Genomic DNA, 72,089 nt, shown 5'->3' with positions numbered 1-72,089 from the left:
CCTATGCACACTTTATCACATTGCAGTAGTGTATCATTATGGTCCTGAAGAAAGCCACGGTCATCTCTTTGAGACGCTAGTTGGCTGAAACATGTAGACCTACACTTAGAGTACGTGTTCCTTATTGTTTGGTGTACACGATTTACTCTATTATTTCTGCGTCTTTTACTGTTGATATCACTGGATATTTAATAAAGTAGTTTTCCCGTGCTAATCAATTTTAATATCACGTTTTCACACACTGCACCTCATTTCACTACACTATAGGCAGCTTCCTTCCATTTTGGGAGTGATTCCCTCCTAGTTTATTAACTAAAACATCCTTGAGCTCCTCCTTTTTAAAGTAATTTAAGGAGTAGTAGCTCTTTAACCGCACCAGGTGGGGTTAATGGGAGGTCCCAGATGATGAAGCATGCCACTTCGGTGGGTGATGGGACTTGGTCCTTTTTGATAGGATCCCTGATTTAGGTTTGTAAACTGGCATCTTCTGCTCATTGTTAGGTAGACCTGTATAGACCCACGGGCTCTGTTGTTGTTCTAGTCTTGGCATTTGGGGATTTGCCCGTGCTGGTCTTTAAACTCCCTTAGACCCTCCACTCATTTTTCGTTTGTTGGTATCTTGTGCAGCCACGGCTGCGGGTCGTTTGTTATTTGCCACGCAGGAGTTCTGGCGTGTGTTTATTTGTGTACTTGAGTCTTTACTGAATTGTTCGGCTTTGGCACTTTCAGGGTGCCAACATGGATGAGCTTACAGGGTTAACTTTCGATGATGACATTGCCAGACTTATTCTGACTACCACTCCCAGCAGAATGTGGCGAACCCGGGAGGGGGATCAGGTGATGACTGGGCTCAACTTCTAATTCTGAAAAAATCACATACCCGGACGGGTATCCATGGTGCGATTATGACCGAATATCTACGTAGCAATTGTGCACCAACTGGCCTCATTGTTACAAATACCCCCCACCTCTTCCTACAAGACAAGATTTTCTTAAAAGACTGGTCGTTGATAGCCTGGCGGTGCACACGCGACTGGCTGATTTTAATCATCAGCACAGCGAAGCGCATCGCCGATGCTATCCTGATTGAGATCCAGGTACTGGAGGGTCAGATTAAAACCACACTGTCCAACTCACTCTATAAGAAAAATCTAGATGAGAGTAATAAATCCAATAAAGATTTTAGGGATGGCATCCTTTCCTCTAAAATTGATAAGTTCAAAAAAGACCTGGCTAAGTTCTCGATGGAGAAAGTGTACCCTTACACTCAAGAGAACTATGTACCACCAGCTTTCAACAAGAAAGGGAGACGCTATGGCTCCAATTACTCTTCCTCTGGTTCTGAGGATTGGTCTAGTGACTCTGATTCAAATACTCATGAACCATCCTATTCAAGAGGGAGAGGTAATAAATCCAGACGTAACTGGCGTGGTAGTCAACAACCCCAGTGGTGGCAACCTCCACCTTGGCAATATTCTAATCCCCCTTTCCTTCCTAATATGATGCCCTTCAATCCGCCACCACAGTTTTTCCCCAACCAGCCTTTTTTAGGGCAGGGTCGTGGCCGCTCGAGAGGGCGGAGAAGAGGTCAAAACAATCAATCTCAGAACCAGGCACGGGTCCATTGGAGCCCTCCAACATCGCCTCGCAGTCTCCGCAGTGCGACGAGAGCACAGACAGCGGCAGGACCAAGCAGCAGCTAGTGGTCAATTTGAGTTCATACACCTTGACGGCTATGGAAGATAAAGTTCTAAATAGAGGTTTAGGCTTTGTGCCGACCAGTTCAGGAGATCCTTTTACCTTACAATCCGAGTTGGCCAACTTTTTTCGAAAAATTAGGCTACATTTCTTTTTCGAAGAAAAAGTTGATGTCACCATAGATGCAGAACATGGTGAGAGTGACAGTGGTTTGAAGAAAAAATCTACCTTTAATCCACCGGCCCATCTGGTACCTGTGCATGTCTTGGCATTTGAGACAGCGGTGAATAAAGACACCACAGCTCTCTCGAGCGAACCCACTAGAAATTATGTCAACTTACCCAATCCTGAGAAACAGGCTCTCACTGCCCTTTCTACCAATCCTCATATCATCATTAAGCCCGCCGATAAGGGTGGAGCCACTGTGATCCTTAACATTCAGGATTACAGAACAGAATGCTTGAGACAACTCAGCAATGAGAGATTTTACGAGCGCCTGGAGACCGATCCAACACCACGCATCAAAAAAGAAATCTTTGAGCTAGTCACTGAGGCAAAATTGGAGGGTTGGATCTCAGTTCGTGAAGCAGAGTATTTGGTGACTGAACATCCAATCACCCCTTACTTTTACGTCCTTCCCAAGATTCATAAGGAACAGCGTCCCCCGCCGGGTCGACCTATTATCTCTGGTTTGGGCTCACTCCTTGAACCTTTGTCCACCTTTGTTGACATCTTTCTCAGGCCTTTGGTTAGAACCATGCCCACTTATTTGCAAGACACCAAAAGTGTATTGCAGCTACTTCCAGATTTGGATTTCAATACTGACACTGATTTTCTTGTTAGTTTTGACGTCGAATCATTGTATACCTGCATTCCCCAGATTGAGACCCTTGAAGCCATCAGAGGGCTCCTCGAAGCAAACACCACCGGGTTGAGCTCGCCAGTAGCCTTCATTATGAATTGTGCCAGGCTGGCTATGACTGAGAACTTCTTCAAGTTCGAGAATCACTTTTACCTCCAAACATCGGGTACTTCTATGGGCAGTGTTTTCACCCCAGCCTGGCCAATCTCTATGTCCATCTGTTCGAACAAGGTTCTGTCCTCAATGCCACCAATCCCTTTTGCGACAGAATAGTCGTATGGAAGCGCTACATTGATGACATTTTTGTCATTTGGCGAGGTGATTTAGCCACTTTGAATACCTTTCATTCCTGGCTTAGTGATCAAAACACTTTTCTTAACTTCACCATGGAAGCCAGCAAACTCAGCCTGCCTTTCCTAGACCTCCGGGTCTTTCCTTCGGATAATGGCCTGGCCAGTGAGTTGTACACCAAGCCGATGGCGAGGAATTCTCTTTTGTCCTTTGACAGCTTTCATCCCAAATCTCTTTGTGCAGGTCTACCCTTCGGGCAATTCCTGAGACTGAGGCGTAACTGTTCCACCATTGACAGTTACAAACAGCATGCCGCTGTCCTGTCTCGGAATTTGAAGGCCCGCCAGTATCCTCAGAGTCTGATCCGCCGTTCATCTAAACGGGCATTTAACAACAACCGAGAGGCCTTACTTGAACCATCCACACCAAAGCCCCCGATGGACAGACTCACATGTGTACAAACATTTAGTACCCGGTCGAACCAACTGCAGAAGATCATACGCAAACATTGGCGTATTCTGAATGCTGGGCAGTTACATTTAGCTCCCCCACTGTTTTCATTCAAGAGAAGCGCTAACTTGCGTGATACCTTGGTTCATACACGTCCAAGGGATATGCCGGTTGCCACAGCTAACACACTTTGGAATCTGCCACCAGTCCAGGGCCATTATGCGTGTGGTAACTGCGGTGTTTGTGCTCACACACAACATACCACTGAGATCGATATTGGCAGTAACAAACCCTGGAGACAACTGAAACATACTAATTGTAACAGCGAGAGAGTTATCTACATGATTACCTGTCCCTGTCACAAGAAGTATGTGGGTATGACCATCAGGAAGGTCAAAATACGGATTATGGAGCACAGAAGTACCATAAGATGCCATAGACAGGCGACACGTCTAACTAAACACTTTTTGGATCTGAAACATAGTCCTGATGACATAAGGTGGACGGTATTGGAACAACCTTTGATTCCCTCTCATGTCACAGATGTTTCCAAATTCTTGTTCAGAATTGAACAACGCTGGGTCTTCAAATTGAACAGTGACCAGTCAGGGCAAAACGAGGCAATCCCGTGGACCTCACTTTGATTGGGTTGAGCTTTTTGGCCATTTTGGTGTTTTTTGCCATTTTGACACACTGTGATGTCCTATTTCTGCGTGTATACCCTTGCGGGTCTTGTTGCCATGCTCGATGTATAACCACTGTTCATTGACATCATCATCAAAAAATGTTGGCTACGATAACCTACTTGCAGGACTAGAGCATAATGTCCTGTATGTTGTGTGGCTTGGTCTGACACTATATGGTTAGGTTTGTGTCCCCCCCTTGGCTGTTAGTTGGGCTCACTGGGGGCGCGGGATACTAATTGATACTATTTGGTTACTTGATCACTTCCATTTTCCCCTCCCTGTCTTTGTTTATGACTATTGCTTAGGTTACGATCGCATTGGTAGTATGACCGTAATTATATTGTGTGAGTTTGTGGCAGAAAAAACGATCTACTCCGATCGCATTGGTAGTATGACCGTAATTATATTGTTTGAGTTTGTGGCAGAAAAAACGATCTACTCCGAGCGGCTCCGGGCGTTTGTCAAACTACATTACCCGAAACGCTCCGCTTTCCGCTAACAAGTCCCTCCTAATGCTGCAACTCTCATGTCACGTGTTGGGGGCCGGATATGCGATTGGTTCGTGTGACTCTGTGAGGCTTCAAGGGTCGCGTTTACACGGTTCCGGCTATCACTCGGCACGTCCAGGAAGGAGGTCCGGGGTAGCGACGGACAGGTAGGCGAACCATTAAGCACCCTGCACTAGCGTAGCCCCGTAACTGCATTAGTTGTATGGGCATGTATACTGTCTGAGTTAGTGTAGAGAGCGCTCAGATTTTAATTGTAGACTCGCTGGTTATCTGTTTGGAGCATTCGGGGTAAACCGAGTGACCTATTGTTAAGCTATGTTGTTTATTCCACCTATCTGACAGCAGAAGAACATTAGGAGTATAGGTCACTGACTCAGGCTACACGTTGAATCGTGGCGCCGTTTTCAATACTCTAGCTTTAGTCTAGAGGTTCTGAGGTCCTGATCGGTAATCATTTCAGGGCTGGGTAGATAAACAGTTGGATCCGCAAAGATTCTGTATATGTACTGTTTTCTGTGGCGATTCAATACTAGCCAAAGTGTCCATTGCTGCTAGGCACTAATACCCGTGTTTATCTCATTGGCATCGTAAGGGAGGAACCGGGTATTCTACTTTTTATTCACAGTATGGCCCGAAAGTTAGATCTTTTGCTAGGGGCCTTGAGATGCTCTGATTCACAGTCACTTTACTAGTTGTTTCGCAATGTTTGAGTTCGTACAGCTAACCCTAGTTAACGCCGACATCAGTGAGCAGATTATATTTTGCCGTATCTGTTCCTTTTGTTTTTTAGAGCGCTGCCTCACGCCCTGAGTTGTGACCAGGAGTGTTGGACGTTCCCCGATCTCTTGACGGGTAAGGAGGCATTTTGATTCCCTTCTAGACAGACGTTCACTTTTGGAACGTGTGCTATAGATATACCTTCAATGTTATTTGATCCAGCTCTCAACATTTTGTATGTTTGCCCCAGGTCAATAATGACTTTATCCAAATAGAGATCATTTTGTCTTTCTTAACAGGTGACCTGAATACTCCCCGACGGTGCCGTATATCAATTGATAAGCAGGTACCACTGTTGGTTGTATCGTTCCTTTTATGTCCCTATGCACACTTTATCACATTGCAGTAGTGTATCATTATGGTCCTGAAGAAAGCCACGGTCATCTCTTTGAGACGCTAGTTGGCTGAAACATGTAGACCTACACTTAGAGTACGTGTTCCTTATTGTTTGGTGTACACGATTTACTCTATTATTTCTGCGTCTTTTACTGTTGATATCACTGGATATTTAATAAAGTAGTTTTCCCGTGCTAATCAATTTTAATATCACGTTTTCACACACTGCACCTCATTTCACTACACTATAGGCAGCTTCCTTCCATTTTGGGAGTGATTCCCTCCTAGTTTATTAACTAAAACATCCTTGAGCTCCTCCTTTTTAAAGTAATTTAAGGAGTAGTAGCTCTTTAACCGCACCAGGTGGGGTTAATGGGAGGTCCCAGATGATGAAGCATGCCACTTCGGTGGGTGATGGGACTTGGTCCTTTTTGATAGGATCCCTGATTTAGGTTTGTAAACTGGCATCTTCTGCTCATTGTTAGGTAGACCTGTATAGACCCACGGGCTCTGTTGTTGTTCTAGTCTTGGTATTTGGGGATTTGCCCATGCTGGTCTTTAAACTCCCTTAGACCCTCCACTCATTTTTCGTTTGTTGGTATCTTGTGCAGCCACGGCTGCGGGTCGTTTGTTATTTGCCACGCAGGAGTTCTGGCGTGTGTTTATTTGTGTAGTTGAGTCTTTACTGAATTGTTCGGCTTTGGCACTTTCAGGGTGCCAACATGGCTGAGCTTACAGGGTTAGCTTTCGATGATGACATTGCCAGACTTATTCTGACTACCACTCACAGCATTCTCGAGAATTTGGCGAACCCGGGAGGGGGATCAGGGGATGACTGGGCTCAACTTCTAATTCTGAAAAAATCACATACCCGGACGTGTATCCATGGTGCGATTATGACCGAATATCTACGTAGCAATTGTGCACCAACTGGCCTCATTGTTACAAATACCCCCCGCCTCTTCCTACAAGACAAGATTTTCTTAAAAGACTGGTCGTTGATAGCCTGGCGGTGCACACGCGACTGGCTGATTTTAATCATCAGCACAGCGAAGCGCATCGCCGATGCTATCCTGATTGAGATCCAGGTACTGGAGGGTCAGATTAAAACCAAACTGTCCAACTCACTCTATAAGAAAAATCTAGATGAGAGTAATACATCCAATAAAGATTTTAGGGATGGCATCCTTTCCTCTAAAATTGATAAGTTCAAAAAAGAGCTGGCTAAGTTCTCGATGGAGAAAGTGTACCCTTACACTCAAGAGAACTATGTACCACCAGCTTTCAACAAGAAAGGGAGACGCTATGGCTCCAATTACTCTTCCTCTGGTTCTGAGGATTGGTCTAGTGACTCTGATTCAAATACTCATGAACCATCCTATTCAAGAGGGAGAGGTAATAAATCCAGACGTAACTGGCGTGGTAGTCAACAACCCCAGTGGTGGCAACCTCCACCTTGGCAATATTCTAATCCCCCTTTCCTTCCTAATATGATGCCCTTCAATCCGCCACCACAGTTTTTCCACAACCAGCCTTTTTTAGGGCAGGGTCATGGCCGCTCGAGAGGGCGGAGAAGAGGTCAAAACAATCAATCTCAGAACCAGGCACGGGTCCATTGGAGCCCTCCAACATCGCCTCGCAGTCTCCGCAGTGCGACGAGAGCACAGACAGCGGCAGGACCAAGCAGCAGCTAGTGGTCAATTTGAGTTCATACACCTTGACTGCTATGGAAGATAAAGTTCTAAATAGAGGTTTAGGCTTTGTGCAGACCAGTTCAGGAGATCCTTTTACCTTACAATCCGAGTTGGCCAACTTTTTTCGAAAAATTAGGCTACATTTCTTTTTCAAAGAAAAAGTTGATATCACCATAGATGCAGAACATGGTGAGAGTGACAGTGGTTTGAAGAAAAAAATCTACCTTTAATCCACCGGCCCATCTGGTACCTGCGCATGTCTTGGCATTTGAGACAGCGGTGAATAAAGACACCACAGCTCTCTTGAGCGAACCCACTAGACATTATGTCAACTTACCCAATCCTGAGAAACAGGCTCTCACTGCCCTTTCTACCAATCCTCATATCATCATTAAGCCCGCCGATAAGGGCGGAGCCACTGTGATCCTTAACATTCAGGATTACAGAACAGAATGCTTGAGACAACTCAGCAATGAGAGATTTTACGAGCGCCTGGAGACCGATCCAACACCACGCATCAAAAAAGAAATCTTTGAGCTAGTCACTGAGGCAAAATTGGAGGGTTGGATCTCAGTTCGTGAAGCAGAGTATTTGGTGACTGAACATCCAATCACCCCTTACTTTTACGTCCTTCCCAAGATTCATAAGGAACAGCGTCCCCCGCCGGGTCGACCTATTATCTCTGGTTTGGGCTCACTCCTTGAACCTTTGTCCACCTTTGTTGACATCTTTCTCAGGCCTTTGGTTAGAACCATGCCCACTTATTTGCAAGACACCAAAAGTGTATTGCAGCTACTTCCAGATTTGGATTTCAATACTGACACTGATTTTCTTGTTAGTTTTGACGTCGAATCATTGTATACCTGCATTCCCCAGATTGAGACCCTTGAAGCCATCAGAGGGCTCCTCGAAGCAAACACCACCGGGTTGAGCTCGCCAGTAGCCTTCATTATGAATTGTGCCAGGCTGGCTATGACTGAGAACTTCTTCAAGTTCGAGAATCAGTTTTACCTCCAAACATCGGGTACTTCTATGGGCAGTGTTTTTGCCCCCAGCCTGGCCAATCTCTATGTCCATCTGTTCGAACAAGGTTCTGTCCTCAATGCCACCAATCCCTTTTGCGACAGAATAGTCGCATGGAAGCGCTACATTGACGACATTTTTGTCATTTGGCGAGGTGATTTAGCCACTTTGAATACCTTTCATTCCTGGCTTAATGATCAAAACACTTTTCTTAACTTCACCATGGAAGCCAGCAAACTCAGCCTGCCTTTCCTAGACCTCCGGGTCTTTCCTTCGGATAATGGCCTGGCCAGTGAGTTGTACACCAAGCCGATGGCGAGGAATTCTCTTTTGTCCTTTGACAGCTTTCATCCCAAATCTCTTCGTGCAGGTCTACCCTTTGGGCAATTCCTGAGACTGAGGCGTAACTGTTCCACCATTGACAGTTACAAACAGCATGCCGCTGTCCTGTCTCGGAATTTGAAGGCCCGTCAGTATCCTCAGAGTCTGATCCGCCGTTCATCTAAACGGGCATTTAATAACAACCGAGAGGCCTTACTTGAACCATCCACACCAAAGCCCCCGATGGACAGACTCACATGTGTACAAACATTCAGTACCCGGTCGAACCAACTGCAGAAGATCATACGCAAACATTGGCGTATTCTGAATGCTGGGCAGTTACATTTAGCTCCCCCACTGTTTTCATTCAAGAGAAGCGCTAACTTGCGTGATACCTTGGTTCATACACGTCCAAGGGATATGCCGGTTGCCACAGCTAACACACTTTGGAATCTGCCACCAGTCCAGGGCCATTATGCGTGTGGTAACTGCGGTGTTTGTGCTCACACACAACATACCACTGAGATCGATATTGGCAGTAACAAACCCTGGAGACAACTGAAACATACTAATTGTAACAGCGAGAGAGTTATCTACATGATTACCTGTCCCTGTCACAAGAAGTATGTGGGTATGACCATCAGGAAGGTCAAAATACGGATTATGGAGCACAGAAGTACCATAAGATGCCATAGACAGGCGACACGTCTAACTAAACACTTTTTGGATCTGAAACATAATCCTGATGACATAAGGTGGACGGTATTGGAACAACCTTTGATTCCCTCTCATGTCACAGATGTTTCCAAATTCTTGTTCAGAATTGAACAACGCTGGGTCTTCAAATTGAACAGTGACCAGTCAGGGCTCAACGAGGCAATCCCGTGGACCTCACTGTGATTGGGTTGAGTTTTTTGGCCATTTTGGAGTTTTTTGCCATTTTGACACACTGTGATGTCCTATTTCTGCGTGTATACCCTTGCGGGTCTTGTTGCCATGCTCGATGTATAACCACTGTTCATTGACATCATCATCAAAACAAAATACCTGTCCGTCGCTACCCCGGACCTCCTTCCTGGATGTGCCGAGTGGTAGCCGGAACCGTGTAAATGCGACCCTTGAAGCCTCACAGAGTCACACAAACCAATCGCGTATCCGCCCCCCAACACATGACATGAGAGTTGCAGCATTAGGAGGGACTTGTTAGCGGAAAGCGGAGCGTGTCAGGTAATGTAGTTTGACAAACGCCCGGAGCCGCTCGGAGTAGATCGTTTTTTCTGCCACAAACTCACACAATATAATTACGGTCATACTACCAATGCGATCGGGGTAGATCGTTTTTTCTGCCACAAACTCACACAATATAATTACGGTCATACTACCAATGCGATCGTCACCTAAGCAATAGTCATGAACAAGACAGGGAGGGGAAAATGGAAGTGATCAAGTAACCAAATAGTATCAATTAGTATCCCGCGCCCCCAGTGAGCCCAACTAACAGCCAAGGGGGGGACACAAACCTAACCATATAGTGTCAGACCAAGCCACACAACATACAGGACATTATGCTCTAGTCCTGCAAGTAGGTTATCGTACCCTCCTCTCATTTTTCGTTTGTTGGTATCTTGTGCAGCCACGGCTGCGGGTCGTTTGTTATTTGCCACGCAGGAGTTCTGGCGTGTGTTTATTTGTGTACTTGAGTCTTTACTGAATTGTTCGGCTTTGGCACTTTCAGGGTGCCAACATGGCTGAGCTTACAGGGTTAGCTTTCGATGATGACATTGCCAGACTTATTCTGACTACCACTCACAGCATTCTCGAGAATTTGGCGAACCCGGGAGGGGGATCAGGGGATGACTGGGCTCAACTTCTAATTCTGAAAAAATCACATACCCGGACGTGTATCCATGGTGCGATTATGACCGAATATCTACGTAGCAATTGTGCACCAACTGGCCTCATTGTTACAAATACCCCCCGCCTCTTCCTACAAGACAAGATTTTCTTAAAAGACTGGTCGTTGATAGCCTGGCGGTGCACACGCGACTGGCTGATTTTAATCATCAGCACAGCGAAGCGCATCGCCGATGCTATCCTGATTGAGATCCAGGTACTGGAGGGTCAGATTAAAACCAAACTGTCCAACTCACTCTATAAGAAAAATCTAGATGAGAGTAATACATCCAATAAAGATTTTAGGGATGGCATCCTTTCCTCTAAAATTGATAAGTTCAAAAAAGAGCTGGCTAAGTTCTCGATGGAGAAAGTGTACCCTTACACTCAAGAGAACTATGTACCACCAGCTTTCAACAGGAAAGGGAGACGCTATGGCTCCAATTACTCTTCCTCTGGTTCTGAGGATTGGTCTAGTGATTCTGATTCAAATACTCATGAACCATCCTATTCAAGAGGGACAGGTTATAAATCCAGACGTAACTGGCGTGGTAGTCAACAACCCCAGTGGTGGCAACCTCCACCTTGGCAATATTCTAATCCCCCTTTCCTTCCTAATATGATGCCCTTCAATCCGCCACCACAGTTTTTCCCCAACCAGCCTTTTTTAGGGCAGGGTCGTGGCCGCTCGAGAGGGCGGAGAAGAGGTCAAAACAATCAATCTCAGAACCAGGCATGGGTCCATTGGAGCCCTCCAACATCGCCTCGCAGTCTCCGAAGTGCGACGAGAGCACAGACAGCGGCAGGACCAAGCAGCAGCTAGTGGTCAATTTGAATTCATACACCTTGAAGGCTATGGAAGATAAAGTTCTAAATAGAGGTTTAGGCTTTGTGCCGACCAGTTCAGGAGATCCTTTCAGGGCTCAACGAGGCAATCCCGTGGACCTCACTGTGATTGGGTTGAGTTTTTTGGCCATTTTGGAGTTTTTTGCCATTTTGACACACTGTGATGTCCTATTTCTGCGTGTATACCCTTGCGGGTCTTGTTGCCATGCTCGATGTATAACCACTGTTCATTGACATCATCATCAAAAAATTTTGGCTACGATAACCTACTTGCAGGACTAGAGCATAATGTCCTGTATGTTGTGTGGCTTGGTCTGACACTATATGGTTAGGTTTGTGTCCCCCCCTTGGCTGTTAGTTGGGCTCACTGGGGGCGCGGGATACTAATTGATACTATTTGGTTACTTGATCACTTCCATTTTCCCCTCCCTGTCTTGTTTATGACTATTGCTTAGGTTACGATCGCATTGGTAGTATGACCGTAATTATATTGTGTGAGTTTGTGGCAGAAAAAACGATCTACTCCGATGGCATTGGTAGTATGACCGTAATTATATTGTGTGAGTTTGTGGCAGAAAAAACGATCTACTCCGAGTGGCTCCGGGCGTTTGTCAAACTACATTACCCGACACGCTCCGCTTTCCGCTAACAAGTCCCTCCTAATGCTGCAACTCTCATGTCATGTGTTGGGGGCCGGATACGCGATTGGTTTGTGTGACTCTGTGAGGCTTCAAGGGTCGCATTTACACGGTTCCGGCTACCACTCGGCACATCCAGGAAGGAGGTCCGGGGTAGCGACGGACAGGTAGGCGAACCATTAAGCACCCTGCACTAGCGTAGCCCCGTAACTGCATTAGTTGTATGGGCATGTATACTGTCTGAGTTAGTGTGGAGAGCGCTCAGATTTTAATTGTAGACTCGCTGGTTATCTGTTTGGAGCATTTGGGGTAAACCGAGTGACCTATTGTTAAGCTATGTTGTTTATTCCACCTGTCTGACAGCAGAAGAACATTAGGAGTATAGGTCACTGACTCAGGCTACACGTTGAATCGTGGCGCCGTTTTCAATACTCTAGCTTTAGTCTAGAGGTTCTGAGGTCCTGATCGGTAATCATTTCAGGGCTGGGTAGATAAACAGTTGGATCCGCAAAGATTCTGTATATGTACTGTTTTCTGTGGCAATTCAATACTAGCCAAAGTGTCCATTGCTGCTAGGCACTAATACCCGTGTTTATCTCATTGGCATCGTAAGGGAGGAACCGGGTATTCTACTTTTTATTCACAGTATGGCCCGAAAGTTAGATCTTTTGCTAGGGGCCTTGAGATGCTCTGATTCACAGTCACTTTACTAGTAGTTTCGCAATGTTTGAGTTCGTACAGCTAACCCTAGTTAACGCCGACATCAGTGAGCAGATTATATTTTGCCGTATCTGTTCCTTTTGTTTTTTAGAGCGCTGCCTCACGCCCTGAGTTGGGACCAGGAGTGTGGGACGTTCCCCGATCTCTTGACGGGTAAGGAGGCATTTTGATTCCCTTCTAGACAGACGTTCACTTTTGGAACGTGTGCTATAGATCTACCTTCAATGTTATTTGATCCAGCTCTCAACATTTTGTATGTTTGCCCCAGGTCAATAATGACTTTATCCAAATAGAGATCATTTTGTCTTTCTTAACAGGTGACCTGAATACTCCCCGACGGTGCCGTATATCAATTGATAAGCAGGTACCACTGTTGGTTGTATCGTTCCTTTTATGTCCCTATGCACACTTTATCACATTGCAGTAGTGTATCATTATGGTTCTGAAGAAAGCCACGGTCATCTCTTTGAGACGCTAGTTGGCTGAAACATGTAGACCTACACTTAGAGTACGTGTTCCTTATTGTTTGGTGTACACGATTTACTCTATTATTTCTGCGTCTTTTACTGTTGATATCACTGGATATTTAATAAAGTAGTTTTCCCGTGCTAATCAATTTTAATATCACGTTTTCACACACTGCACCTCATTTCACTACACTATAGGCAGCTTCCTTCCATTGTGGGAGTGATTCCCTCCTAGTTTATTAACTAAAACATCCTTGAGCTCCTCCTTTTTAAAGTAATTTAAGGAGTAGTAGCTCTTTAACCGCACCATTTGGGGTTAATGGGAGGTCCCAGATGATGAAGCATGCCACTTCGGTGGGTGATGGGACTTGGTCCTTTTTGATAGGATCCCTGATTTAGGTTTGTAAACTGGCATCTTCTGCTCATTGTTAGGTAGACCTGTATAGACCCACGGGCTCTGTTGTTGTTCTAGTCTTGGTATTTGGGGATTTGCCCGTGCTGGTCTTTCAACTCCCTTAGACCCTCCACTCATTTTTCGTTTGTTGGTCTTCTAAATATTCTACAGATCAACAAAAACAACTGTCACTTCTTCCCTTTGAGAGTTAGTCCACTCACCCTCAACACCTCACACACCCTCTTAATATGTTCACCATGCTCCCTCTCATTTTTTAGAAAATAAATATCAATATATAATCCTGGAAACATCGGACATATTTTTTCATGTCCTTAAACAAATGAAACATGGCCCTTTGAACCACTGATGCTGCAGAGGCTAAACCGAAAGGCATTATTTTCAATTGGAATAGCCCATGAATGCTGTAAAATGGCGAGAATCCTCTGTCCGCTCAATCTGATGATACGCTGACCTATCTAACGTTAAGAACACTCTCGTCCCCTCCAATATGCAAATCACTTCATGTATATTTGGCAGCTGGTGGCAATTGACCACACAAAGCCTCAAATAATTGTCTGTCATATTGGCCAAAACTATGGGAGACACCCACTCCGAAGACTCTATCACTCTCCAGTCCACCATTTCTATCAGCATGCACTTCATCTCTTCTCTGAGACTGATGGGTATATGCTTAAGTTTTTGTACCACTGGCTTGGCACCTATCTATAGCTTGATTTCATGAGAATAGCCTTCCAGTTTCCTAAGCTTTTCCTTAAAAAGGTTTGGGAATCTAGACACAATCCCTTCTCCATCCTCACAGTTCCCCACTACCAAAACTGGTTCATGGCTTCTAGGATTTAGTATTATTCCTATATTTCACTGCTTCTTCCAGCCTAAACATTCACTCCTTTAGGTGCCACGTACAGCTTTATAGATGCCTTCCTTCCCTCAAACTGTATTTCAGTCTCCACATAACCTACAATGTCAATAACAGTGCCATCAAAACTTTCCGCTATGATGTCTGATGGTTTTATCTCATCCACACCCCATAATTTCGTCAAAGTTCTGTATAAACATTCTTTTATAACAATCATCCATGGAGATCCAGGATTAGCCATTAATATTTCTGTCACTGACTACCCCAGAATTCTTAACTTCTCCTTCTCTGCTTCCATAACACCATCAGTAACAGACAAAACCACCCCTCTCTCATCTTCACTTGCCCCATCAAAATCCCTCTCACTTTCATATCTTCCTCCATCAACCAACCACCCACTACCCAGGTAAGACACTTTATTTATGTTGCCAACATTCAAATCCTTGAACACCCAGGCAAAATGTCCAATCCTGCCACACTTCACAAACGTTTTACAAATTGCGGGGCACAGAGGTGACAATACAATTTGACCAGTGCTTCCTCAATGATAGCACTTGAACTTATCACTTTTTACATATCTATCACTGTCAGACTTGTTATAACTGTCTGTAGGAAAGTGGGTTTCTGTTGCAGTAACCCCCCACCTTTTGCCAAATTTCTGATAGCCTTTGACTGAGTATGCACCGGGTCCCTGCCAATCAGGTTCCCAGTGCATGTTTTCTTTTCCTAAACTGTACCATTGTTTCCACCATTGGCACACCTACGGCCCACATGTAATTCCCTTGTAAAAGGTGCCACTGGTACCAAAGGCCTTGTGACCAGAGAGGGTCTCTAAGGGCTGCAGCATGTATTGTCCCCCATCAGAGACCCCTCACCAAATACATGCACACTGCGATTGCAGTCTGTGCGTTTTGGTGCTGACAAAACTTAAGAGTCGTCATGACACACATCCGTGTGTGCCATGCCTACCAACCACTGCCTATGCATAGGTAAGTCACCCCTCTAGCAGGCCTCATAGCCCTAAGGCAGGGTGCACTATACCACAGGTGAGGGCACAGCTCCATGAGCAATGTGCCCCTACAGTGTCTGTGCCATTCACAGACATTGTAAGTGCAGTGTAGCCATATTGAGTAAATGGGCTGGGAGTTTGTCATTACAAACTCCACAGCTCCATGATGGCTTTACTGAATGCTAAGGAGTTTGGTATCAAATTCCTCAGCATAATAAACCCAGACTGATGTCAATGTAAGTTTTATCATAAAATGCACTCAGAGGGCATCTTAGAGATGCCCCCTGAAAAACGACCAGCTTCTAGTGTATGTTTAAATTTTTTTTTTTATTGTTTTATACAACGCAAATTAGACCAGAGACATTAGGTATCAGAGCTCTTTACATGAGCACCAGTTTCGATACAGATGGACACATTCATTTCTTTTTTGCTAGGCACAAGGAGATTAAGTGATTTGTCCAGAATCACAGGATGTTGAGCGTCGGTGCCGAGACTCGAACCTCGTTCCCCAGCTTTGAGGTCGACCACTCTAGCCGTAAGGATACATCCTCTCGTATTGACTGACTGGTTTCTTCCAGCCAGCATCAGACAGGTTTCTGACCTCATGAGGTGAGAGCATTTTTGCTCTCTGAGGTCAGAAAAAAAGCCTGCTCAGGGTGGAGGTGCTTCACACCTCCCCCTTGCAGGAACAGCAGTACTTGGCGGTGAGCTTTTAAGGTTCCCACCTTGTATTATGCTAATTTGGCAGCTCCAACTCGTGGAGATGCCCACCACCCTGTCCTAGCCCCACCTTTTGGCAGGAGGAAAGGCAGGAACATTAGTAAGTAGAGTAGGGTGTGAGATCTCAATTGCCGGGCGCCCACCGCCCCTCCCACTCAAGAAGACACAAAAAGGTTAACGGGTATGGGAGAGGGTTTTTTCTTTATTGTTAGACCTCAATTGTTGGTATTCCCAATACTTCCGGGGTATATCCTTTCTTTTCAGGTTGGGAGGGCAGGGTCTTTTATGGAACGAGAAAGGCAATAAAGGGGTAAAGAAAGAAAAATAACAAGGCTTCGGTAAGTAAGGCAGTCAGCATCCTAGGGTTGTCCTTGCTTGGCGTATACCAGGTCTGGGTCGGCTTGCAGCAGGGCTTTGTCCATCTCCGCAGAATGGGAACCGGAAAGAAGAAAAAAAAAAAGGAGAAAACACAAAAAATACAAGTCAGGCTGCCGTCCTGGCATTATATGTAAGGGAATAGTGCTCCCATCGCCTGTTCTCTACTCCTGTGAGGTGCCTAAGTTGTGAGGTTTTGGTCCACGTTGCGCCTACATGAACTACAAATCCCAGGAATCCACAGGAGAGAAGGTGGAGCCAAAGCCATATCAGGAAGCGACGCGCACAGGAAGACGTGGGTAATTCTGGATTCGGACCTGTGGAGTCGGATTCATGGCGTTTCCAGTCGGATTTGCTCTTGAACGCGCCAAGTTCCTGGGATAAGTGGAATCATTTCGAGGATTCCCTTGTAGAGACTCCTTGACGGAGAGGCTGGTCCCGCCTAACGCCGCAAGAACAGAGGCGGTAAGCGTGACGACCGGCCCTTCTTAGCCGTGGACGGATCCTCAGAACGGGCGCTCCCCGCGGCATATCCCTGTCCGCGAGTGTGGGGAGGATACCATGTTCTCTTCTTCAATAGCTCCAAGGTAGGGGCAGTACTTAGTTTATTTGCAGCTGTTCCGAGGTAGGAGCAGTACTTCATTTGTTGGCAGCCACTCCGAGGTAGGAGCAGTACTCTGTTTGTTGGCAACCGCTCCGCGGCAGGAGCTGTAATTTGTTTTGACTGATCTTATCCAGTTCCACGTTCATGATTAGTGAGACAACAGTTCCCCCATTCCTTAACGTGACATTAACGCCAGCAGGATGAGAGGGACAGGGTAGAGGAATTCGTTTCGACTGGTTGCCTTGCTTAGGTTCATCACACGGAGTCGGATTACTTTAAGGCTCAACTGATCGTTTATCTTTAGTTACTTTCCGGAACAGCAGTGCTACTTACTTTCATTTTACTAAACCTTTGGGAATCTTCTTCAGCGGACCTTTGCTTTTCTGCACATAAGTATATAGGCTGCTGACAGATGTGTAGGGACATTAGGGTCTAGGGTCAGCCTTAGTCTTAGGTGCACTACTCCGCTTAATGTTGATACATTTGTTTTATCTTCCTTGGTATCAGGTATGATGCAATACAGTGTGGTCAGAAGGAATACAGAGTCTGCATGTGTAGCATAGCCGCCCAGGTAATTGTAATCCTTAGTGAGAATTACATGACAGTAGTGTTGCATGTTTTTGTATTTAATGGTGTGTATTTGTGTTTCAGGTTCTAATCCCTGCTGTTCCCTTCCTACTCTTCCCTCACTTGATCGTTCCAATACTCCGTGCATTTATTGTAGGAGTTGGGGAGATCAAGGGGTGGACCCCTTATTGCATCGCTCGAACCCTGAGGAGCACTCGTCTTTGGACAGGAACGTCACATAAGTGTGGGAAGGGTTGAGGTGCTTTAAAGTGTGGTGCACCGTAATCCCAACCACCAGCCCCGAAATGAAAATAAACCAGGCACTTGCCTGAACTCACGGCCCTCCTGGACCGCAGGGAGGGGAGTCACAGCCTCCGCTTCCCTTGCTGGAGTACCGGACTTGGGGGTACTGCTCCAAGAGCGGACAACGTTGCTGTCTTCCTTCTCGCTTCGAGACGGGTTCCTGGTCTGCGGTGTCTCCGGGGCTCTTCTCTACTGGATGCAGGGCTCGTTCTCGTCTTCGTCTGGATCCGCGTTCTGGGGTCTCCCTTGCTCTGTGCCGCCGGTGATAGCAGTCCCCAGTTTTAAACAGGTCGTTACAGCCCCACCTCCGTGGCTTGCTTCTACCGGCATGTGGATTCCGGTGTTGCGGTGTAGACTGCCGAGTCTGCTTCCGGTCTGGACCACTTCGTCCGCCATGTTGAAGAGGTCGGGCTAGCCGGTGCGGAAGGGAAACCACCACATTGCCTTCCATCCATGAATGGACGAGTGGGCCATTTGGACACTGGATACCGGAAGAGGAAGTCTACGTAGGCCTGCTGTTTCCCCGGAACATGTAAAGTACGAAAGGAAAAAGGCTGTAAGGCAAGGAACCAACGGAGCCCTTTTGGGTTTGAGTCTTTGTGAAGGGAAAGCCAGTGTAAGATCCTAGAAGCAGCTGAAAGGATCACGCAAAGGCAGGTTGTAGAGGAGAACTTCAGGTTTATTTCTCAGTAAGAAGAAACCCATCCAGGTCCCAGCCAGTCAATGCCAACAGTTCCTCTTGACATTTGAACAACACATTCTATAACCTAGGATACCAACACCCAGTGTAGATTGTTGGGTTACCATGACATCATAACATCAGGAACAAGGTAAGCTTCAGATGCCACACACCTTCCCCCGGAACAGAGTGAAAGAAGAAAGGGTATGAAAACGAGGGGAAAGTGAGAGGGAGCTGGAGATGGGAAAGCAGGCACAAAAGAAAAACATTGACCTTCACAAGCAAATTTTATGGCCTATAGTCCTTTAAATAGTTTGGCGTCTTGACAACCCTAGAGGACGAGCGTGAAGAAACAATTGGGAGTAGAATTAGCGTTTTCTTTAATAGAGGAACCATCAAGGCACACAGGCCCCTTGTTCAGTGCAACCCTGCCCAAATTCCAAATTCGGTGATCTTGGCTTCTAACAGCGTTCTTGAACACCTTGATAACACAAATAGGTTTAGAAACTTAACCTTGGAACCAAGTTGCCTGATGACAACCATGTCTCCTACCATCACTACAGTATCCTTGGTTGATTTCTTTGAGTCGAAGTAGAACTTCTTATCTAAGCTTTTAGCCTCTTCCTTGCTGCACCAGTCAGCAGGGACTCCTCTAAATTTCTCACCCAAGAGGGTTCAACCAAAGTACAAGGGGATCTACCGCTGAAAAGAACAAAAGGTGACTTCCCCGTTGTACTATGTGGGGTCACCCTGTAGGTCTCTACTTTCTTCAGGATCTCCTTCTTCCAATTGAGACCAGAACTTTTGGCCAAAGAGCTGGTTTCCTTCAACACCCTATTGAACCTCTCTACCATCCCATTGGTTTCTGGGTGATAAAGGGAGCGTCTCTTGTGCCTGATTCCATGATCTTTCAAGAAGGTATCCATTTCATGTGAGACTAATTGGACCCCGTTATCCGTGAGAATGGTGTCAGAGTAGCCCTCCTTAGCCATGAGATCCTCCAAAAACCTTATTACATTTACAGTCTCTATCCCAGTCATAAAATGGATTTCAGCCCACCTAGAAAACACATCTATGAGCACTAAGACGAACACCTGTTGACTATAGGAGTGGATAGGCCCAAGTATATCCAAGGCCACTTCATTCCATGGTCCAGGGGGCAGTTCTCTGACTACCATGGGCTGCACTCTCACCAGTTTAGACTTCTCACACGCCACACACACCAGGCAGTCTCTCACGACTCTCTCAACATGTAAATCCATGCCTGGCCACCAATAGGAGGAGCAAAGTCTCTCTGTGGTTTTCGACATCCCAGAATGGGAGTTGTGAGCCAGATCAATCAAGAGTTTGCGAGGTTTGAGCGGGGGAACCAACCTTGTTCCCCAAAGTAAGAAGTCCTCACAAACAGCCAACTCATACTTGGAAGCCTCCTCAGATGCCTGTTTTTTCATGTGCCACCCTTTGTGAATGAGATAGAACTTCATTAAGTACAGGATCAGAGGACAATTCAAGTTGCCACTGATCTTCAGCAATGATTTCCTCTCCAACTATACAAACATGAACATTACTTTCCTCGTAATCTTCATCGGAGACACTCTCTTCCGCCTTCCCAACTAGCCTTGACAGGGTGTCTGTTATACCGTTTTCAACGTCAGGAATGTACCTAATGTCAAAATCATACTCCTATAGAGCGATGACCGATTTTGTTATCCTGCATGAGACCAGGTCTATGCCGTTCTTGGTAAAGATTTCACAGAGAGGCTCATGGTCGGTCTTTACTAAGAACGTGTTACCCCAAAGCAACTTTTTAAGCTTCTTGATAGCCCAAAACACTGCCAAGGCCTTCCGATCAATAACAGAGTAACATGACTCGGCGTCCTTGAGCCCACGAGAGACAAACATGATTGTTTTCATTCCTTCTTCCCCTTCTTGTTGGAGGACAGCGCCTAGACCTTTGACACTTGCATCAGTCGTAGTGATCGAAGTCTTGGAGGGGTCAAAGCTTTTAAGCCTGGGTGCACCACTAAGTTTCTGCTTGAGAGCAACAAACTCTTGATCACACTCCTCATTCCATTTAAACTCAACACCTTTCCTTAAGAGTGACCTCATGTTGGCACTGAGTTCAGCAAAATTTTCAACAAACTTATTGTAATATTCCACCATCCCAAAGAATTTAATGAGTTCCTCTCTACAAGTGCGGGCACACATGCGGGAAATTGTATCTACGAAATTGGACTTGGGTGTGATTCCCTCACCAGAGACAGTGTTGCCTAAGTAGTCAATGGTGGTTGTACCAAACCGACATTTTTCAGACTTAATAGTGAGGTTCGCCTCATCAAGTCTACCTAGGACAACATTAAGACACTTTTCGTGCTCCCTATCATTTCTCCCAAACACAAGGATGTCGTTCTGGTAGACACAGACCCCTTCACAGCCCTTGAGTGTCCTTTCCATGGCACGCTGTAAGACGGACGCTGCAGACACAAGGCCAAACGGCATCCTTACAAACCTAAATGTGCCAAACGGAGTGATGAAGGCCGTGTAGTCTCTTGATGCTTCAGCTAGTTCAATCTGATGATACGCTTAGGCTAAGTCAATAGTGTTGAAAACCTTCACTCCCCCAAGCAAGACCAACAATTCAGAAATGTTAGGGAGTGGATATCGATCAACTGTGACACACTTGTTTAATTGTCTTAAGTCCACATATAGACAAAGGGACCCCTTTGGCCTTGCGAGCTGCAACCACTGGGGCCAACCATTCAGTCCCTTCGACTTCTTCAATTATCCCGCATTTGAGCTTCTTCAACTCTCTTTTCATCTTATCCCTAACGGCCAAGGGTACATTCCTGACCTTGCAACTCGAGGGTCGAGAATCAGGACGTAGACGTATCTCGAGTTTGCACCTTTTAAGACAACCAAGTTCATCCCTGAGTACGTTTGGGAATTTCTGCTTGATCCGGGTTCCAATGGCACCATCAAGATTTCCCTGAACAACATTGACTTCCCCTTTTAATTTGATAGATAGGAGAAGTGCTACCCGGGTCAAGCATAACAACCAAATCCCCTTGGTGGAACCAGCTGATAATATTGTCCCCATTCTCTGACACATAGACCTTGCCAGAGGTATAATTTTCTTTATATTCGATGAGGCCTGTGAAATAGTCACGTAGGGGTATGAGTTCTCCACCATAGGCTAAGGGATGTATGTCCGGTTTAAGTACGGAGATCTTGTGAGCCAGTTTGTTTTGGAAGAACACTTTAGAGATGATAGTAATCTTGGCACCCGTGTCAAAATGAACTTTTGTAGGTTCACCTTCCGCATAAATGGTATCAATGGGGTATGATTTATTTTGGACACCAGTATCTACTTGAACTACTATCTGGCCACAGACAAAATCTTCCTCGGATATTTCTGTTTCTATACATTTGACATTAGTGGTGATCGCCTTTGTCTTGCAAACAATGGCAAGATGACCTTTCTTTTTGCATTTTTGACAAATCATTTTCAAGGCAAGGCATCTCTTATCATTCGCCATGTGGCCAGGTTTGCCACACATGTAACACTTTCGAATGAAGGATTTAGTTTTACTCGTACTCACACTTTCAGGTTTAGACACAGTTTTTGAATCTTCTCTCACAACTTGGACAGCTGCTTGCTTGTCCCTTTTAATGGTGTCAACACACTTTAACAAGTGTTCTACTCTCTTTGCTACTTGAATTACTTCATCTAAGGAGGGTTCATCCCTCAACCAAAGCTGCTCACGCATTCTTTCTATGTTGCATCCCAACATGAACTGGTCTCTGATCCTTTCATCCAACAAATCAGCAAACTTACAGGATGAAGCGAGCTTCCTTAGTTGAGTTATGTATCCCTCAACAGTTTCACCTTTATTTTGCAATCTTTTAGCAAATTGGTATCTCTCTAAAATAGTGCTAACCTTGGGTAGGTAATGCTTGTCGAGCTTCTTCATGCAAATTTCTAATTCATTTAGATCTCTAGCTTCTGCATCACTGAGTTCGGGAAGGTGATCAAAAACATCTTCCCCCTCCGAACCTAAACAGTAAAACAAGAGCGAAGACCTACGCGCCACACTCAAACTCACTTCACAAACTCTGGCATAGCGCTCAAAAACTTTTATCCATTTTTGCCATTTGATGGAAGGTTGCCCGGGTGACATCAGGAACAAGCATTGGCATAGCCAATAGGTCTCACCCTTGGGACCTTATAACTGCTTAGCCATGCAAGGGTTGATGTTGCACCAAGGATATTGTGCTGCATAACTAAATACTTATAAGGTCCCAAAAGCGAGAACTATTGCCTATTCCAATGCGTGTTGATGGTTTTCTGCCGAGTTCTTAACAATCTGTAAACTGAATTGTTAATTACTTTATTCATCTGATACAACGAGTTTGTGAAGAGAAATGACGTGGCAAACTGGAGAGAGCGAAGTGAGAGACGATGAGGTAGCGCAGAAGTATTTATTAACTAGAAAGTGGAAACGTCGCGAGAGCCTGCTGAGGAGAGCAATTGCCTTAACCGTCACAGACCGAAGTGTTATATATCAGATGTCCGCGCGCAGTGCCAACATTCGACCCGCGCGCGCACAATGTCAACATTCCTTCCGCGCGCACAGCCTCAACATTCGTTCTGTGCGCGAGCGCCAGCTGACATTGCAGCAGAAAGGCAATGAAAGAGGTAAATCTGGAGAGTGTACATGCCCTCGGCTCATGGAGACCTGTTGGGGTGCCTGGGTAATGAGATTCATTATCAAACGTCAGACTCTCTCATCAGTCATCAACATCTGCCAATCAGCAGTAAGAGGTGCTCTGCCTCCGGTGCAGGGAATGCGATCTACCCCAGCTTTAAGGGCTGACAAATATAGATTCAATTATAATACAAAGTCTAAAAAAACACACACAGTGAAAGCAGCTGGAGGGCCGCGCTCGCTCCGCCTCGTACACAACCTGCGTGTCTAGACAGAGGTACAGTAAGGATGACTTGGAGAGCTGTGCACAGAGCCGTCTCTGTGCCAGCAGAAGGATGGGGCACACAGACAACCCAGCATAAACAACACACACTCTTCTCAGACAGCCATAGCAAAGCCCCAGGCTTAGAACACGGCAGATGGTGCCTCCATGCATTGCAAAGGGAGGAGGCCAACACACAACTGCAGGTGAGACCCGAGCTTTGTGGCCACACATGCCAGAGGCCTGAACCCCCATACAATGGCCGTGGTGATATTAAGCGAGGGGAGCACCCCACGCCACAGCGCCAGCCAGAGGAGAACAAAAGCTGCAATTGCTGCCAACATAAGTGAAGATGTAGACAAAGGCAACGAGATGTGGGACCGATCCACACTGTCAGCTAAAATATGAGGGTTATAGACACTTGAGAGGAATTTTGAGGCTTAGATGCACTGTTAGAAGCGAACAGAAGCAAACAGGCAAATCTGCACTACCATATATGTAAATATGTAATGTAAATACGGTGCTCATGTACATGTACAGCGCTCCAATACCTTCGGGTCGAGTTCCCGCTATATAAAAGATGCAAAAAAAAAAAAAAAACCAAAAAAAAACAAGTCACGAAAGCGAGCGCACACGAACCATGTTCCGAAAAGGGGGGAGGGCGATGCGAGCAGAGCATATGGTGAGCACTTTCGCGAGGGAGGAGGGAGATGCGAGCAGAGCATTTGGTGATCACTTTCGCGGGCCCTTTGATGTTCTCAGTGGCCGGGTGGCTCACTGAGAACATCAAAGCGTCCGCGAAAGTGATCACGCAGGCGGACAAATGGTGCGCGCGCCCGGCGGCGCACATGCACTGTAGCTAGAGGCCTGCAAAAGCCACTAGTTTGCACTTCCAAATCCTGCTTACTAAAACTCTCGCCAGAGCAGCGTTAAAGCGCTAGCTCAGGCGAGACCTAAAAAGAGGGGAGCAGTTACATTCTGCATACTTAATTACAAAGCAAGATAAACTATCAATAGAAAGTTTTTCCAGTGTGGATGGTGTTCAAAGTTGAGAGATATAAATTCTGGATTCTGCACGTAATGTTCAAAATTGTGTATGTCAAGACACACTGGTATCAACCAATATTCACTCAGAGAATGACAAACTGTGTGCGTGCCACAGAAGCTGTACAGAAAGCACACACAAGACAAGGAATGTGAGCGCACACAGACGTAGCTTGTAAAGTTTTGAAAAGGAGTTGAACGGTGTGTGTGCGTCTCACAGATGCGGCACGCTGAGCTGAAGCACAATGTGATAAACCAGCTGAAGCACAAATGTGTGCATGTCACAGATGCGGCACGCTGAGCTGAAGCACAATGAGATAAATCAGCTGAAGCACAAGTGAAGAAGAGATTTCCTTCCTTTCGCTTTTTTTTTAAAAAAATTTGTGCGTGTCACAGATGTGGCATGCTGAACTGAAGCACAAATGCGGTAAACACAAGATGGCAGCTATGTCGGGTCACGCACGTAAAAGAAACATGACACCGCAGGTCGTAAGAAATGGACGAGGTGCTCGAACAGTGATGAGGGTGTTCGAAGCAGCGCCAAGAGCTAGAGGCAGCTTTTGTAGGTTCGAGAGCTAAGGATTTTTTTTTTTTTTTAAAGTAAGAAGTAACGAAGAAGTGCAGAGCTCAGACACGCCAATGTAAATTAATGAAAGAAGTGCAAGGCTCACACACCAATAAGTAAAGTGCCCGCACACCAAACTGTAGGCTTGAAGAGTCAATAGTGATAAGGGGATCACTTTACCAACGGCAAAAGTACCCACAAAAGACGAGCCCTCGCCAAAGTCTACAAACCCAAAGACCAGTCGAAAGGTAGATGATGGAAAGGGGCGAGTTGCGCGGCGAAAGCTCCCAGTCTCAGGGTCACAAAAACGGTGTCCGTCAGTTAAGCGGAGCTTAAGATAAAGTACCTGAGGGACTTGCATTGGGCAGAACGCAAAACGATCCCAAATGAGGTTAATTAAATTTGAAAAGCACAGTACCTTTAGGAAGGAGTGGTCAAGTTGTAGTTGAGGCTTGTTGGGTTCTTCTTGTCTGTCTTCTTCCCTTGCAGCTGCCGACCACGCCAGTGTAAGATCCTAGAAGCAGCTGAAAGGATCACGCAAAGGCAGTTTGTAGAGGAGAACTTCAGGTTTATTTCTCAGTAAGAAGAAACCCATCCAGTTCCCAGCCAGTCAATGCCAACAGTTCCTCTTAACATTTGAACAACACATTCTATAACCCGGGATACCAACACCCAGTGTAGATTCTTGGGTTACCATGACATCATAACATCAGAAGCAAGGTAAGCTTCAGATGCCACAGCCAGGTTAAGGGGGCATGGTCTGTCAAAGAAGGAACTGCCATCCCAGGAGGTAGTATTGCAGAGCCTCTACTGCCTACTTGATGGCCAAACATTCTTTTTCTACTGTGGTATACTTTGTCTCCCTGGGGAACAGTTTCCTACTCAAGAAAAGGAAGAGGCATGGATCGCCTCTGTCATCGGGTTGGGAAAGAACAGCCACAAGCCCTCTACCAGAGGCGTCCATTTGGAGAACAAAGATCTTATAGTGGTCAGGACAAGTAAGGACAGGGGCATTGCATAGGGTTTTCTTCAGGAGGGAAAAACTGCGTTCTTGGGGAGAAGACCATTGGAGGGGCTTCCCTGATGTGGATTTACTCAGGAGGTCGGTGAGAGGACTAGCAATGTCAGAGAAGTGGAGTATAAACCTCCGATAATACCCAACCAAACCCAAAAAGGAGCGGCCATCTTTCCTGGTGAGGGGACCTGGAATGTTTGTAATGGCCTCTAGTTTGTTTAGCTGGGGTCAGATTTGTCCCACCTGGATGTCATACCTGAGATATTCGATATGATTCATACCGAAAGTGGTCTTTTTGGGGTTGATTGTTAGTCCTTCCCTCTTGAGAGTGTCTAGAATTGCCTCTAGATGTGTGAGGTGGGTTTCCCAGTCTGGGCTATGAACGACTATGTCATCCAGGTAAGCTATAGCATATGTGTGGTGATCCCGCAAGAGGACATCCATCAGCCTTTGGAATGTGGCCGGGGCGCCATGAAGGCTGAATGGAAGGACTTTGAAGTGGAAGAGGCCTGATGGGGTAGAGAAGGCATTTTTTTCTTTGGCCTCCTCAGCAAGGGGAATTTGCCAGTAGCCTTTTGTGAGGTCGATTGTGTACATGATTCTAGCGTCCCCCAGTCATTCTATAATTTCATTGACGCGGGGCATGGGTATGCATCGAACTTGGATATGGCATTAAGCTGTCGGAAGTCGATGCTAAATCTTATGCTCCCATCCGGTTTGGGAACAAGGACCACCGGAGAGGACCAGGCACTATGGGAGGGTTCGATAATATCTGCCTCCAACATAATGGTTATCTCCTGGTCTATGGCCTGTCTCCATGCGGCTGGTGTACAATATGGTTTCAGTTTTATAGGTCAGGCCCCTGCTGTGTCATTCGTGTGTTCTACCAAGGAGGTTTGCCGGGTGCTCCTGACAAGACGTCCGAATAGGCACTGCATAAGGCAAGTAGTCGGTGTGTTTGTGACTCTGACAGCAGTTCTCCTAAGTGCACAGACTCGTCCCCTATAAAAGAGGGAGCAACTAGAGGAATGTCAAGGGTTTGTTAAGGGATACATGTAATACCGGTTTGTCTTTTTTTGGAGAAGCTGGTATAGGGCCCTCCCAGGCTTTCAAGAGGTTCTCGTGGTAAGTCTGGCGTGTTTGTTGTTTGTGGGGGACTGCTATGCGATAGGAGACTGGGGTGATCCTATTTAGCACCTTATATGGGCCCTGCCATGTGACTAATTTTTCTTTATCTGTGCTGGGAAGAAGGATCAGGAAGTAGTCTCCTGCTTTGAATTCCCTGAGTTTGGTGTGCTTATCATACTGAGCTTTCTGCATGGTCTGTGCTTTTTCCATGTTCGTATGGACCTCCTCCCAGAGTGACGCCAGAGTGTCTCGTGGTGTTTGGCTGTATTGTAGGAGGGGCTTGCTTTCATCCTCTTCCTTCACCCACTGTTCAATCGGCATGTCAAGAAGTGCACGAGGTTTCATCCCGAACAGCAGTTCAAATGGGCAAAAACCTGTGGATTTTTGTGCATGGGTTCGTATAGCAAATAATACCAGAGGAATTTGCCGGTCCCAGTCCCTTCCTGCTTTGTCTATTACTTTCTTTAGCATAGTTTTGATTGTTCGGTTCTACATCTCAACTAGGCCATCTGTTTGGGGGTGGTACACGGCGGAGCATATTTGTTTGATACCTATCAGATCGCATGTTTGTTTCATAAGGTGAGATACAAACAAGGTACCCAGGTCGGTTAGCAGTTCCCGTGGGGGTCCCACCCTAGAAAAGAAGGAGACCATCGCCTGGGTTACAACTGTGGTGGACATGCTGGTCAGGGGTATAGCCTCCGGGTAGCGGGTGGCGTAATCCACCAGCACAAGCAGATATTGGTGCCCACGAGAGGAGGGGATAAGGGTTCCAACTAGATCCATTCCCACCCTCTGAAAGGGAATGTCTATACTTGGGAGTGGTTGTAACAGGGCTTTGGGAAGTTAGGGGCTGTTGACCAGCTGACACTTGATACAGGAGGCACAGTATCGGGCTACTTCGTGATAAACTCCAGGCCAATAAAACTTCTCTAAGAGGTATCTCAGCGTATGCTCCTTCCCATAGTGGCCATCTCCTATTTGGCTATGGGCTAAGTCCAACACCTGGTCTCGGAACGGTTTTGGGACCAAGAGTTGTTCCTTTACCCGTCCTGCATCCCGGGTTAACATATACAACAAACCCTGTTTTACACAGAACAGTGGGCCTACTTTTTCAGGGTGATCTTCTTAGGCTTGGTCCCAGGCGTGCTTCAGTGTACGGTCATCTCTCTGAGCGTCACAGAAGTTCTGACCTGGCGTCTGGGACATATCTGGGGAAAGAAGGTCAGGAGACGGTAGGGGACAATGGTTCTTAAGGTATAAAGCCCGTTCTTTTCTTCTTTCTTTCCGGGATTTTGTTCTTTTGGGGTTGGGGCCTTCTATCCTTTCTTGGGAGAATGGGGCATGATCCAACCACCCCAACACAGAAGATGGAGAGGTAAGGGATGAAAGGTGCTACTGGACCCAGGAAAGATCAGTGCCTAGGAGGAAGGATTCAAGGAGAGAGGGCATTACGCCTACTTTACTTAACAGGGACTTTCCGTCTATCTCTAACAACACTTCAGCAAGGGGGTACATCTTTTTTTCCTCATGTACACATGTGACCTGTAAGAAGTCTCTCCCGATGAGCTGGGAATCGGGGATAAGGTCCTTGCTGATGACGGTGTGATGACACCAGGTGTCTAATAAGGCCATTACCGGTTTCCCGTTTATGCGCATGTTCTTTTTATAGAGTTGGGGAGTTTCCTCTGCTATTAGGATGCGACCTCGGGTGTACCCGACCTCCATGGGCTCTTGGGGAGGGTTGCGTGTAGGACACTGTTGGGCTATGTGCCCCCATTCGGCACAGTGGAAACACTGAGGACCCTGTATGGCTGGTATACCCTGAGTGGTCCGGGGTGTAGATCTCGCTGGGTTTGGAGTTCTACCTTCTGGGATCCTGACTAGGGGTCTGGGCATGTGTAAGGGTTGACTTTGGGGCTGGGCCTTAAATTCGGGGATCTGTGAAAGACGCATGCCCGGTCCACAGCTAAAGTAACAGTTAAGTGGGGATGCTGTTTAACCCAAGTCCTGGTGTTGAGGGGGAGGGCTTAACGGTATTGTTCCAGGTATATCTTTTCCGTGACGTCGTCCATGGTGGAGGAGGCGGGTTGTAACCACCGGTTCCCTAGGTCACGTATCCGGTAGTACAGGGCTCTAGGGTTGTTCCCTGCTGACCACTTTTCCTTGCGAAACCGGCTGCCATAATACTCCTGGTCGCAGCCTAGCCTCTCCAGTGTGGGCTTTTTTATGTCACTGTAGGGGGTGGTTCCGGCTGGGTTGGCGGCTTGAAAAGCTGCTTGCAGCTCTCCGGATAACAAGGGGGCTATGTATTGTCCCCACCTTTCCTGGGGCCAAGCAGCAGTGGAGGCGACCCGTTCGAATTTGATAAAAAAAGAAATCGGGGTCGTCTCCCTCCTGTAAGTTTTGTAAAATGGTGCCGGGCACATTGGGATGTACCCGTGCACTGGCAAGGGCATCGGCCAAATGCAGGATGGCTGTATCCTGGACTTGCTGGTTCGAGGCCTTAAGGGATGCCTGGTCCTTCAAGGCCAGGTGTAGGGCTTCCCGTTTGCGTTGGACCAGTTTAGTCTGTTCGTCAAAGACAAGCTGAAGGTGGCGTCGACCTTCCGCCAGTTGAGATATGACGGACTCCATGGTGAGGGGTTGTGTCATATTGGGATAGACACAAATCCCACTTCTGACACCTCTGTGAGATCCCAGTCTATGCCGGGCGACCACGGTCCCTCCCACTCAAGAAGACACAAAAAGGTTGACGGGTATGGGAGAGGGTTTTTTCTTTATTGTTAGTCCTCAATTGTTGGCATTCCCAATTCTTCCGGGGTATATCCTTTCTTTTCAGGTTGGGACGGCAGGGCCTTTTATGGAACGGGAAAGGCAATAAAGGGGTAAAGAAAACAAAAAAAAACAAGGCTTTGGTAAGTAAGGCAGACAGCGTCCTAGGATTGTCCTTGCTTGGCGTTTCCCAGGTCTGGGTCGGCTTGCAACAGGGCTTTGTGTGGGAAGGGTTGAGGTGCTTTACAGTGTGGTGCCCCGTAATCCCACCCATCAGCCCCAAAATGAAAATAAACCAGGCACTTGCCTGAACCCACGGCCCTCCTGGACAGCGGGAAGGGGAGTCACAGCCTCCGCTTCCCTGGCTGGAGTACCGGACTCGGGGGGCACTGCTCCAAGAGCGGACAACGTTGCTGTATTCCTTCTCGCTGCGAGACGGGTTCCTGGTCTGCGGTGTGTTCCGGGCTCTTCTCCACTGGATGCAGGGCTCGTTCTCTTCGTCTGGATCCACGTTCTGGGGTCTCCCTTGCTCCGCGCTGCCGGTGATAGAAGTCCCCAGTTTTAAATAGGCCTTTTTGGCCCCACCTTCGTGGCTTGCTGCTGCCGGCATGTGGATTTCGGTGTTGCGGTCTAGACTGCCAGGTCCGCTTCTGGTCTGGATCACCTCGTCTGCCATGTTGGAGAGGTCGGGCCGTTCCGGTGCGGAAGGGAAACCACCACAAGGGGTCTCCACCATGGCTTGGTACACCCATAGGGTGGCCAGGAGCTGAGGTGAACTCCTCTATTCAGAGTTCTCCATCTTGGTTTGGGGAATTAGGACAAATAGGAATAGGGATGTGCCCCTCTCCCCAAAGGGAGGGGGCACCTAAAAGGTGTCGACACCCTAGGGGGCAGTAGCCATTTACTACTGCCACCCAACCATGTAATGCCCTTACATTTAGTATTTAAGGGTTTCCCTGAACCTTTTTCCTAAGAGTGGATGACCAACAAAGAAGAAGGACCAGGCGGAGTGTTGATCCTAAATACAAAGTATCTTTTTCTACATTGAAAAATATGACATTCATATGTAAAGTATTGTATTGATTCTATATAAACCTTTTGCCGGTAATAATTCGAAAGTATTACATAATTGAAAAGTCTATTTTCCTGTAACTGAGTTCAACCTGGTTCCTAAAATTAAAGTAACTAAAGTAATATTTTTACAACACATTGGCCTGGAGTTAGTCATTGAGTATGTGTTTCTGCCTTATATGAGTATGTACACCAAATGCATTCACACTACCCTCTGATAAGCCTAACTGCTCCACCCAGCTACCACTAAGTTGAGAGTAAGGTATTATCTACTATATCCTCTACTATACCTTTGGGGACTCACTGGACTCTGTGCACACTATACCTCTTCTTGTTATAGTATAACAGAGTCAGCTTTCTACACTGTATTACCTCCTTTGTTGTACTCTTCATACCTCGTTGGTGGAACTACTATTCTCACTAATAGCACAATCAACCTCATTGTCATCCCTGTTGACCTTTTCAGATTCATGTCCTGATGTCATCCATTTCTCTGATTGTTCCAACGCTTTGGCTGTGGTAATTACATCTTGCAGCTTAAGATCCCCCATCACCCACAGTTGTTCCTGCACCTTTTTACTTTTTGCATGAACAGTTACTTGACCTCCGATCATTTAATAAGTTGTCGCTCCAAATTTAAAATGTAGAGATAACGAAGCAAAGCAGTTAGAAATTCATCAAAAGTTTCTTCAATTCTCTGTGCCCTGGTGTAGAATTTAAATCTATTCAAAGCCACACAGGTATTAGGTTTGAACATATTTTCCAACCTTATCAATGCCTCCTGTAATACATTGACTTCCTCCGCATCGTCCTCTCACACAAGAGGAACCTGTGGCAAAGTATAAAAAAAACAATATGCCCTTCTGAGCCCAGGCAAGGGAAAAGAATATTTTTCTTTTGCTCATTGGACATATCGTCATCATCAATAGGTTTCTTCTAGGTTATGAATTCTTCCTTCCATCACATCCAGGGAATGGGCGGATCGCCTTTGTAAATATATACATTTGCTGGTAAAATAAAAAAATATGTATAATCACTGAAATATAAAAAAGGATACAAATCTGCACCAGATGAGCGTGCACATCGCTTTTAACCCGTTGCATACTCATGACGAGCTCAGCTCGTCATGAGTGACAGTGGAGCTGTGCTCATGACGAGCTGAGCTAGTCATAACGGCCGCTGCCCGTCCACGTGCAATTAATTCCCCGCCTGTGCGGGAGAATTAATCAGTGGGCGGGGTTGTGACGAGCTCAGCTCGTCATGAGCACAGCTCCACTGTGAGTCATGACGAGCTGAGCTTGTCATGAGCACAGCGGCGCCGCAGCCCCCCCCCCCCACACCGCGGGGGAATTACCCCCGCAGGGAAGTGGTTAAAATAGTGTGCAGATCACCGAAATAACACTAGAGAGAAACCTAAATTCAGTACGCAAATCACTGTTGTGAAGATAGTGATACTTCAATTAAACAACTCCAAACACAATATGCACCAGATGTATTCAGTGTAAAAATCGCTATTGAAAACAATAATGCTCCAAACATTTTCAAGTAATCCTTACAAAGCCATCTTTATCCCCTGGTTTACCTCTTCATTGTTATGCTGTGTTTTTATTATTATTATTATTTTATCATGCAGAAAACACTATAGTAAACCACATTATTCTTGCCCTTCCATCAGAATGCTAAAATAGCGGTCTAACATGAGATGATAAAATGGTGGCAAGAAACAAAAAAGCTGCTTTCAATAGTCTATAAGACTTGTATAGCGCACACTCGTAAACGCACAGCACTCATGCTAACGGTCTCTCACTGATGAAGGAATGGACAAATCCAACGTTCGTGCAGTGAAGCGAGAGACAGTATTCAGCTGACGAGCAGTCAACACCAAGCTGACTGTGTCGCTCTGAATGTCCATGACAGCCAACAATGGAGGAATAAAACATTTTCCAGCATATGCAACAAGAATTTTAGATTCGATTAAGGACACGGAGGCAAGGATTATGCTTCACAATCTTTACTGCATAATTAAACAGCAGCCAATGAAAACACAGTAACATAAAAACACAACAAATCCCATGAGGCTTTGAACCACGCCTTCTTCAAACACCAATCCTATTAGTTAAATGTCTACAAAATAGCGAGGCACCATCTTACTGCCTCTTTCTTTGCACAAGCAATGTTTCCCTATTGTGAATCAAAAACAGAATACAGTTGAGCTCTCAATGGAGAGTAACTTCAAAATAACAGGTCCCAGAAGAGAAAACTTATCCACAGGGGTGCGGAACGCCATCTGACCAAGAAATTCCATATTAAACTCTGTTTGGAATCCGTTCCTGAAATCAAAAAGAAGTTTTAGTATCATAGAACCCAAGAACCGTCTCTTCTCAAGTGAGGAAAAAACAACATGTCAAGTATATCATATGACATCATGGCAGTTAAGAAATCATTCTTACCTGTCCCACCGGGTGGGATAATCCTCGCCTCCGTGTCCTTAATAGAATCTAAAATTCTTGTTGCATATGCTGGAAAATGTTCTATTCTATGGCAGGATCGGAGGCTCAGATTATGCTGGTTCAAAGCTGACCTACAACAACAGAAGAAACATGTACAATTGGTTTGTAATAAAAAAAATTAAACATTGAGTCAGATGACCAATCAGCTACCTTAAGAATATCTTCTAATCTGGATCCCATGGCAAAGGCTTTGGACGCCATTGCACCCCTTGTCGAGTGAGCACCATTTACAGAAACATCTATACCAGCTTCAGCCATGACCCATTGAACCCAGCGTGCTAACGTCGCTGCTGAAACAGGACAAAAATGTTTTTGAATAGATAAAAGCAAAGGCCCTAAAGGATCTGTTCTGAGAGACAAAATACGCTTTTCATATGATTTTAAGCATTTCACCACACATAGTTTGCCATTATGAGGAAAAGCAGGATAATCACTTGAACGTGACATAGTCTTAGTTCTCCTGATAATAATAAATGATACACCATGATGACAAAATAACCTACCTGCTAGATCTAGTGCACGTACGTCTGACACTCTCCAACAGGATATGAGACACAAAAGCATGGTATGTTTCGCAGAAAGTTGTTTTAATGATAAATATTTTTTTTCAGGCCAAGATTTTAATAAAGACAACCCAACAGAAATATCCTATAGAGTGCTGTATCTTGGTTTCGGGGGTCGTGCGACCCTAATGCCTTTCAATAATTTGCAAACAACCGGATGAACTCCTACCGGTTTTCCATCTTTGTGATTATGCCCGGCAGACAAAGCAGATCTAAAATTGTTTACTGACCTGTAACAAAGCCCGGACTCTGCATATTCTGAGAGAAAATTCAAGACATCTTTCAAATCGCATCCCACAGGATTCACCTCCCGTTGAAGGCACCACCCCACCCATCGTTTCCATGCAGCAGAATATTGTTTACGGGTGATAGGAGCCCAAGCTTGTTGTATAAATCCGGCAGCTGCCGATGAAAGGCCCTCAATTTGTTTGTGTCTCCTGAGATTGTCTACACCAAGAGTACCAGTTGGTATTGAAGAATCAACAGGTGTGGGGACCCGACTGGGTCCAGGCGTAACTGTGGAAATACAGAAATTTGTAATGGTAGATTTACCAGAAAAAGTGCTCCTTGGAACCGATTTACCATGGTTTGATGAATACTTGGCAAGTATAGCTAAGAAAGGCCACAAAACAGTGTGATTACGGGAAGCCCCCTACTCCAACACTGAAATAACACCGACTGAGACAAAAATCCCAAAGAGAAGATCAGAAAAGAGGAAAGAACGCAAAGCATATGCGTCAACCTTGTCCTCCCCTGTCACTTGTCTTCTTTCTTCCCCATAGGATAGCAGCTGGCCAGCCCGAAGCTTTAGAACAGCACAACGGGATGACAGCACCCTGAGATATGCGTAGGACCAGGCACTAGAAGAGGACCCCCACAAGGTAGGCCCATATGTTTGTATGAAAAATGATCTCCTATATAGAATTAGTAGGGATCCGATCATAAGAAGATACAACTCCTTGTACCCCTGGCGTTTCGTCAACAAGCTTTACATCTGGCCCATAGTCAGGCTGGGGGGGGGGGTCACTACGGACAGGAACACACCCCTCTGTACATATTAGAGACATTTTATTGGCCAGGAATATACAAGGAAGTAGCCCGGTTTTGTACTTCCTGCAGTAGGTGTCAGTTGGTCAACCCCCCTACAGATAAAAAAGCACCCTTACACCCTTTACCGATATACCGGTCTGGCGGGTGGGGATGGACCTTGTGGGACCCCTTGTGCCTTCAGCTAGGGGCCACCAGTACATACTGGTTCTGATGGACTATGCCACCCGTTATCCCGAAGCAATACCACTAACAAGCATGACCACCCTTTCGGTTGCCCAAGCTATGGTCTTTTTCTTTTCAAGGGTTGGGTTTCCCTCAGAAATCCTAACCGACCAGGGTACTCCCTTCATGTCATGATTGATGAAAGAGATCTGCTCTCTTCTTGGGGTTTGTCAGATACGAACGGCGGTATATCACCCCAAGACTGACGGTTTAGTGGAAAGATATAACCGAACGTATAAAAACCCCGTTAAGGAAGTGTATCACCGACACTGAGAAAGACTGGGACCACAAATTCCCCCTGGTATTGTTTGCAGTTAGAACCCATGAGCAGAAGTCCATGGGATTTAGCCTGTTTGAGCTTTTGTTCGGGCGACGCCCTCGCACTCTTTTAGAAATGGCCGCTGAACAATGGACTGAGGAGGAGGATGAGGGAAGACCTTTGTTGACGTATTCAGCAACGATGAAGTCAACGCTGGCTACTTTGTGGGAAGAGGTACATCAAAAACTGAAAAGGGCACAACAGAGACAGAAAACAAATTATGACAAAAACACCCGACTTAGAATACTAACAGTAGGGGATAAGGTACTGATACTCCTACCCTCCTCTGACAAGAAACTCCTAGTGACCTGGTAAGGACCGTACACAGTGTTAGAACAAGTAACCCCTGTTACCTATAGTGTAGCTGTTCCCCATACCGGACTCCGCGGACAGTTGTACCACATAAATCTACTGAAGAAGTGGGAGGACACACCCCCGCACACCGGGAACACCGTGGTTTCTATTAACCACATTACCCACACCAATCACATAGAGATACCCCTCCAACCGTCCTGTAAGAATCACCTAGAAAGACCTAACACAGGGGAAGCACTTAACCTGACACAGAAACAGCAGCTACACAAATTGTTGGATGGCTTCTCAGGGCTATGTTCTAGCAACCCAGGACGGACTCCCTTGGCACAACATAACATCCAAACAGAGTCAGGAAAAGTGGTAAAACTACAGCCTTATCGCATTCCCGAGGCCAGGCGACAAGCCGTACAACGGAAAGTAAAGGCTATGCTAGAGGCAGACATTATAGAACCCTCTCACAGCAATTGGTGTTCACCGGTGGTGCTAGTCCCGAAGCCAGACAGCAGTTTAAGTTTCTGCATAGACTTCCGCCAGTTGAACGCCCACTCCAAGTATGACAGCTATCCTATGCCCAGGGTTGATGAACTAGTAGAAAGACTGGGGGGGGGGGCGGGTAATGTCTATTATCGACCTAACAAAAGGCTACTGGCAGATACCCCTCAGTCAGACGGCCAGAGAGAAAACAGCCTTTTCCACCCCCTCAGGTCTGTACCACTTCAAAGTTATGCTGTTTGGCCTACACGGGCCGCCACTACCTTTCAAAGGTTGATCGATGTAATCTTACAGGGCCATCAGGAATATGCGGTGGCATACCTTGATGATATTGTGGTGTACAGTCCTAATTGGGAAGCACACCTACAGCACTTGCGAAACGTCTTCCACTCTCTACACCAATCGGAATTGACACTAAACCCCAAAACGAGCACTCTAGGAACTGAACACAGAGTATCTGGGATATACCATACATGCAGGAACACTACAGCCCCAACACAACAAGCTAGAAGCAATACAAGGGATCCCAAGACCGACCACAAAGAAAGATGTACGTGCTTTCCTTGGGCTGGTAGGATATTACAGGCAGTTTATTCCTAACTATTTCACCATTGCTTGTCCGCTCACTGACCTATTATTGCTTAGACACCCAAACAAACCCATAGAATGGACCGCCAGTCAGGAAGAGAGCTTCAAAACCCTTAAAAAATAACTATGTCAAGCACCTGTGCTGATGTGTCCTGACTTTAACAAACCGTTCATCCTGCAAACAGATGCCTCTGATCGAGGCTTGGGGGCCTTTTTATCACAACCCGATCAATACGGGGACCTTAGACCCATACTGTACCTCAGCCGAAAACTCTTTCCTCGTGAAACACATTTCGCCACCATGGAGAAGGAGTGCTTAGCCATTAAGTGGGCCATGGAGGCCTTACAGTACTATTTACTAGGGAGAACCTTTTTTCTAATTATGGACCATGCTCCTCTCACATGGCTAGCTACTCATAAAGACACGAGCCCCAAGGTCCTCCGTTGGTTTTTGTCCTTACAACCTTTTTCTTTCCAGGCCCTCCATGCACCAGGCCGAACCCAAGGAAATGTTGATTTCTTGTCACAGTACCCTACAACTGTATGGCCCGATCGTCCATACTGGGAGGGAAGGCAGTGTAATGCCGCGCTGTTCCCGAGCGGGGATTCCAACATGGCGCCCATGTTAAACCCCCTGGAGTGCCAGGTGAGCGTTCTAGACGCCTCCCCCAACGCAACGTGCGGTTATGAGGAGGAGCAAGGCGAAGCAGAAAAGAACGCTCGTTGTACCGGAAAAGGAACTGGAGCAAGGAGGACTGCTACAGACACCTGGAGAACGAAAAGCCTGCAGAGGAAAAGAAGACCCAACGCGACCACAGGAACCACCTAGAGGCAACGCTCTCAAGTCCAGCTGACCCGGAGAAGAGGAGGGCGGAGAGACTTCCCCTGCCACGACCCAGGAGGGCCGTGGCTCCAGTCAAGTGACTTTGATTTCCTATCTTACTGCGGGGTGGTGGAGACAGGGATTGTAACCTCACCGCATGTGGACTGTGCACTGAGACCCTTCACCCCTAGCCTCTACAATAACACTGCACTAGCACTTCCCCGGGTGTAGGTGATGGTAAATCCGCCCCAGAGTTGCAGTACTGACTTTTGTTTGTTCCTTTCCTCCGAGGGCTTTACAACCCCAGTTCCCTTCCTCCAACGGTCCTGGCTGAGACCACAGGAAACAACTGCATCATCATCCCAGATCCCAGCAGCTGACAAGGACCCTGCAGACACAGTGACTGCACTGTATCCGAAGGGAGCCTCCCGCCTTTTGTTTGTTTGCCCATACCCTCTATCTTGTCCTACCCTTTAATCCCTTTTGGACGCACTTCTGTTTAATTGACCATTAAAATCTATATCGCCTCCGACTCCTGCCTAAGCATTCTGCATCACTAGGTGACCACAGTCTCATCATGAACTTTTTGCGATTTATCACAAAGCCTAGGTTTTGTAATAGAGACACTGTCCATTGTAGGTGTGTCATTAGCAATGATCGATTCTGTGCTAATAGAAGCATGTCGTCTAGATAGACAATGATGCGAACGCCCATTTCTCTTAATCTTGTCACAACAGGTTTCAGGAGTTTGGTGAAAACCCAAGGGGAGGATGAGAGGCCAAAGGGGAGGGATTGATATCGGAACGGCTGGTCCTTCCATTGAATCTGGAGATAACGTTGATGAGAGGGGGGGATCGGGACTGTCAGATAAGCATCCTTTAGATCTAACTGGATCATCCAATATTTTCCCAATAACAGGTCTCTCAGCAGATGGATGCCTTCCATCATGAAGTGACGATAGGTCACAAAGGGATTGAAAGCTCGGAGGTTTAAAATCAATCCCTGACCACCTCCTTTCTTTTGAACTAAAAAGACATTGCTGCAAAAACCTCCTGTATGGAGGGTTCCCGCAGCAATGACCTGTCTTCTCAAAAGATCTCTCAGCTCGAAGTCTATAAAAGACTCTTCTTGTTGGGAAAAATGGAGAGGTGGAGGGGGGTTTAGTTAGGTCGGAGGGAAGGTCAATTCTATCTGGTACCCTTGAACTGTGTTCAGGACCCAAGTATCTGCAGTTATCTTTAACCAATAGTGTATGAAATGCATTAGTCTGCCCCCCCAAGGGAATAAAAGGAAGGAAAGGTTGAATCAGTACCTGAGGACTGGGCATTGTTGTTACGGAAGCCTCTGTTGACGCTCTCTTGAAGCGGCCCCTGAAACTTCGGGATCTGGTTGGGTAGAAACCAGCTTGGGCCAGGTCCTGTGCTTATCCCCTGCATCTGGGGTTGTAGCAGCGGTGAGGACCTTGCTGATTGAAGCGGCCGGTCGAGTGTCCTCTGCCACGACTGGTCCTATCAGAGAGGGGATGGAAAACTCTCTTAAGAGATGACTGAGATTCGTGTAATGATGTGAATGTATTGATACATTTTGCAATGTCTTTCACAAAGTGGTCTCCGAACAGTTGACTCTCTGCCAAGGGGCCGGGTACTGCAGATGCCAACTCGCCTAGTTGGGGGTCAATCTGTAGGAGAACAGATTTGCTCCTCTCAGAGGAGAGTGTGCAGTTTGCGTTGCCAAGGAGGCAAATCGCTCTTTGAGTCCATCCCGCGCGGATGTCAGGGTGGATTGCGGGATCCGTCTACTGGGCCTGGAGGGCCAGTTCTAGAATTTTGGCCAGAGGGCCGGACACATCATGAAGTTTGTCCTGGCATACTCTCAGGGCTCTATCGATTCCCTTTTTGAGATCTTTGTGAAATGTTTTGAGAAAGGTTTGCATGGACATGTCTATGTCAGGAGTGAGAGCAATTTTGTTAGGAAGGTCTGGACAGGGACATTCAGACCTTTAGCGGGATCTGACTTCTTTGACGAAACTTTTCCGTAGATTGATCTGCATATATTCTGCCGGGGCTGGGGACCACTCTGAAGATCTAGGGTGAACAATGCTAGCTGGATCAAAAGGGAAAGGGGACTGAGCCGAGGGGGAAGAGGGACGCTTGCGTTTCTTAGAATACTTATTGGCTCGTGACTCCTGGGAGGAGGAGGCATCAGTATCTGCGCCCATGCTAGGGGAAGGAAGGGGAGAGACGGTGGCGGTAAGGACAACGGGTCCGTGTTATAGTCATGATCCCTTGCTTTCTCTGTGACTTTAGTGTAGATTTTCACATGAGGCCAGGAGTGACCGGAGGGCTTTGAAGCGGGGCGAGGATTAGAGGGAGGGGTGGAAGGTGACGTGGAGGGCTTGCTACCTACAAGTTTGTCAAGGCATTGTGATATAGGTAAAAGGGCAGAGGACAAACCTTTGTCAAGTTTCTTGTCAAGGGTTTTGTCAATAAAAATGTCCATGTTTTCGTCATAATAAAACTCCTTTGGACCTGCTCACACACACCTCGTAATCAGACATGGTGTAGGGAATAGTGTTCTTCCTAGCTCAAATTTCCCCAGAGAGTAGCCAAATTATTACAGCCCTTAGCAGCTGCCTATGCAACCTCGCTTCACGGAGGGGCCACTCGCAAGGAAAGAGCGCAGGGCGTGCCTGCCACAGCCCGGCCGCTCGGACCACAGTCGTAAAACTGCTGAAATAAGAACGGGGGGGAAGGAAAGCGCAACAAGCACAGAGGGAATAAAATGAACGCAGGGAACACAGAATCTGTAATGGAAAAGAAGAACATTTCTACTACATTTCTCACAAATATCTAAATCGGGCAACGTGCGTTAACTAGGCTAATCGTGAGCATCAACAGTATGTAACATTAATATACAAGGAAAAATAAGCCCTATATAAGCAGTTAATGCGTAACCAATGTATAAAAAAGAGGCGCTTATCTTGCCTGCGGAGCAGCAAAGGAAGCGTCAGTAAGATGGTGACTCGATATTTTGTAGATAATGGACTAATATGATTGGTGTTTGAAGGAGGCGTGGTTCAAAGCCTCATGGGATTTGTAGTGTTTTTATATGTTACAGTTTTTTCATTGGCTGCTGTTTAATTATGCAGTAAAGATTGAGAAGCATACTCCTAGCCTCCGGTCCTGCCATAGAATCCAGCACTCACACACATGTGGCACAGGTATTCTATCAGTGCCATGCTCACTCACTGTATAAGCAGTTAAGGAGCTTGAAATACGGATGGCACTGCGCAATGCTAACATGTCCAAAGTCAAATTTTTTTGTCTTAAAATCATCACTTGGGCATATACTTGCATTTGAGCACCAATAAAAAGTCTGACTTGGATGAAAAAAAAAATCCTTAGCCATATTACACATAGGAGTTCAGCCAAACCTTCCCTTCCCTTGCCACTGCAGTCAATCCACTGCAGAGCTGAACAGTAACAGTACATTAACCAGCTACATGTGCTGGTATCGAGTTCCAGAGTGCTCAGAAGTAAGGTTACTCACATATTCTAAACCATCCATATAAGCAGACAATAGATCCTGATGGAGACAACACTGTGCTTGTGCTGTAGGAGGGTAACAAGTGTTTATCCAGCTCGTCGCTACTTGTTAAATTCAATCAAATGAAAAAAGGGTATTAAATCCAAACGAAAGGTTTATTCAACAGCACAACACCCTTCACAAGTAATCAATGACTAAGTACCAGTTTTCTCTGCCCGGCCCCTCACATTCCATTCTAGAATGCCTCTATCTCATACTGCCAGACCCTTAGTTAATGCATGCACACACAAACATCCCCAACCTACATAGGTACTAAATTCATAAACAATCCCCAGCCTTCCCCATCTCCGTCCATGTGTTAACATAACCATATCTCTCCATACAGTCCCCAACCCAGAATATTATACAAATACATTAAGTTTGGGCTGTGTATGTTACTATTTGGAAAACGCTCCTATTGTCAGTTGGACAGACGAGTTGCTCTTAAGATGGTGGTGCTCCCTAGACTATTATACTTCTTTGCGGTTCTGCCCATATGGATACCATGTGCTATGTAAAGGAACTTGATTCACTGCTTATCGCCTTTATCTGGGTTACGAGCCGCCAAAGAGTAGAACTAGCAACACTGCAATACCCTGTACGGGAGTGTTACATACTAGGGTTACTTACTGTGACTATGCTGTGCGGTGTTATGATTTTCTGTTAGGGTTATATGTTTAGGGTATAGTGATTCACTGTTCCTTACCTGATTTGCTGTGGTTCCGAATGTTCATTGTTATAGAACTCTAGAATTATCCTGCAGGAAAGAATCCAAGCAACGGCTCCTTGTGGCAGTTGCGTTGGGACTCTCATGCGGATGGTTGCGCTCCAGTGGACTCCTCATTTATGCATGAATAAACCTCTGTTTAACTACTTCTTGGTCCTGACCTTTATTGGCTCAACATATTGGCAACGAGTTGTGTCTGAGGAGCCCACCGCACATTCCGACTGTCTGCCTTCATCGTTGTGGTTCCTGTCTGTTGGTGGTCAGCTGTTTTTGCCCATCCGAGTGGTGAGGCGTGTCGGGCAGTTTGTAGATTTCCTGATGTTCTAGACAGTCTTGGATGGTTTCTGAAGCCGACAGGCATTTTAGATTGAAATCTCTTTATTGATTTTGACACAATACATTACAGACCGCCTACATCCGCAGGCCGGCGGTGATGGAACTTCTAGCAAGCAGGGAGTGTCATTTAATAACAATGAAAAGAAAACTAAAAGTGTGAAAAGGTCAGACTCAAGAAGAGAGAAGGGGGGTGGGGAAGGGGGTGGACGCGGGAGTGGAGTTGTCGGGGGGTGTGTGGGCCGTGTAGGTTAAGTAGAGACGAGAGACTGTGGGATTGTCGTTTAACCGGTTTATTCCTCAACACAAGGTAAGTTTGTTTAGTGTCCTGAAAGTGAGGAGCGCTGGGGTAATAGAACTGGAGTTGTCTCCGCTCCTCGTCTCCGTCTTCTAGGGTCCCGAGGGGTCTCCAGGTTGCTTCACCGGAAGGGACTCAGGCGGTTATACATAAAAAAAAAAAGAAAAGAAATCCGCCATAGTCTCAGGCACAGTTCAAAGGTCGTAGGGTAGGGGTGTGTGGGGTCACCGTAGTAAGGAAGGTGTGCACGTTTAAGGAGCTAAGCCACCACCGTTACGAATACAGCAGGGTATCAGCAGCAGATGAACCGTCTGCTCGCTTCAGGAGGCGTCCCCGTATTTTTACAACACCCGCCGCCCTGAGCCCAGGAGACGTTCTCGTACCTGCTGAAGCCAGGAACCTCCGGGTCACTGGCCGGGCGCTGCGTGGTTCCAGCCTCCTGGCTCGTCCGCCGATCGTCCTCCGCCTGCACTGGTCACCGCTCTCTTCTCCTCGTCCTTCTGCTCGTCTCCGCCTCGGTGGTCCCGCTCTCCTCGCTCCTCCGATTCTCCTTCCAGTTCCGTGTCCGCTCCTCTTTCCGTCTGACTCGTCCAATCCGGAGCATCGGTGTCATCGGGGGCGTGTCCTTCCCACGACGAGGAGGCTGTGTCCTGAAAGGGCCAGCGCTCCAAAAAGCCTTCCGTCGGTAATTGAGGTGATCTGGTCCTGGCCTCCAGGGGCTGTGGGGCATAAGAGGGGGGCGACAAGGGTGAGTCCGGGGTCAGTTGCAGAGGGATAGGGAGCACATCCCGACAGGAGTCAACATTCATGGCTTCCCTTTTGACTCTGGTACTTTATAAAGCCACAATTGGTGTCGGTGTCGTTAAGCGTAGGATCCTCAAATATTGAGGGCAGGACAATTATCGGAATTCGTCTGACAAATACTGTATGCAGGGGTGCCACGGTTTATCAAAGAGAGGCAATTGCTGTGCGGCTATAGCCATCAACTTTTCCATGCCCAAAACGTCCCAGACCTTATGTAGCCAATCAAGGTGTGTTGGCACCGCATCTGTTGCCCACCTTGCAAGTAGGGTGATCGCTCTGCTCGATCACAGCGGGTACATCAGGGGATTGGGAAGGCCTAATAGTATGTGGCTCAGGAATTTGGGTATATCTGGGAAATATGGTGTTGACGGATTCCAAGACTTTGGAACAGAGCGGTTCCAACTTGGGACATTGCCAAAGTGTGTGCATAAGTGTGCCTTGTTGTTCACATTAGCGCTAACATCTCCCATCTCCGGACTGGTTCCACGCAGCCACTCTGTTAGGAGTGTAATACCAGTAGTGGGCAATCTTGAGGAGTTTCTCTTTGCTACTAGTGTTTAGTGCTGAGTAGCGTGCCCGGTGGAGTATATCATTCCATTCCTTATCCGTAAAAGTACGCTCACATTCTCTCTCACAACGGGCGCGGGCCGGTGAGGCTACAGGATGGATCGGTTTTACCAAGAAGGCGTAGATGTCTGAGAGTAGCTTGGCATCCGAGGTTCTGGTGAGGATCCACTTCTTGAATGCCGTCAAGGGTCTGCTGGCATGGGGGCGGATCCAGGTCTGAGTGACCCAGTAGGCCACCATGAGGTATTGCCACTGTGTAGAGTTCAGTAGGTTGAAGTGGGTTTACAATGTGCGGAACTCCATAAGTCCATCAGCCTCAAACATGTTGCCTATTCGCTTACAGTTGGCCTCCTGCCAGGGCTTAAACCCTGCCCCTGTGAGTGCTGGTGGAAAGTCTGGGTTGCAAATCACAGGTGTTTGCAGCGATATTGGAGTGGAGAGCCCATGTCGTTGCTGTACCCTATCCCACACCCCGACTATGGTCCGAATGACTAGGAAGACATACACACCCATCTGCCTGTAAGCTTTCGGCAACCTTGTTATCTTTCAAATATGGGTGGCTGCAATGACCTGGTCGATGAAACACCAATGTTTTTCAGTGAGTGCACAGGACCATTCCACCATGTAGCGGAGCTGCGCTACCTGGTAATAACACCGCAGGTTCAGGACACCCAAGCCCCCAGCGACCAGGGGAGGTAAGCTCGAGCCTTAAATATTCACGCTCGCTTGCCCTCCCAGATGAAATCCCAAACAGAGATTGTATCCTACCAAGGACACATGGGGGAGGCTGAAGGGGCAGTGTTTGCATAGTGTAGAGGACCTTAGGAAGAGTGTCATTTTAATTGCTGCAAGGCATACCAGCCATGAGAGCTTATGCGTCTTCCATTTGGTGAGATTGTGCCTCACAAGTGCTTGGAGGGCCCCATAGTTGTGGGCGGCAGTGGCTGTGGAGTGCACCCGTGGACTGAGGTACGGTATGCTGTCCTCTGCCCATTGGTATGGATATTTGCCCTGCAGCTGAGTGTGCTCTATCTCTGGGATGGTCAGTCCAAGGAGCAGGGACTTCTGGGGTTGATCTTAAATCCTGAGGCAGCTCAAAACGCATCCATCTCAACGGAGACAGCATCCAACGAGGTGTCTGGGTCAGTGAGCGTGAGAAGCACGTCATATACATATAGCATTATCTTATGCTCCCTGCCTCCCATTCTAACCCCGGAGATAAGTCGATTAAACCTTTTTTTGGCAACTGGCTCCATGTAGGAAAGTAGGATCTGCTTCTTATAGTTATTTTCACATTTAGCTAAATGTGATACTGTTTTTGACTAGTCTGACTGGGATCCTACTAATCAGGACCCCAGTGTATCTGCTTTCTCCTTAAACTGTTATGCTATATACTTAGGTACACTCCAGATTGGATAAAGGGGTACCCTTGTTAGTCCCTAGTATATGGTACCCATGTACCCAGGGCATAGGTACCCCAGAGGCCTCCCATGGACAGAGGCATGTATTATTCCACTCATGAGAGGTCATGCAAAATGGAACTACAGGTCCGCCACTGCAGCCTGTGTAAGATGGTGCATGCACCACTTAGTTAAGATATAGGTTTACTATATCTAAGGGTCAATGCACTTAAAACCTATACGTCACCCCTCTAGTAGGCCTTTACAATCATGAGGGCAGGGTGCTTGGTTGAGTGAGAGGGTGCCGCTGAATGAGCAGAAAACCCTGCAGCCTACGGAGTCCATTCTCCCGGGTTGTCAGTGAAGCAGCCATTTACGACATATAGAGTGACATTATGCGACCGCGTGATGACCAACTCTAAAATGGCTGAAAGTAACCCAATTGTGTTTGGTGTCAAACATGTTGGAATCATACCCCCACACTGGTAACCGGTGTGGGAGGTATGATTCCACCCCTCAGAAGCAAACTTCGTTGGGTCCCTGGTGTTCCCGATACCAGCCTTCTAGTCCCGGACAGCACAAAATGGTTTCTGCCGGCCAGAGACAGATTTCTGCCCTCCTGCTGCTGAGCCAAGCTCGAGCAGGGGAAGGCAGAACAAAAGGCATCCTGTCACAGGGAGGTGTGACCACCTCTCAAGCAGGATTTAGTGTATTAGGCCTGGGTAGGTGTGCTTGCAAGCGACCGAAAATTAGGACCTTAGATTCAACGTGGACAATATTCTGAACCAGAAACCACTGAGCTTCGACCGCCTGGACACTCTGGACTTCGCTGGACTTCGTTTGGGCCTGACTTCATCTCCCACTCAGGCTCCTGCATCGTCTGCGCCCGTGCACCATACAGGATCCGTGCAGGACCTGTGGAGCATCAAAAACAACCGAAGATATGTCCCTTGGAGTGAAGGAGTCACTCCCCTGCATTCGCAGGCACCGCAACACTGCGGTGCTGTCTGCTGACCCTGAGCTCCTATGGACTCTGAAGGCTTCAGCAACACAGGAGGTGGGTTTCTACGTTCCTCAAGGTCCGAGCTGCCCTCTCACCGAGTTTGAGATCAGAATCCCTCATGGGGGCTGCAATACTCGAACCCCTGTGCACCGTGTACATTTGCAAGTGCATATGCTTGTTGACATTTCCCGAACAAGTGCATTGGGCTCCGAGTAGTCCCAACCTCTGGCACCATTTCCTACCAAGTGCTCCGTGGGCTGTTTGGTGAAATTGCTCGAGGTCCTCTCGCGACTGCTGTGACTACTGCCTGTGGGTTCAATTGAGGGTCAACTGTGCTTTACTTGGTCTTTCTGGCTTGCCCTGACTCCCCTGCATTTTGTGAGTCTCCTGGACCTTGCTGGTCAGAATCGTACACATCCTTGACCTTATGAGTGGGTTGCCGTTGCAAAGGCTTGTTGGTGCTCCCACCAGACACAGACTCCTCAGCACTCGACATCCTTCGTGGGACAGCTCGTATCCGGCTTCTGGTCATCCTCGATGTCTCCTGGTCCCCGTAGCTGCAGAGTCAAGAACTCCATCAACCAACCAGAAGCAACCAACATCGGTGGGCATTTGCCTACCGAGCCCCTGGTCACTCTCAAGTGGCCCAGACTCTGGCCCCTCTTATTTCAGGGACTCTTCGACAAGAATCCACTTTTAGATTCCAATGGACACTTTTCTTCCTTCCAGCAGCGGCTCTTCTTCAAAGTCCTCCATTGAGTTTGACAGCGGTTTCCGACGCCACTTGAGACCTATGCACCCGGCTTCCTGGGATAGGTAACTTGGGTACCTAGGTATCCATGGGTGGGGTGGCTCTCCAACCTTCTGTCTTCCACGGGGTTTCATCTAAGTCCACTGGGTAGGGTCCTTAAACTCTAAAACTTCAACCGCGACTTTCCCATAGAATTGTACAGAGCACGTGGTTGTGCTCCCACACTGCACCCGTCCTCCATGGGGTTCCTACTTACTCACCTGGGGTGGTTCCTTGGGGTTCCAGTGATTCTACGTCCTCTCGACACTGTCTTGAGTCGAGTCGTGGTTCTTATACCACTACTTTAGTATATGGTTTGGTCCCCCCCCCCCGGGCCCACTGTGTATTAGTGCTATTTACTGTAATTTCTGTGTTTAAGTATTCTGTGCTTTGTGATTATCTCCGTCTAGGAGATACTGTGTCATACTAAGTACTATTATAGTACTAAATACATATTTTTATAACTACGGTGTGGTTCTCCTTTCATTTATCCAATACTATAAGATTACATTCTGGTAAAACAAGCTGCTTAACATTCCTTCAAGACTAAGCTAGAAGGCTGCTCTCCACAGCTACCACTTGGAGACCTTCCTAAGGTTATCTTAGATATCTTAAATCACCATAAGGGTTGTTTGGACTGGTTCAAGGGGCCCACTTTAATTAGTGGACAGCATATACCAGGTCACCTTCACACATTGGTGTGCAGCAGTTGGGATTCAAGCCTTCATTGTTTTACCAGATACATCTTTGTATTGATTAACTGAAAAACCACTAGTACTAGGTACATATAATACTAGCTTAGAATAAGTAAGTTCTACTGAAATTAGGTTTGGGTAAGTCAAGGGTCTAGTACACCCTTACTCCAACCTCAGAGAGTTTACAAGAACATGCATCAACCACAAAACCGGTCACAAACGGGCAGAATCTCAGAATCTGCCCCTTTGCGACCAATATTTTTGCATTTGGGATGCAGCATCCCAAATGCAAAAATCGCTATTGAAGGAATCTCAAAATAGCGATTCCTTAAATAGCGATTGCATTTAAGGAATCCCTAATTGAGATTCCTTAAATGCAATGCATGAAAGTTTAAAACATAGCGATTTCGCTACTAGCGGGAGCAAATTACCATGAAGCTGGACTTCATGGTAATTTGCTAAAACTTAGAAAAATGCACTTATTTGCATTTTTCTAAGTTTCACGTTGCGCACACACATGCCCTTAGAGCATGTGTGTATGCAACATGTGTGCAGAGTTCAAATACATGGGTGCAATAGGGTGTCATTTTGACACCCTTGCACCCTAGCAATTGCGGGAGCCAGTGGCTCTCTGCCTTCTAGATACAGGGAGCTTTCTTTCCAAGAACTGAAAGCCCTGTGTGCCTCTAGAAAGTTGAAGACAGGGAGAAGTGCCAACACTCAACGCCTGGTAGAGGTGTTACTGTTAGATGACCTGAGAAAGGCTCCTGTGTCAGATGAACAGGACAGAGTAGGTGGGACAGGGTATGAGAACGGGTCAGGAGGTGACACCTTTTATGACCTAGACACTTGGCAGGGGCATTAAGGCCATTGACATTGAGGCTAATCAGGGACACTACCATGAGGAGATATTCGGGGAAGTTTTTTTACCTTCCGCTGCTACCCGCAAGCATCAGGCCTCCCCCATACAAGGATTAGGGCCAAGGAATAACCTCCAAGTATGGAAAAAGTGGGGTAAGAAAAGAGAGATATAGAGTTGAAACAGTGATAACAACACAAAGAACGTCCTCCTCCGGGGGGCACTCGAAGAACCGTGATGAGTTGGTCCATGTCTCCAGCGAGCACGACCCCTAGTGGATGTCCAGCAGGTTGGAGCTCTGCCAGCCGCATCCCTCATTGCCTGGCGGGGTAGGCATGCGCTAAAGCCAGACAGGGGCCATATCCGCTGAGCCAGTGGAGCGAGCCTCATCAACTTTGCTTCTGCTGAAGATGATGGAGTAGCTTCGTATGCTCCTTTCTTCTATCCACTTCTGTAGGTTTGGCCATGATCTTCTTCCCACATCTTGTGCAGTGACGGGAGCCCTGTTTACCCCACTCAGCACCCCACACAGGCAATCCAGACAGCCCGTGTCACCCAGCTTCGGGATGTCTGTCAGCTTACAGGCCTCGTCCAAAGTGCAGATCACCCGGACCTCATTTCACCAGACAAACTGGAGGCAGAAGGGATGGTCCCATTTGTATATGATCTTCTGAAGCTGCAGGAAGTCCGTGAGGGGTTTGAGGGACCTGCGTAACTGGAGTGTGTTTGAGGAAAGATCCTGATACAGCCAGATCCGGAGGCCCTCGAATTCAATAGCTCTCAAATCTCATCCAGCCGTCATTATGGCCTCCTTCTGTCGGTAGTAATGGAGACAGGTAAGTATGTCTTGTGGCTGGCCCGGTCCGAGTAGCTGGGTTTCCCGCACGATGACTGCGGTCAAGGATAATGTCCTGCTCCTGCAGTGATGGTGCGACATGTTTGAAGAGGCAAACCACAAAGTCCTCCAGGTTGCCTGTGACTGCCTGCTGAGGAACTCCCTTAATACGAATATTGGAGCGCCGAGATCTGTTCTCCAAATCTTCCAGCTAATACCAGAGCTCCATATTCTGATCAAGCAGCTTCAACAGTTCCTGGTAGTGTGTGAAGTCCTCGGATCCTCTGAGACATACCATGCTCTAGGGGGTCCACCTCCTGATAGCCCCAAGGTCTGAGTAATTCAACAGACTCAATAGAGTGATCAGGTGAGGGAAGGAAAGGAGGGGATCAGCAGGGAGGGAGATCTAAAAAGAGAAGCACACAATAATAAATACACCTTACTGTATACTCTATGACAGAAAACCTTATGTAATAATGGTACCTGGCCCCCTCCCCAAATACCTGTAAAGAATAATAACTGTTCGCTTGTCCTAGGTAGATAATTCTAAAGTGCCACTGCCACTAATTGATCTATGGATAAAATAATGGCATTACTACACAAATTGTTAGTACCATGTCTAGTTGGAGAGTTAGAAATACCAGTCGCTATGATAACATACCTAGAGGCGCTTTAGTGGCATGTAACAGGGGAATTGGAGCTGTCTTCGGAGGAGTTCAACAAGCCCCTGCTATAAAGGATAAAGATAAACAAGCAAATGGTATCACAGTTACTGACTGCCCGTAGAATCACACAAGTCTCAGATAGAACTTAGCAGTCTCTTAACATTGGCATTTTAAGGTAGGGCCTTGAGTACTGGAATCAACAAATAAGCACTTAACTCCTATGATGTTGAAGGTCAGAAGAACGGTACCAAAGTCACATCATATCTACCAAGTATGCTTTGGTTCATGGGTTGGCTGCGTGCATATATTCACTCCCAATGCCCTGGCTGTATTACTCTCATATCGGCTGAGCTGGACACATGCAACCAGAGAAGAATGCACAGTCAAAAATGAAATGTTTGGGCAGCCGCGCAGCCGCGCGAGCTGTCTGCTACTGGAAATACTCCCTCTGTTCCTGAAGGGAAAAGGAAAGCCAGAGGTGAATTACGAGCAACCCCACAAGAGCCAAGAACCGGCTCGTCCAACGGGGCTACTCGAACTAAGGATCTTGCTTCCGCTCGTAGGAAGAGCGAAGCACGAGTTACCGTTTCAGAATAAGGAAAAGTTGGTGCGGCAAGCACCCCTACCGGAATCCTTTGACGTCTCTGTTCCGCGGTGAGTTTGGGAATTAACGGCACCAGTCCGGTGATCAGGAAGAGCATAAAACTGCTTCCAGTAAACGTCGTGACGTCATTGGCGGCACGTTGCCCTTGGCATCACGGGAACTGTAGTTCTTCGAACTACCGCTTCCTGCTTCACAGAGCTGCCTGTCGTGTCAGTGTTCTCTTTCGGCACCCAGAGTGCGCCGTGACATAGTGACCCTCCAGCTCCTCCTCTCTGGCATCTTGATTCTACTCCAGTGAGGTCACCCACTGATCCAGCACCTCGACATCTTGACGGATCCCTTTAATATCAGAGGCTATGTCCTGTTTAAGTTCATCAAAGTCTCTGCAGAGGGATTCGAAGAACCACTCAAGGAATGATTTAGTGATAGGGGAGTCATCTCCCCAGGATGCCTCGCCCCTGGCTGCTTCCCCTGTTGTCTCCAGGTAGCCCATCTCCAGGGCTGTCTCTGATTGCTTTGTGGAAGACTTGCCGAACATCTCCTTGACCAACATGTCCCTCCTAGTGGTCCGGTGGGTCACCATGTCTGCTCACCGGTCAAAAATAGTTTCACTCAGGGCCACCGGGCACTATCACCGGGGTCCCGCACTCCACTGCGTTGGTTGGTGATGGGTTCTCTCCGTGGGGAGGATGCCAGGCAAAGCAACAGCATAGATCTCTTCCACTGCACTGCCTTGCAACGCAACCGTGCGTGGCGCCTCCACCTAGATTTTTACAGAAAGGGTAACCCACAATACGTCACTGGGACCTGGGTATAGGACAGTACATTTGGAAAAGGTCCCAATAGACGATGCATCAACAAAAAGCATACATTGAGTCAAAGTAAATACTAGGAAAGACAAAATAAAATATTCAGATATCAGTGTTGTTTAATCACACCGAACCGACTTCAATTTGTAAAGTTATTTTGAACAATGACAAAAAGTAGTACCCACAGGAGGGAAGAAAGGGAAGAAGGGGGTAATATGATGAGAATTGTATTGTGATTGAAGTGAGGATAGAAAGATAAGTATAAAGAGTATAGTGAAAATCACATGGTTCATTAAATAAATATAGAACAAATGGCTCCACATGGAGCCTCAAAACTCGAAGTTATTTTTCAAAAGATGAGTAGCCATACTGGACAAACAATAGCAGTGATAAATCGCTGTTGCTTGAGCTGGCAATTATTACAAAAGTCGATGTTTCGACCCCTAGGGTATGGTAGGTGGTTGGTCCTTTATGGTGTGGTCTTCCTCAGGACAGCGGGGAAAGTCAGGAAGGCCAATAGATTTTTGATAACTGACCAGAATTGGATGCTCCACAGGATTAATTTGGCCAGTGGGATGAGGACACAGAAACGGTGGCAAGGCTATCAAAAGAATTCTCTGAAGAATCCAGTGTTCTTTTAGAAAAGTTTAATTTCTTCAAAAGAAAAAAAACAGCTGGTGATAGAATAGAAGAATTTGTGTCTGCCCTGAGGCTGTTAGCTTCAACATGTAATTTTGGAGACACATTGGATATGTCAAGTCAAGTCAATCAAGCTTTATTGCGGTTAGATTTACCATAAAAGCACATAAAAGTAAGACAACAGTACAATAAGTCAAGCAATTCAATTCATACATGTAATCTCAATTATATAGATGATTGTTAAACATATCCTTAACATTTTTTAAAATTTAAATACTACCCAGAATTTTAAAATTGTTAAACAATGATCATTATAAAAGGAATAAAATACGATCTTTTCTCTCGATATCCGTAAAACTTAATGCTAATGTATAGCAGCATTGTTTATCAGGTTCCTTCGAATTATCCACATTGAATGCAAGTATTTAGCTACTGCAGAAACAATCACTGCGTTAGTATCAGTTTTTAATATCCTAAAAAAGGCCAAATATTGCTTTATACCCAGGTTTTTGCACAGCTGAATTATCCATTTCTTCCTGATGCAAGCATATACTGGACAGAAAAGGATAACATGTACGGGAGTTTCTTCCTCAGTTCGACAACCTGGGCAAGGACGCGCCGGACCCCCTTTCCACCTGTCAATATTATGATAAAAAGGCAAAGTGCCATATCTAAATTGCAAATAGAGCTTCTTTGCTAAAGTGGGTTGTATTGCATCAATCTCAGGCTCAAAGCTATAAAAGGACTTAACGTCCAAAAAAATATCAGTTAAGCTTGAAGTTTTTACTGAGCGAAAGAGATGCCTTAAATTAAATTCTTTTACAATACTTGTCATGGTTTTCTTGGAAATAGCTGGACAGGAAGCCTCGGGATTTAACCAGAGTTCCTCAAGCCCGCTCGATGTAAGTAACTGTCTTACAAAAGTTAACCAAGGGATCCTACCAGATCCTAATGTAGCCATGACTACTTTGAGCTCCTCCTTGTAATTGACCAACTCAGGAATGCTCCACAGGCGCTTCCAATAAAGTAAAGGCTGGACAGTAATAGCGTCTGCAATTGGGCAGATATTCAAATCTAATCTGAGCGGAGCCAAGGGAGTACTTTTTGGCAAATCCAATAATTGCCTTATAAAATTATTTTCAGTTATTGATAGGTTACTTACTGATGTGTGTCCCCAAAGTTCCGCCCCGTAAAGGGATGATGCCCTTGCTTGAACTTTAAAGATTTCAAGGGGGGCACTTATTATTTTGTGGGTACAATTCTTCTGTACTTTTAGGATGCCCCCAGCTGCTTGGGATAGTCTTAGGTTGGCCTTGGCCACTTGTGGACCCCACCCCATTTTATCATTCAAAGTCAGACCCAGGTATTCGAATGTTGGGACCCTTTCAAGGGGTCTGCCTTCCATCATTGGATGGGGGTAGTTAACAGTATTGGCGTTAAAAACCATATACTTAGTCTTATTTATATTGACCACCAGGTTCCTTTTAATGCAGAATTTAGATATGTATATAAGAGATCAATTGGTGAATGGTCGTTTTGCGAGAAAGATCCGAGAACGGCTCTTGAGCTGCAGAGACCCCACCTTAGTGGAGGTTGTTGATATTGCAAAAGGAATTGCGTGATCATTAGTTTCTAGGAAACTCATATCTCAAGACCAAACTATTGTGGGAGTTAAAAGAATGGAGGAATCTGACACCTCAGGGTTTTGTATCAGTAAAAGAGAAAAACCAGGGTCTTAGCACAAGAAAAGTAAATTATCTTGTTTTCGTTGTGGGTCAAGATCCCATTTGGGCAAAAATTAAAACTGTCCAGCTGTTGGAAAACGATACAATAAATGCAAAGAAATTGGACATTATCAAGGAGTTGCAAAGGTGAAAGGAAACAATATATATATATATATATATATATATATATATATATATATATATATATATATATATATATATATATATATATATATATATATATATGATATGGAAGATACTGTGCAAGATATGTCAACTGATTTGTTCAAAGTTGTGCTTTCAGTGGAATTGCAAACTGGGAACGTTTCCAAGGTCAAGGCACCATTATGCAATGTCTTAGTGGGCGACATTCCACTGAAAATGATGGCTGACACTGTGTTCTTCAATTTATGTGGCCATAGTAAGACATTGCTACCTCCTGATGTGACCCCCAAGGCATTTGGGGAACAGGAAATTAATATTCTGGGTTATTTTGTGGATATCTTGACATGTCTTGGTCGGAAAAATACTGCCAAGATTTATGAAGCAATGAAAGGAAGAAATCTTGTGGCTTAGCAAGATTTAGCTAAGCTTGGGTTAATGATGGTTTCAGGATCTGATACACCTGTTATTGTTGCGCCGATTCAAATTTCTTTATTAGAACATGTTTCAGAAAATGGTAAAAATCCATTTTTGAAAGATTTTCCAGAAGTGTTTACTGAAAAAGTCGGTAATATCACTAAGTTTGAGCACCACATCAGACTGAAACATGACACAGTTCCCGTTGCACACAAGGTGAGGCCTAATCTATTAAGTGTAAGAGATGAACTTAAAGTTGTGCTACAGAAGTTAGTGGATGAAGGTATAATTATGGAAACCAACACTTCTGAATGGCTTAGTCCCATTGTTATTCTTAGGAAGAAATCAGGAGAAATTTGCTTGTGTGCGGATTTGCGCACCCTAAATACAAATATTAAAATTGACTATTATCCACTACCTAAGATTCATAAATTGTTAGCAAATTTGGGACAAGCTAAATTTGTTACCATCCTTGACTTTCGGTCCAGGTATCATCAAATCCCAGTCGATACAGCTCCACAAGAGTTAGCTACTTTCATCACACAATTTGGTTCCTTTAAGTTTCTGAGAATGCTGTTTGGTCTGCCTTCAGATGCAAGTGTATTCCAGAAACTTATGGACACCATTTTGAGCAGCATTAATGGAGTGCAAGCAATCCAATATGCTGTTTTGATTTTTGCAGATAACAGGCATGAACACAACAGTATCATGGCCATATTTAGGAAGCATGGTATTACTTTAAGGTTCGATAAGTGTAATGTTTAATAAAATAATTGACTATTTGGGCCATAGAATAACATCTGAAGGAATCAAACCCCAAATTTATCTAATTAAAGCCATCATTGAGGCACCTTTTCCAAAAAACAAAGATTCTCTCAGGTCCTTTTTGGGACTGAGTAAAAATTACGCAAGATTTGTCAAGGGTTATATGCCTTTGCAATTCAACTACTTAAATCCTTGCTCACTTCAGGTGTGAAGTTTATTTGTGGTGCTGAAGAGACGGAAACTTTTGAGAAGGTTAAGGAATTAATTGTGTCGGCCCCAGCAATAACTCCATTTACTTCTGGTAAGAAATGTATGTTGATTGTGGATGATACAATAAAAAAAAGGGGAGAAAGAGGATTTCTGGGTTCATCCTCCTCAATGCTACACCTATTAATACAAAAAAGAGAGAATCCAGCGGGGAGATACTTAAAAAAACTCCCATGGAAAAGAAAAACCTTGTTTTTCTTATAAGACACTCACCCACCAGGGTTGCCCCTTGGTGCCATGCCTCATCATTTGGGTCCTACGATTACGTAGGAGCACTTAATGGTAATATATAAAATGATAAAGAAGATGTTATAGGAGGGGGAGTGGAGGAAAAGTACTAAACTAAATAAAAAATACCTGACTAGTAGGTCTATCTACTTTATTCCTGCCTCTAGCGGTGTGGTTAAAAATCAGGGGTTGGTTTGAAAAAAGTAGGTTAGATTCTGCTTACGTTTTTCAGGGTCAACATGTTTCGAGCCTTGCCCCCTTTGGCTCTTCATCAGGACTATAGGAACTTAGTTCACTTGGCGCCTTAATGGGAACCCATTAAGTTGCATGCCATGCGATTAACAAAACATACATACATATATCACCAAATGGTGTTCTTTTACTGCTTGTATATATGACGTTGTAATATTATGTCATGTTCATAGTCTCTCCGAGGGGTAGGGTGGCCTGTAGTCACACCGTCGTCAAGGCCGACCCTCGGCCGGTGTACCTGTGCTGCTCTCCCGGGGAGCTCATCTTGTGGATGATAGGTTGGCCTAGGTGCTGTATTATCACAATGGGTAAAGGGCAAGGAAGTCACAATTGCCTTTGCCTCACGGTGCTTGAAAATACCTGAAATGAATTACAGTACCATTGAAAGGGAGGCATTAGCTTGCACATGGGCTGTGAAAATGTAAATATCACAACTTCAGGAATATGCATTTGACATCAAGTACATTTCAGGAGGAGAAAAATCTGAGAGCTGACTGTTTGTCTAGAATGCCACTTGTCTCTGGTGATGATGAGAGTTGTCAGGAGGATATGGTGTGTGCAGTTGCAATGGTGGAAGTTTTGGTGAAAAGGAAGACTAGTGTCACATACCAGGAATGTTGGTAAGTGTTGCAGAAAGTTATACAGTTTTGATGATGCAGTTAAAACATTTGCTTAAGTTTCACAGAAGCCTTCAGTTCGTAAAGGGGTACTAGGGCGTAATTATAGGTGTGTTCCACCTACTGAGTTCAGAAAAATACTTATCAAATTAGCTCATGAGGGTAATTTAGGTGTGAACGGCACAGTCAAATGTTTATTGGTGGCCGTCTATGGACTCTCAAGTTGTTGACTGGGTTAATAATTGTACTACCTGCAAACAAACATTGAAAACTTTCTGAGAACTCTTTGCACACAGTTCCTATGCCTGAAAATGTTTGGGATAAAGTTGCTCTAGATTTTGCAGGTCCCTTTGAGCTTTTACTAGTAGAGAAAAGATGCATGGTAGCTTTAGTAGACAATTTTTGAAGTGGGTGTATATGGACTTCGCACCATCTCCAAGTACTGAATATGTGATCAAGTTTTTGGAAATAATTTTTTCTATTGAGGGAACTCCCAAAAATGTGGTCACTGACAACGAAAAGCACTTCACATCGAATCACATGGCACATTTATTTACATCAACCATCTACTGGTAGCGTTGTATTCCCTTACTTCGAATGATTTGGTGGAAAGAATCAACAGATTTCTGAAAGGAGAGGGACAAACTGCTATTGTTGCTGAAGTAGATGTGGAAACATTTTTGAGGCAGAGATGTTTTAAGGCATGGGCAAAGTGGGCTCTGGCCCAGTACCCCAGCCTTTTCTAGGGGGCCCCTGATGGAGACAGCTCTGTTCTGCAGAGAGTCTTGTGCTAATTGTGACCTTGCATAGTTCTTAAAATGATTGTTTTAAATTCCATTTTCAATTAACTTATTTTTAATGTGGGTGTTATGTGAAAATCTATTACAACATTTTTGCAGAGAAATGTTGTGCTTATGTTTCATGCAACATCTATTAAAATGGTTTCTTTTAGATTAAGACAGAACCTGCTACATGAGAAGTGGGAGAGTGTCACAGTGATTATTTTCAGTAATATCAGTGAGCTGCTGCTGTATTACAATTTTGAAAACACACATCACTATCCCTGAATATTAGATGTGAACACATTTAGAATTTGGACGAGTGTGTTTTTGCACTGTCAATGACCTGGCCAAAGTGAGCATGAACGAGCTGGAACTAGATCACAAATTCAAAGATGTTCCAAACAGTGGCCCCCAAAATCCTTAAAATGTCCCTGTTTTGCAGCAGAAACTGTAGGCTCACCTCATTACTCCACATACCACTAAAGGTGTTTCTCCTTTTGAACTTACAACGTAGAAGAGTACCAACTTCTTTGGTGAGTCCAGATTGAGTGATGGCATTAAAATTCCACAAGGACAAATCTGGGAAGAGTCTTGAGGAATGCTGAATAGAGTTTCGAGAAACCAGGCTTTAACAAAAGAAAGATTTGATAAAAATCACAATGTAAAAAAAAATTGCATTTTCAGTAGGTGATTGGATTTTAGCTAGAAAACCATTTCGAATCAGAAAAGGGGAATTTAAAAGTTTTTTACAGCCTGGTGGGCAGATAATCTGGATTCTATGAAAGACAAAAAGGCTAGGATTATGCAAATCTCCTTTATTGCCAGCTCACAGCAGCAACAACTGAAGAACATAGAAGTCTGATAACATTCTAGTAGGCTATAATATCCCCCCCACACGTAGTATTCTTCCTTCTTTATATTGCAAACAAGATAACCTCTCTCATTGTTAACTTTCAAATGATAACTTTATTTCCACCGATAGAGTAAAGGTTTCTTACTCTGAAAGAGAGAAAACAGAAGTCAATACATTTATATGATCATCTCCACTTTCGTTAGACCAATCTGCGGCTCTAAGGATATCCTGTAAACCTCCTCCCAAGAAAAAGGCTTTTGAGGCTGAAGCACTCCTCAGGGAATGGGCCCCAAAGATAGAGATATCTACACCTGCTTCTTTCATCACTTCTTTCACCCATCTTCCTAAGGTGGGAGAAGAGACTGCGTTATAAGGGGCTCTATGAGACATTAGCACTTGTTCAGTGTTTCCTCTCAGGTTTGCAGTTCTCCTTTCATACTCCATCAGGCATCTCACCACAAACAGTCTTTCATTATGTGAAAAAAGGGTAGAAAATGGAGCTTGACATGGTTTTGGTGCGTCTTTTAAGGTAGGAGCAAAACCCTTCAGGCTGGTAGGCTCTGTTGGTGATGTCTAGTACTCTCACATCTGAGGTCCTTCTAAGTGAAACTAGAGCAAAGCAGGACAGTTAACTTATAGGTGATAAGTTTAAGTGATAATCCAACATTCTCTCCCCAAGTTAATATGACCTGTAGGATGTCCCATAAGGCTGCATATTTCACCGAAGGTGGGTTTAGTACCCACATGCTTCGCATGATTGCTTTAGTCAGTAAATTTTGTCCTACGGATAATTCGTCTAGGAGGTCGTGACCTGCTGCAAATGCTGATCTGTAAACAGTAACAGTTTTATAGGATAGTCCTGAGGTGAATAGTTCGGATAAGTAGTTAATTACATTTACTAAACCAGTTGTAACAGGATTGTAATCCTGTTTAAGACACCAGCGAACCCATTTCTCCCAGGCAGTCTATATGCTTTCCTTGTGCCAGGTGCCCATGGCTCTGATACGAGTCTGAAAGCGTCTGCCGTAAGGCCTGGGATTTGCCATTGTTGAATGAAATCTTCCAGGCCATCAGTGGCAGGAGGCGCTGCTCTACAAGAGGATGTGATTCTCCTTCTGGGTCTGTAAGAATTTCCCTGAAGGTTGGGATTAGTATTGGTAGATCTATGCTAATTTCCAGAAGGACTGGGAACCATGCATGTGACCTCCAGAGGGGGGTTATTACCACCAAGTTCTCTTTGCTCCTGTGTGCATGGAGGAGGAGCTCAAATATTTTGGTAATTGGGTGTTCAGTCTGTCTGCGAAGAGGGCCCCCCCACCGAAGGCACCCCATATCATTTGATTCTCCTATTCAATCTCCAATTGCTGGAGTCTTTGAAGTTTCGGGAGAACTAATCCGCAACACCATTGTTTAATCCCGAGATATATTATGCCACTACAGAGATCCCCTTTCTTAGGCAGTATTCCCAAAAGTTCTTGGCTAGGTCTGTTAGTCCCTTGGAGTGTGGGCCTCCCATTTTGTTCACATCTGACCGCAGAGACGTTGTCCAGCGTAGCATCACAGAACACTTCATAGTATTCTTGGTAAAACACCAAATTGCTAAAGACCCCACTAGTAATTCTAAAGCAATTGATGTGTAGTTCCTTCTCCTGATCTGTCCAGGGTCCTCCTGTTGAGGAGTCGCCACACCTTGCACCCCATCTTTCTAAACCTGCGTCCGGTCACCATCTCTGGCTCTTCCCCAAAAATTGCTCTCCCATTCCATGCTTCTGCATTCTTTAGCCACCATATCAGTTCCCTCTTTGAGTCTAAACACACTGTTTGAGAGTAGGATTGCTTCGTTCTCAATGCTTTTGCTTTGAGTCTTTGTAGTGCTCGGTAGTATAGGGGAACTGGGTAGATAGCTTGTACTGTTGAGGATAGTAGACCTAGGATCCTTGCTAGGGCCCTTAGGGGGATTCCTTTCTTGTTAACATTTTTCTCACTCAATTCTTTGCGGAGTTTTCTCAATTTTTCCCCAGGTAATTTTTAATTATGTCTGTATGGTGTTTACCATGAATCCCAACAATTGCATTTTCTGACATGGAATTATACAGTATTTCTCTTGATTTTGACAAAACCCAGGAGTTCTAAGATGTTTATGGTAAGTTCTGTGTGACATGAAACCATCTCCTTTTTTTGGGCCATAATCAGAATGTCATCTAAATAAAAGATGTCTTACCCCTCTTGCTCTTAGCCATCCTGCTACGGATCGTAGCACCTTTGTAAAGCACCATGGGGCTGAGGAGAGACCGAAGGGGAGGCTGCAGAATTGCCACAGTTTGCCCTTCCAAGTGAATTGGATGTATTTTAGATGGAGGTTGCCGGATTGGTATAGGTAAGTGTCAGGATCCCGATCGCCGCTCCGAACCGAAGGACGGTGAGTTGGCGGTCTAGACGCCAAGGTGCGGAAGCGGAAGTCAGACTGACTCACTTCCGGGCGAACGCGCCTAACAGCCGGGGACTCCGGCAGCATCAGCGCTTTGGATTCTCACCATCGCCGCCGACGAGGAGACTCTGCTCCGGACACCAGCCTTGCAGGTATCGTTCCAGCACTTGTTCGCAGGGCCATTGCTACGGCCACCTGCGTCCCCGCCTCGCACCAGCGGTGCTCCCGTACTTTGTTGTTCCACCTTCCAGCCATTACGCACCAGAGTGTGTGTGGTGGGCTGGGTTCCCCTTTGTTGCCTCTGTTATTATTTGCGCAGGAGCGCTGGTTTTCCGTGGATGATTTTGTGAGCTCTCCCTGAACTGAACGGAGTCACATGACTGTGCAGGCATTTGGAGAGCCTGCATTTCTTTGGGGGTAGTGTTCCTTCTTGCCCTTAGCTGGAATCCCTCAGGAGAGGGAGAGGAACGGCACAGAGCTTCTTCTGTATTATTTGCGCAGGAGCGCTGGTTTTTCTGTTTTTTGTTGGTGTTCAAACACTGGGGTGCTTCCGATTCGCCACCTTGGGACCGCTCTTCAAGCACCAGAAACGAGGTGCGGAGGCCACGGACGCTAATCACACCGTTCCCCACAAGGTACTTCCTTGGTCCGTGGGCTGGTGCTACGTAGAGGGGTGGAGAGGTCGGAACTACGGTGAGCTAATCGTGTCCCCCTTCTTCTCTCACACAGCCGGTGTTAAGGAAGCCCTCTTGACCCCATCCTATCTGGCTTCTACCCCTGATACCCCCTCCGTCCTAGTCGGTATACACTCCCTACTAGGGGAAGGCGGGAGACAAGGGTGGTAGTCCTTGTCGCCTCTGCAGGAACGCCTCGCAAGTGGAAGGTAAGACTTGGGGGGCTCTGACTGTAAGTATGCATATTTTAGGTCTTGGCGGGTTAGCCAGTCCCCCTTCCGTAATATATCTCTTAGGAGGTGTATTCCTTCCATTTTGAAGTGGTGGTAAATCGCCCATTCATTCAGATTTGTAACTGGTCTCATACCTTTCCTTTTTTCCACTAAAAAGATGTTGCTGATGAAACCTAGTTCAGTCCCCTCTCAAATTGCCCCTTTGGTCAATAAATCCTCTACTTCTTGTGAAACTAGGGCTGCGTCTTTCTGAGAGAAAATTATTTCTGAAGGGACTTTCCTTTGTATTGGTATACCTATAAATTCTATCTTGTACCCCTTCACTGTCTCCATAACCCATGGATCTTGACTCACCAAGTTCTAATTCCCAGAGAATTGAGCTAGTCAGCCTCCCAACTGTATAGGGGTATCTAAAGGGTCTTTCATAACTCCTACCTGTTGCACAGGTTCTTTGTCTCTGCTCTCCTCTGAAGCCTCTCCCACGGAACCTCTGTTTCTGAGGGTAGAATGTTGGAGCAAAGTTAAGGTTTGAGAATCTTGCTCCTGGTCCCGGTTAGGGTCTTGAATAGCTTTGGCCATGGCAGAGGTACCAACCCGCGTTCTCCTGGCCCTGCCAAAAACTCTATCATAGAAAACCTTTTAAATGTCTTTCTGCGACTTCATGATGGAGCTGAATGCTCCCACGTATTTTTCCATGTCTCTGAAGAAGTCGCCCCGAAGAGGAGCCCCTGGTAGGTAGCTTCTCCTTCTTTAGTGGCCAGTTCCCCTACCTTGGGGTCCATTTTGAGAAGTATGGTTTTCCTTCTCTCGTTGGACAATGCTGTGTTAGCGTTTCCTAAGAGGCAAATTGCTCTATGTGCTCATTGGCATAATTCGTTGGGGTCTATAAGTTTATCTTCCAGGTAGGCTGCCATCTCAAACATTTTGGTTAATGGTCCAGTAATATCCAGTAGCCGGTCCTGGCTGGACTTTAGTTCTTTGTCCAAACCCTCTCTGGTGTCTTTCACTCCTTTGAAATGCCATTACTTTAGCGTCTAGGTCTGATGTTGGAGCAACTTTATCTGGGAGTGAGGGGCGTGGGAATTCAGATCTCAGGCAGGATCTGACTACTTTGGGTATTTCTTTTCTCAGGCAAAAGGATAGGTATTCTCCAATATCTTGAGAAGGGGTCCACTCTGGGGATGTTTGATAAGAAGTGGGTCAAACATGCTTTCTCCGAATGGGTCAGTGATACCCATTTTTGACCAAGAGGCCTTGGATGCCTCATCAGTTGTACCCATGTTTCTTGCCTTTATCTGTTAAACATCAGTAACGAAATCGTAGGAGTAGGAGAGGTTTATTTAATCCTCTAGGTCATCATCACTAGCAATGGGAATGGGTAATTCTGGGCCTCCCTCTTGCCCACGTGGGGTGCCTGAGGCACCATCCGTGTCACCTCGAGAGCATGAAGCCCCTTTTGGCTCATTATCTCCTCCGCTCGTTTCCTCTGGGCCTTGACTGCCCTGTCTCCCCCCTCAGGGTTTCTGGTGCCAGCAACTGGCCAACTTTGCTTGGAGAGTATCTCCAATTTTTTATTAATCGTATTGTCTAGTGACCTCCTTACCTTGTCCAGGGCTTTATTAATGAGGCCCTCCAGTTTGTCTTCCATGGTGTCACCAGTGGGCTCAATTGACATGATGAGGGGTAAATATATTGAAGCTCCTTAGGCAGATGAGCAGTTGCTCTCTCAGTCAGTCAAACTACAACTGCCAGAATGTACTGACAAAGCTCAGTAGCATAAGATGGCCGCTCTAGTCAGGGAGTGTTCTTTCCCAAACTATTAAAATGACTGCCAGCTTAGAGGTAGTGTTGTGGCCCATTCCTAAGGGTCTTTCCTCAAATGGTGTTGTCCTTTCTTGTTTTCATATGCCTGGGATAGGGCATACAGTCCTGTATTTTTTGTTAATAGTTATTCTTATGCCTCTTTGGGCTGAAGTTTAGTTTCCTTCCCATGTATTTATTTATTTATTTGCGTGCACTCCGGCAGCCACTGTGGAGGCAGAGGGTTGCCGAAGTTTCTGGTATCGCTTGTTATTCCTCTGAAGCCGTGCGCAACGTAAGTCGGCCTCGCGGAGAAGGGGAGAGGTTCGGAAGCGTGTGTATTGCTGATCTGCGCTGTTAGTTGGCACAGCGTGGCTCCGGTTACCTTGCGAGGGTGAATGCAAGCGTAATGTCTGGCCGCGCTGCTAAGTCAGTACAGTGCGGCTCCGGTTACCTGGCTCCCGGCTTGCCATTGTTATGATGTTGCCATGAGAGCCAGTGCACTTCACCCTCTGCTTAGGTTTCAAACAATGCCGACCTCAAACTGCGGCAACAAGCACGCGGGGATCGCGATTCGGAAAAAAGCAGAACACTTGTATTTATCTGCCTTATGAAGCCGAGGGTGGCATTAACAGTGTGTAATGTGTGGCGGGAAGAGACCTCCGGCCCGACAAAACCTTAAAAAATCGTTAAAACCTACAACAACCACCCTACATTCCCCAATAAAAATATTCTTTAGAACTATGGTAGATAATTGTTAATAATTAAAGGGTGACAAATTATCTAGGGGGGTGAACAGTATAGTAAAAGGTTAAATAAGTCATAATGAATAGAGACTGTACTTATCTTGTGAGCAGCAGCAACAAAGAAGGAAGAATACTACGTGTGGGTAATCTTATAGCCTACTAGAATGTTATCAAAGTTCTATGTTCTTCAATTGTTGCTGCTGTGAGCTGGCAATAAAGGAGATTTGAATAATGTCAACCTCCGTGTCAAGCCATAAAATCAAAATACATGTCCCGTGTAAAAATCTTGAAACTCTCAAAAGGTTTGGCTTTTGTTCTGGAAAAGGTTGGTGGAGTAAGAGATGTTCAATAAGGTTAACGGAACTACGAGCAATGAAAATTCTTAATGTAAAAGAAAGTGTTAAGAATGATGATTGGTTAGATTTTCAAGAAATACATGTTAACAATGACTTGTCCAGTATTTAGTTAAAAAAATGTCATCTGAGTTTTCTCTTCAAGGGTCACCAGTAATTGTTGGATCTTCAACAAATAATCCAGTTGTTACTGATTGTGAAACTCATTCCAACTCTGCTCCTAATACTTGTGGAAATGTAGTCACTTTTGAAAATCACAGACCAGTTTGTAACGCCTCTGTAACTATAAAATGTAAAGATTTTTATTTATACTAATGCTTGCCATTAACTTTGTGCATATTTATCAATTGTATTTATATTATTATTATTTTATTTTTTAAGGGGGAAGGTGTGTTACATACTAAGGTTACTTAGTATGACTATGTTGTACAGTGTTATCATTTGCAGTTAGAGTTATATGTTTAGGGTATAGTGATTCACTGTTCCTTACCTGATTTGCTGTGGCTCTGAATGCTCATTGTTATAGCACATTGGAATTCTTCTGTAGGAAAGAATCCCAACAACGGCTCCTTGTTGCGCTCCATTGGGTGCCTCATTTATGTATGAATAAATCTCTGTTTAACTACTTCTTGGTCCTGGCCTTTATTGGCTTAACAAGGATGGAGGTCTAGCAATCCCAGATTTCAAATCATTTTATAAAGCGGCGCAGCTACAGTGGTTTACTCAATTGCTGCACAAGAGGATGACTGCAGGGCTGGAGGTTGAACTGTTCATGCCAGACCTTCTTCAGCTATTCTGGGTGATCTTGGCTACTCAATGTCCTGTCCGAGAAGACATGAGAGAGTTCCAAGTAATGAAGTGCTGTTGGCTAAGCTGCTTACAAAAAACATGGACACGATTCCCATACTCGCCTGACATGCCTCTACACATTTTAGAAGTACTACCACATGGGGTAGACTGGCGTGGGTTATCAGATAGGACGGCTGTGGGCATAGCTTGAGTAGGAGATCTATTTAGAGCAGAAGAGCTACTCCCATTCGAGGACTTCAGACTATAATTCAACCTCCCACAAAGACATTTCTTGCCCCATTGGGCAGTGTCGGCGGCGATCAGGAAGCACTGGGGACCGGGTATGTCAGATCCACCTACTAATAAGGGTTGCCACTTAGTGACCATGAGTTCTGGCACCTTAAAGGTGGTCCTGCTTAAAAATGGCAATCAGAGCAGATATAGTGAAACCCCTTGATGGCCCTCAGGAACAGTGGGAGGGGGACTTGGGGGTACTGATTCCTGAGGGCAATTGGGCAAAAATAATGGAGCAGACCTCCAATGTGTCTAGAAATGCCCAATTTAAGTTGATAAACTTCAATGTCCTACACAGAGCATACCTTACCTCAGGCAGGGTGAATCGATTCTGTGAAACAGCAGGGGTCGCATGTCTGAGATTTGGAGCAGTGGAAGCAGAGATATTCCTTATGCTGCAGTCATGCTCTGTCAATGCCCTCATATCCTCAGGGTCGGGATGATGCTAGTAATGGTCCACCTCTCAATAGCTTCAAGTCTGAATTGCTTTTCCAGTACAGATTTTTGAAGTGATTAAGCAGGGGAAGAAAAGGTAGGGATCAGCAGTGAGGGAGACCTGTAGGAAGAAAGCAAGTACTTTAGTACACTAAACTATTTTTTTCTCTTAGGAATTACTACATGACATATCAATTCAATTCAATTCAATACTCTTTATTCGGATACAAATATCCATAAAAGCACAGTTCAGATACACCAGCAACAGTACAATTTCTTATTTAAAAAGCGCCATATAAAAAGCAATAGTTAAAAAGAACTTTCGGGATAAAAAAGGCTACAATTGTGTAAAAATGTTAAAAGGGACATAATATACAAACAGCAATATCATGATTAAGATTTTCAAATGGACGGGTGGATGGCGACGTTAAAATGTCAGCACATTAAAAGGTTGGACAAACATATAGCAGCATATTGGGGTAAAGTGCAATCAGTTGTAAACAATTTTAGCAGCATAATGTAAGTGCGATTACATTTTAAACTTATAAGATGTTCCAGACCGCAGGTAGCACTTTAGTTAGTGGTCCAACTATAAGGTAAAGGTGAGTGCATACAATAGAGCAGTATTATGTTTTCAGGTGCACTTAACACATTAAAAATTGCTCATGGAAATACGTGAGCGGACTGCCGCTCTCAGGAAAGAGCTGACACGAAAAATCAGGTCATCACTCGCAAGTCTAATAATCTCCCGGTATGCTGTTCTATAATCGATGTTAGTGAATGCCTTAAAATACGGGATCAGGTGTTGTTTTGTGAATTTTTCCTAAAAATTGCAAAAGAGTAAAAAATGTACCATTGTTTGATTACTGCCGGTGCCACATGGGCACGGCATTTGCTCAAGATTACTATTAAATCCCAAAGGGAAGCAGAGTGAGTATTTTAAGGTGCCATCCCCAAGACGAAAAAGCAAGCTTCTCCCCCAACGTCCAGTATTCTTCAGGAGATATTTGGATGGCATATGCGTTTGAAGGCTGTTTGACTCCAATAGTGACATGTACCTAACGACTGATGATTTTGAGCGCTCTGTAACGTGTCTTGCGTTGTTATAAGACTCGTACAATGCACCCATGAGTACTCTTTTGTTCATACCCTCTAGGTCCGATGGATTTAAAAAGATATGCTCTAGGTTCACACTAGTTAGGTTTTTTCTGACAGTGGAAAGCCAGGGTATGCACCCTCCCTTGTCGCAGTTAAGGCAGTCTACAATAATCTCCCTTGTCAGGGTCGCTGCAGGGTTTTGCCAAATTTTTTGCCAAAATATAGCTGGACGTGACCTGATAAAATCTTCTATGTAGTACAAGTTTAATTCCTTGTGACACACAAAGTTTGGGGAGGAGATTTGAGCCCCTAAAAGTTTCCTACAAAATCTGTTATCCTCTATTTGGATTCCACTACAGTTCATAAAACCCCAGACTTCAGCGCCATATGTGGCGGTGGGAATGCACTGCGATTTATAGATCTTGATAATGGGTAGGACTACCTCTGCTTGTTTTGGTTGAGGAAGGCTCAGGATCGAGTTAGTCGCTTTTAGGAACTTACTTCTACTATGGGCAGCATGAGCTGCCCAGGATCCAGTATCAGAAAATACTAAACCCAGGTATGGGAAAGTGCTAGTGCGTAATAAGCGTTCAGAAGCTGAGGTTATTGAGTTGATACAGTGTTTTTTTGGCTTTTGGGCCACAGGTCATTATGAGAGATTTCTTAAAATTAGTGCAAAGGTCTAGGTCTGCCATGAAGGCTACAAAACCCCCAACTAAAGTGCGTTATGCATTCGGAGTGCGGCCCATTAGGACCGCATCATCTGCATATAAAAGGGTGCGGAGTACATTACCATTGATTCTTGGTACATCATTAGTGAGTTCTGAAAGAACATTATGTAATTCGTTTTTATAATGAATAAATAAGAGCGGGGCAAGTACACAGCCCTGTCTGACCCCTCTACCAATAATGATGTCCCCTGAGACCTCCCCGTCATTACTGATCCTTACCCGTGCCTTCAGGTCCCTATGCAAGTATGCCAAAAAATAAACTAAGGCCTTGTCCAACCCATAGTTTAAAAGGACCGACCACAAGCGTGACCTGTTGATAAAATCAAAAGCTGAGGTGAGGTCCATAAAGGCCAAATAAATAGGTGACTTCTGTGCTATCGTATACTTGCCAACGATCAGATTTAAGTTAAGTCACTGTTCCACTGTTCCCAATTTGCTTCTAAAACCCAGCTGGCACCGATTTAAAATTTGTTCCCTTTCGGCCCAAGTCCTTATTTTGTTAAACACAACCCTCTCGAGGATCTTCAGAGTGTTATCGTCCAGGGAGATAGGTCTGTAGCAGCTAGGGTTGGATCGGTCTCCCTTTTTAAAAATAGGCACGATGATACTAGTAGACCAGGTGCTTGGGATAAAAGTGCTTGTTAGATTGTTAAAAACATTAAGTAGAAGAGGTGCCCAGAAGTCCGGTTCATGTTTAATAAGATCAATAGAAAGCCCATCCGGCCCTGGGGCTTTGTTGCCTACGCTTTGGTGTATGGCATCTTCAACTTCTAATACCGACATAAAAACCCTAGTGGTAGGAAGACTGTTTAACATGTCCTCAGTCTGAGGCGTGGCTGTGTAGATCCTAGAAAAATGTATGATTCACTGGTTATGTTGCAGCTTAGGGGAGTAAGAGTGAGGCCCATAGATCTCATGGCTTTGACTGCTGCCCAGAAACCGTTCCCATCGTTAAGTGTAGCACCACAGGCAAGATTGTACCAGCGTTCTTTTAGAAGTTCGTCTTTTCTTTGCCTGGCTGCTTCTTTATAACGGGATCGTAATAATTTAACAAGAGTTGCATCCCTGGGTGTAGCCGCCAATGCTACACGTAGTTCTCTGTTTGCTCGTGAGCAGGTGCCATTGAACCATCTAGGTTTCCCACTGGTGTCTAACGCTGGTCTAGAGATTATTTGTTTAATACCAGCGCATAGGCTACTAAATGCCTCAATAATCTCTGGGTTACAATCACTAATCGACAGGCTAGTTTCAATGAGCAGTGGGTGTAGTTTTATCATATTGGCAAATAAAGCTTTGTTTTCAATGCCTTTCCAAATTACTCTTAGTTTGTCAGCCGAGCCACTAAATTGCTTGCCACAGGGTCTAGAGGAAAATCTAATGTTGCTAAAAGTGGGTTATGGTTGCCCTGCGTAGTGCACAAGACCTCTGCCTTTACTAAAAGATCCTCCAATGAGGCAGATATAAAAACATAATCAATAATAGAGGCACTGCCACGACCCCTATAAGTGGGTATTAGACGATTTTTGTGTTGATGTACATTTGCTACTTCCATCACATTAAGTAAATTACAGATGGACAGATGGTCTGATAGTTCCATCCCTCTTTTACATGAAGGTTCGAAATCCATAGAGATAGTAGTAGGGCCATTTGCTTTAGGAAGTCTGGCATTAAAATCACCGCCCAGGCAGATTCCGGCCAGTTTATCATACACATCCTGGATTTGTAAATTAACAATAAACTCGAACAAAATAATAAAATTTGTGTTAGGTAATGTTGTGAAATCATTCTTGTAAAAGTTAATAAAACAAATTGACGCCCCTCGTGGATAGATCATTGCTTGAAAGTTATCATTATTTGTCACAAGAGACTTTATGCTCCCACCTGCTGAGATGTTAATCCAGGTTGAGAGTCCACCTGATGGCGGCCTGCTTTAGGGCTCAGTACAATACTATTTAAACATACAAAACCTTCTAAGAATGGTTCCTTTGTGCACCATGTTTCCCGGAACATTATGATATCATATTTTTGGACTATGTTAACCCAGTCTGTGGAGCATAGCTTGGAAGCTAGGCCTGCAACATTCCAGCTAAGCACCTGCAGATTTGAATCGTCTCGTTCAGGCGTAGCAACGACAAGAGGGTCTAACAAGGGTCCAGTAGTAGCAGGTGCAACTGGTGTTGGGAGGGAGACAGTCAATCCAGGCTGTCTAAACCATACAAAGCAGAGTACCTGTTATGCATGGTGTGGGGGGGGGGTAACAAAGGCCCGGGGTTGGTTTATAGAAAAAACCTAGGGGCAACAACCAAATAAGGGTTGGGAAGTTATTATTAGATTCCTGTACTGACAGTAACGATTTTACCAGTAACGGTCGTCTAAAATTAATAACAACACAGTCCCCTTTGATGTTCTTTTGTGAGGGTCCTACCCAACCCACCCTACACACCATTAATATCTCACTGACATTTGCCACCCTAAAGCCTTTGTGTTTAGCTAACCAATCAGCGCTTTTATTCCGCAGTTGGTCCCAATCTCAGTTTGTTTTTATCTTAAAGGAGGAACACCTGCTAAGACTAGGACATAGGGACATGCTGCAGGTGGTAAGTTAAGAACATCACTCCTAAGCTCTAAGGACGGCCCCATTTCATAGCTATCTGCAATGGAGGTGGCGCTCAAGGTGTTGGGCCGTAAGGGGGCCAGAATTGTGGGGTTGTTAGTGACAGGAGGATTGACTAGAGGAATATTACAATGAGAGCTGTTGCAGTTGTTAGTGTGCACTGTGCATAATAAAGTGTTCTCACTAGGGATAGATTTAGGGGGTAGAATTTCTTTGGTTTTACCACACATAACACTGGCATTTTTGAAAGGGGAGGGTATAGAATTCGCAATTTGCTGTTGCGTATTTGAGTTCACTGCGCCAGAAGGCTTTGGATTCTGAACCCCCCCTGATGTGGTTGTAACTTTAGGTATACGTGTATGTGTATTTGATTTATTTATCAAAGTCTCCAAACGATCTAGATGTTTCAAAAGAGCGTTAACATTTTTATCCACCAAGTTTTTCATACGTTCATATACCATGTCCACTATGGTGTCAGTTAAAATGTCACCAGGTCTGATGCGAATTGTCGGGGCTATTGTATGCTCAGCTTGCATGTAAATAGAGTGAGTTGGAGCTTCTGGTGGAGTTACATCAACAGTGGTGTCAATTGTGGCATTAATGGGCTCCGTATTTACTGTGATCGCCGGGGCAGCCGTGCCTTATATCCATGAGCTCAGGGCTGCGTGTTGTGGTTTGGATCGTGATGGTTGTTTCCTCTGGGAACTAATTGGTTTGGCCAAAGTTCTTTTTCTTTTAGCCCCTGTAGTTGTTGGATCTGGGGAGACATCTTTATTTGGAACAATGTCTTTTGCGGGGATCATAGTTTGATTTTCCATAAAGACTTCATTGTCCTTATTGCCCTCATTATTTACCAACTCACAACCACCTCTCTGAATTGGTGAGTGTCTGATGGTGTTGACAATTACATTTGGCGTTAGAAGAGGACCAGTACAGTCCTCCTGCTCCTCCCCTTCCATCATAGTGGGTCGAGGTACTAACAGTCCGAAAGATAGTCTCCTTTCTGTTAACTCAATTTCTGTACGAT

The 72,089-nt window shown here is 45.6% G+C and overlaps 1 long non-coding RNA gene across 1 annotated transcript; it reads right to left on the bottom strand.

Moving 5' to 3' along the window:
- Positions 1 to 33,300: 33,300 nt before the first annotated feature.
- On the bottom strand, positions 33,301 to 43,698 carry LOC146789994 (uncharacterized). Its single transcript, XR_014969513.1, has 3 exons — positions 43,514 to 43,698; positions 33,756 to 33,886; positions 33,301 to 33,635 (listed from the first exon to the last, which is right to left on the bottom strand). It is a non-coding gene; the product is annotated as an uncharacterized LOC146789994 (long non-coding RNA).
- Positions 43,699 to 72,089: the final 28,391 nt, after the last annotated feature.

The sequence above is a fragment of the Triturus cristatus genome, chromosome 10, assembly GCF_964204655.1.
Source record: "Triturus cristatus chromosome 10, aTriCri1.1, whole genome shotgun sequence".
Taxonomy (NCBI): domain Eukaryota; kingdom Metazoa; phylum Chordata; class Amphibia; order Caudata; family Salamandridae; genus Triturus; species Triturus cristatus.
The sequence above is the reverse complement of the archived record's forward strand: the minus strand, read 5'-3'. Positions and strand labels throughout refer to the sequence as shown.